Source organism: Scomber japonicus, chromosome 24 (genome assembly GCF_027409825.1).
Source record: "Scomber japonicus isolate fScoJap1 chromosome 24, fScoJap1.pri, whole genome shotgun sequence".
Lineage (NCBI taxonomy): Eukaryota > Metazoa > Chordata > Actinopteri > Scombriformes > Scombridae > Scomber > Scomber japonicus.
The window spans coordinates 17,738,421-17,810,509 of NC_070601.1; the positions used below are offsets into that span (position 1 = coordinate 17,738,421).

Sequence of the window (72,089 nt, forward strand, 5' to 3'; positions counted from 1 at the left end):
TACAAGTCAAACTGGGTCACTGCACTGTGTTCTATATAATTTAACAACTTGGAGGGGGAAGACCTCCCCTGAAGACAATAGTGTTCCCTCGGTCCAGAGCTGTGTTTCAGGTTGGCTTGTGTTTTATTTATTGAAGTTACTTAACCATTGTAGAGTAGGTCGACTACAGCAGTGTGGAGCTCTTCTACTGCTCAATAGTGAATTTCAATCTTATAGAATTTCTAACTGTGATATTTTGTATAAATAAATGTACCTACCTGACATTTTTGATGTCTTTGATATCAAGAAAACGTCCCTCGTCCACAAAGAAGGTTATCAATAAATCTGCCCAACTTTTCTTCTAAAGGCTTCTCATAAAGTCTTGTGGAAACAGTCAATCACACAAGCCCAGAGGAATCGCATCTTTACACCAGCTGACACTGGAAGCTCTCCTGATAGCTGACAGGATGAATTTGTATTTGACGCTGCAGCATGAAGTCACATCCCAGTCTGTTTTTAACGTGAGAGTAAGGAACAGAGCAGAAGCCCTCCGCTCTGTTTGCTCAACTGGTCATTCAACTAGTAGAAAGTGAGCTTTGCCAGGTGTTGTGTAATATGCTCGACCTTTACAAGCTGCTCTGTGTTCACCTACTGTGTTCACTTTCACTTCTCACATATTAATGAAGGCCACGGAAATCGACTAAACAATCCCAACTCACTGTTTTTCTTTTCTTTTCAGAGACATCAAATGTCTAGCAGTGGATGTTTGATCAGCTGTCATGTTACAGCTGTCATGTGAGTTCATTCATTTCACTTTTAGGACTTGTCATCCAAGTTGGCTTACAGTTAAGCACGAGGAAATATGAATAAAAGCTCCAGGAAACAGCCGAAAGTGGCCCTTGAGATGAGATTGTATTGTTTATTTTCAGGGTCAAGAATGAACTTGAACTTGTTTTATTATTATGATAATCCAATATTTACTGTGTGGCTGATTTACATGTTGCTCTCTCAGACATGGGATGTTATTCAGTCTCAAAAAAAAAGAATAGAAAAAATAACGTGAATGTAGTTTCTGTCTGACCTCTACAGTCTGGATGAAATACTTTCAATCATCAGACTCCTGATATCTGTCATTACAATCAGAAGAAATGTCTCAGAACATTACAGGGTTATTTTTGGGTTAACAGGTGAGGGGTCACCACAGCTGTTTAGTTTAGTTTATTTGGATCCCTATTAGCTGTTACTCAGGCAACAGCTACTTCAATCAATCAATCAATCAATCAATCTTTATTTGTATAGCGCCAAATCACAACAAAGTTATCTCAAGGCACTTTACACATAGACTTCCTGGGATACAATGTTAAAATAAATACAATCAATTACAATATAACATAAATGCATACCTAAATAGAGTCTCATTACCCCCCCCCATTCCACTAAAACCAGCTTACATCATTGGCTGTACACAATAACCCACACCTATAGAAACAACAGATAAACGTCCTCTACCCAAGAATAACCTTTTTAGATACTTTTTAAAATATTCTTTACTTGCAGCTTGAATAATAAAGTATGACAACTTATTCCACTGAAAAATGGCTCTATACATAAGTTTTTTTCATGGCATTTGTTCTAGGTTTAGGAATTATGACATGACCCCTCCTCAGCTGTGAAGGCTTATCTAACATAGCACATACAGTAAGGAAATGTGTGTTTGGTAGATTATTTCTTTGTTGTAACAAAGCTTCTTGGCAATAAATCTCATACCACTGGAAAGCCTGTTTATTTCCATTTTAAAGGAACATGCATTTGTGGGATGAGTGTGGCAATTTCCTCTGCCACTGGTAATACACCACACCATCATTCATTACACAGACCACATGTTAGCCAGGTAGCATGCTATTGTTAATGTTAGTTTGGGGGGTGCACACAGTGAGCTACATTTCACATCCAAGTAAGTTTCCTGTGCTATTTATTCCCATAAAGTTTTCCAGAAGCACACACAATCACATGTTTTATTTTGGGTATCTCTTTATTATTTGAGGATTGGAAATCATGAGTTTGTATCTAATTCTGTTGTTTTGTCTTACCACAGTATTTCCTGGTGCTGGGCAGTGACAAAGGACCCAATCCTTGTTTCAGGTTGTCTTTTATAGTGCCTGAGTAACCTGTAGGGCGCATGCTCAGTCCATCTTACTGAACCATACCAGCTGTAGGGTTGAATGGGTTTAAATTCATTTCTGGATTGAGGTCTTGTGTGAATGTGTTGATGACCGCCTTTATGTGTGGTAAATAAGTGTGAATACATTTGGTAATGATTTCGGAGATGGAAAATGACCATCTCCGGGTTAAGTGATTATTTGATTGATTCCAATTAAAGGTGGTATGATCCAGTGGTAGGGGCCAAGTCTTTAAATGAAGGGGTTCTACATTGCCTAGGCAGTCAGAGAAAGGCTGTGGTGCTGTGTAGAAACAATGGTGTTTTTGTTTAATACTTTGGGAATATATTTTTCTGCTGCATTTTTGCGTTATGGTTTGCTCACATTTCCATGGACTGTATTTAAAGGGCAATAAACCATTTCATCTTTTTCATCAAATGGACTATGTGTTGCGACCTTTTTTCGACATTTTAAGAGTAAACTACACCTTTTCCACTCTGTCTTCTCACACACTACCCTCACTCTAGGTCAGTGTGAGACAATGAGCAGCAGAGCTGAGTCAACGTGGTTGTGTTGGTCACTCTGGTACGAACAGCACGCCCACGCTGCTCCCACAAGATTTGACCATTTTTTCACGGGCGCAACACACATACTCAGCTTTGCTGCTCATCCCACAAAAGCATGTTCCTTACAAATGTGGCTCAATTTAAAAGAGAAACAAAACAGGCTTTCTAACAGTCTAAGATTTATTGCCAAAAGCTTTGTTACAACAGAGAAATAATCTACCAAACACACATTTCCTTACTTTTTATGCTATGTTTATATCTACCAACAACCTGGAATCATCTATACAATAGACACATAAAATTAATTAAAGTCCGTGTAAAGTAAGAATAAATATGTGTTCTGAGTTTGACATACCACAGAAAAGTGTGTTGTTAACCACCCTGCCAAATTTGAATGATTAAAAAAATCACCAAATATATGAAATTAGGCTTCAAAGTTGTGTAAAAATCAGCCTCTTTCTCTGCTACCAAACGCTGTAGGAGTGCCCGCCGAGTTCGCTGAAACCCCGCCCCCTACCAAGTGTCACCTGTCAATCAAAGTCACCACCTCTACCAGAAACATGGACCCTACATCTGAGAGCTTTCTCCTGCTAACTCAGCGGCTAGTTCGGCAGCTAACTTAGCTAACTGGCTAACTGTAGACTGTAGTAGTAGTAGTGTGTGCTGAATGTATTTATACCTCTACAGCAGCAGGGGGGGGGGGGGGGGGGGGTTTATGCTAACGCGGCAGTGATTTTCAGACCCGCCCACTAAATCCTGAAGACAGAAATCTTGAAACACAGTTTGTGAAGCCTAGCTCCACAATTCAAATCTAAATGGTTGAAATGCTTTTTACACCTTTTTTAGAAATACATTTATGACCTATTTAATGTGTTTAGAAGAAAATCTCTGAATTCACTTTACATGGTCTTTAAGATTGTGAGTGAAAGTTATTGACGGTGGGCCATGATAAATGTCACTGGCCTGTAGCTGCTTAGCACTGAGTCTGGGAGAGGTCACTCAGTTTAAGCCAGTAGATGATCCAGTAAATGACAAGATAAATGATGAGTTGTAGATATCTCTCTTTATTTATAAAATTCACCTTAAGATCGGAACTGGGACCTCCATAAGGGGTCGTCAGACAAAATCAAATATAGTCAGACATAACTCATAAACCAACACACTACTAAAACAGCTTGCTGTCATAATGACCATGACTGGCCAATTATGTAGCTGTTAATGTAGTATCCAGATCTAAACTGCTTACTTAATTAGTTAAGTTTCTCTTCCAGGTTTGTGAGAAAGGACCATGAGACGACCTTCGACAACAAGCAACTGCTTTATTTGTTTATTCATTTAACTTATTTATTCATTGCTTTATTCATCAGGGACAATGCACATTAATAAACATAGCTGTAAATGCACCTGAGTTAACAGGCTATTTTTCATCTGCAGTCCCTGAATACTTTACAAAGTCACCCTCATCTTTAGTCAAGATTCACATTACTGAGATCATTTATATTCAACATTTATACACTAACAAGATCAGTTTGTAAAAAGTACACAACCACAGGCCTGGATCTCTAATAAACACTTAAAATCACACCTTAGTATATACTGTATATGTTCGACCTCTTGTTATCACGGCAAAAGTTGTTTTTTAATGACAATGGTGATGTGGCTGAAAGATCCAAAATATCAAGCAAGTGGACCTTGAGTTTAAAGACAGTGTAAAGTGAATTCAGACATTTTCTTCTAAACACATTAAATAGGTCATAAATGCGGATTGTGGAGCTAGGCTTCACAAACTGTGTTTCAAGATTTCTGTGTTCAGGATTTAGTGGGCGGGTCTGAAAATCATATTAGCATAAACCTGCCCCTGCTGCTGTAGAGGTATAAATACATTCAGCACACACTACTACTACTACAGTCTACAGTTAGCCAGTTAGCTGAGTTAACCGCCGAGCTAGCAGCCGAGTTAGCTGCCGAGCTAGCAGCTGAGTTAGCAGCAGAAAGCTCTCAGACGTAGCGTCCATGTTTCTGGTAGAGGTGGTGACTTTGGTTGACAGGTGACACTTGGTAGGGGGCGGGGTTTCAGTAAACTCAGCGCGCACCCGCACAGCGTTTGGTAGCAGAGAAAGAGGCTGAGTTTTACACAACTTTGAAGCCTAATTTCATATATTTGGTGATTTTTTTAATCATTCAAATTTGGCAGGGTGGTTAACAACACACTTTTCTGTGGTATGTCAAACTCAGAACACATATTTATTCTTACTTTACAGGGACAACAATAAAAACAATAATAAAAACAACAATAAACTGTACAACACCACTTTATTGAAAACATGTACACACATTTCAAATCCACTCAATAAAACAACATTCACCTAATCATCACATGAACTACACCTGGATTATCTATGCTTGTTACGCTCAGACAATTTGAATACAAAAATCTCCCCAAAACTCACTTGAGATTGAGATCATGATTGATACTGAACAGCTCAGAGGCATGAAGCTAACATCAGCAGGGTCTATACACATCATTGTCAAGTATTTACAGCTCGCTGGATGCAGATCATTTTAATGTTTTAGCATCGCAACAGCAACTCTCCAAACATAACCTCCGCATGTAATTGTTCTGATCTTAGTATTTTTATGTGCTCATGAGTGGCTGAAGGATTGGAGACCAAATTCAACATAGTGCAGAGAACTGAAATGGAACAAGTGTTAATTCATGATTCATGGACAAATGCAGCATATGTACTGCCTCAGAGTGTTGCCTGTGCTTCACCTCTACTGCTATGCTACAGCAAACAAAAGAACAAAAGAGCAGCAAAGCAGCAATATAACGGAAAAAATACACAAAACTGCAAAAATCTCCATATTAGTCCATTTCTGTCTGGTAGAATCCTTAAAACCTTATTTTTAAAACAAGCGAGTAGAAGTATTACACTTGCACTTGTTTTAAAGCTGCATTAGTTGAGATTTTGACCAATTGGGGGCAGCAGAACTACCTTAAACACAGTCTGACCTTATGAAGTTGTTATGGCTAATGTGTTAGCAAACAGATGCCTATTTACATGTGCAGCAGAAACAGCTTAATATTGTCATCCTATTGAATAAAACCCTCTACCAGCTGAGAGAAACATCTGTCTCCAGCTGTCTGATGTCTCTGACTTTTAGAAGAGTTTGTGGGTCAGAAAACCAAAACAATGAGCTAAAAGCACAAGTGCAGAGATGATGGTGATAATTGTCGTTTCATGTTACACATAGTCATTAGATTCACTGTTAATATAAAACGTTTATTAGTGCAGCTTTAAAGTAAATAAGACTAGAAGGAGTCAAATTACAGACAGAAATGTATTTTGCAGTGTACACATTTAGGAGGAAACCCCAACACAACTTAACAGAAATCTAAAGGTTATACTGTACTAGCTAGTATCTACTATGTTACATTTACATGTGACACTAAAGATCTTAAGCAATGTCACTTATATATATCAAATAAATCTCACTGACTTGTGTATATTTATCAAATATATATAATACATTGGCATTCTGCTTACATCACAATCAGCATTTTACATGAGAAGCTCCTTCTGCTGGACTGAAGTCCACTTACATGATGATTGGATCAATATAACAACCTGGAACATCTTTGACCTATGCTACAACATGGATTACTGTCCATTTTTAAATAGGGGCCATTACTGTCGATGCAAGCTCAGTATTTTCTCCATTTTGACCTGTTGTCTTATGTTCAGTACAATGTACATTTCCACAAAATCATGTCATAATCACTTAAAAAGGTTTTCCCTCCTCTGTTCCAGTTGTTTCTACTTTGTCGTTTTTTCAATCACACTCACATATTTCACATTGAATTATGTGTAGTTATGTTAACTACTGACTTCAATTTAACAGTACTCAAAAATATGACTAAGTAAAAACTGACTGGAGGTAAATGGTGAAAGAAAATGTACATTACACTGAATTTACAATTACTTTGGAATTTACAGTGTATGGTTCAGTCAGATTTTGATGAGCAATCCAATCTTTTAGGATTTAAGGTGCTTAGGAAAATACTGTACATCCATTCTGGGGCACACACAAGAAAAGATAACATATGGTTTATCTTTAAGGATCCTTCTCAGATACCAGCTGGGTAGTTTGCCACAGACACAATCACAAGTTACAGGGTAACGGATCTGTAACAATCACCTGTGCAGCAACTATGTAAAACTTAATACACTTATACGTAGTTACTATAGTGTAAGAGTCAGATTCATGTGTAGAGTAGTATTTGTTTAAATCATTACTCAGCTGTTCTGACAACTAGGATTGAAGTTCTGTTAAATATGAACAGAAGAAGAAATCAAACAGGACTGATTTGTATTTTACATTTTTCAAGTTAAGCATTAGTTGTATCCATGTTAGGCTGCAGCTTCATCTCTGAGACACAGAGAGTCTCAGACTGACGACCAAAGACAAAACACACAGTTTATTGAAAGGTTGATAAAGATGAGTTGTGTATAACAGGCCACTGACTTGTGTTGTGCGAGTGCAGTGTGTCTCTAAGACGTCTTGAGCAGGTTGCTGAGAACTGAAATGTAGAAGAACACAACATGAATGTAATGACTGAGTGACAAGAGCTCCAAACACAGCAGGCACAGAGCAGAGGATGACTTCAGTACCTACTTTTCACCACTAGATGTCAAACTAAACACAGGTATGGATTTAGTTAGGTTACTCAGCAGTTAACATCAGCACTGCTAATAAATCAAGTATTACTTTAATTTTTATTCCAGATACTGATTCAGAGAAACCCGAAAAAATGATTTCTCCTGCTACACAAACAATAAAACACATGAACAGTGATACACTTTTTAATAATGTTTGTATAATGTATTTAAATACTCTGGGCTTCAATATCCGTTTTGCCTTCGATGTTCAAGAAGCCAGAGGCCAGCTGGAAGAAGACCTGAGGAGTAACTGAAGCAACCACATGGTCCTCATCCTTAAAGTCTTTACTCTTGTAACAGTAAAACTATTGTCTGAAAACACTCCTCATGAAGTGTCAGTCTCATCTTTGCGTGGCTTGTCACTGAGCCTCAAAAATAAGATTTAACGAGCAGCACAGAGATGAGACTTACTTCATCATAAGTGTTTTTCTTTTTTATATTATTTTTTAGGCTTTTTTGACTGTATTGGACAGTTAGTGGTAGAGAGGCTGACAGGAAACATTGTTTGTCACTATTTGTTCTGAATGTGATTTGGATGACCATGTGCCTGGCGCATTGACCACCGTTAAAATAGCAAAAATGGATTTGGACACACTCCATCTGCTATAGATAGTTAAAATGGGGCCCAATGGGTGTTAATCCACATTTTCTTTACAGCTAATTTTGATAATTATCTTTAATCCATTGTTTAAAAAAAGCAAGAAACCTACCTTGAGGGTCAGACTGAGTACCATGCTGGTCTTTACCACTCTCTGGATCCTGACCTGGAGGAAACATTTTCATCATTTATTACTTAGTCAGCAGCTGTTGTGATGACAGTACTGTACCCCCTTTATCTGTAATACACTGTACTATTTTGCAGAAGTAGAAATCCCGTAGTGAAGCACTGACCTCCCTGCAGCTTGAAACACAGTTTCTTCTTCTGGTAAGCAAAGTAACTGGAAGCTGCTCCTAAAAGAGCGACTCCGATGGCACTGACGATCCCTGCAATCTGTCCAGATCCAGCTTCTGCAAGACCAGAACACAGTAGAGAAAACATGTTAGAGAAGATTGAGCTTTCATACTGTCATGAAAAATATATGTGTGTGTTCACAATTAACTGTGGAATTCAGACAAACAACAACAACAACAAAAACCTTGTAATCTTTTAGTATTCTGAGGTGTGTTTTGGATTGACTGTTCAGCACAGTGTTGGTTATGATGAACAATCTGTTAACACATGATTCAGAAAAAGGTAGTTTCAAACGCTGCTGCTTCCTCATGGTCTGCTAACACACATGTAATACATTTCTCTTCTATCAGCAAGAGAAAATCTTCAGTGCTAAAGTTGTTTTTCTTTCTATTGCTGCCTATAATAAAAATGATGTTATCTCTATTTATATATGAAAGTGTTCATTTGGATGTTAATTGCTACTAGAGATATTAAAGGTGTCACATCAGTAAAATTAACCTTTTTTTCATTTCTTGTTAATTGTTGTTATTTAACTGAAGAATTTTTTCTTCTAAAATGGATCTAAAGAGCTTTCTCCCCTTTGATCTTACTGATTTGATCAACTGTGAACTGTCATGACCTGAGTATTCCACAAGGTGGAGATCAACAGCTACTAATAATGTACAAATCTCTTTGCAGTAGCAATAAAAGAATAGAAAACACTGCAAGAAAAAGCTGAAGTTGACATATAAAAGCAACATAAAGACAAAGACTGATGAGTTAAACAGAACAAAGGTGGTGAAACTGTGTTTAAACACACTGCATAAATCAGACGGTAGCTCTATAATCTGGATTAAAATCACACCCTAGCTCCAGGGTTAGGGTGTGGCTCAGAACAATAGCACCAATAATGGCCGTCTGTTGTGTTGACTTACTTTAAAATGACAGTGAGTCATCAGTTAGAGTTGGAGGTGTACTGTGATAGATAGAGCAGTATATAAAAACAGGGCGTTGTCTGAAACCGGATGCCAGCAGACAATGTGATTTACTACTTTAAAATGCAGTACTCTTCTTTCCCACACACATGCAGGACACCTGAAGTTGCTGAGCTGATAGAATCATGAGATCAAAGCAGTTTTTATTCAAACAGACAGAGAATTAGAAAGATTTGCTCACCTCTCAGGACTGTCTTACAACAGTGTTCACAGAGGAAATCATTAGGAACTATTTGGATTAGGAGTACATTAAAGGAATAGTTTGAGCTATTTGTCTGTCTCTGTTAATTACATAGCTGGTGTCAGGGTGTGCTTAGCTTAGCTTAGCATAAAGACTGGATGCAGGAGGAAACAGCTAGCTCTATTACACCTTTTAAATGTTACTAATTAACCTGTAGTGTTAATTGGCCCAAAGTTTCAAAGTATGCCTTCAAAGTCTGAATTCTTAAAGAAAACAAATGAACTTTGAAGGGTTTTATATTCCACACAGTACCATCAATGTGGGTTTCATTAATAGCTATATTTATGGAATGTTAAGATATTTATTATTGTATTATCTCCACAGTATAATACATTTTGCAGTTGAACTGGTTGGACTTTGGAGAATTTCTATATGAGCTAGTTTGACATTTTTTCTAACTTATTATACCTTGTTATTAAATCATAAACTAACAACAGGGATTCAGTTTCATAAGTTAGTGTCAGTCCAGACAGTGTTTCCCTGCTGAGCAGCAGCACAGGGAGAAGAGCTGGTAGCTATGTGTAGGTTATACTTATCAGGAACAGGAGCAGCAGCAGGAAGAGAAACTAAACTGCTGGAATTCACAGTTTTTAATACAAGAGACCTCATCACCTCTCACACACAACTGTTTTATTACGATCAGCTTAAACTCTCAACTTATCCTTAAAGAACCCAGCAACAACAAATACACTGCCAGTTATTAAACGACACACACACAAAGAAGAGTTCATGAGCTGCAAACTGCCAGAGGGAACAAAGCCATCATGTGATCTGATATCTACTAGTGAAGAGGATCATGAGAAGAAGCAGCTTGTTCTTCTTAGTATGTTGGATGTGTCAGCAGAAAGCTTTGAATGCTGGCTATGTTGAGAATGTACTGATGGTGTGTGTGTGCTCAGGCTCAAACAGGCATGTCCTGACTCGAGCTGATGACAGTGAAAAACACTCAAAGAAAGCAACAAACAGTGGTTTTAAAGTTGGAGTCCTGAGATCAGTTTATTACTAGTGACTGAGAGTCAGAGGAGTCTGCTCAGTAACTCAATGACTTTGGTAAGTCATTATTTAGTGGCATATAATGAACAAAAAGTACCCAACCTAAACACTGCATTACTTTCTACAGTAAACTAACACACATCATGAGTCATGGCACTTCATACACATACACAGGAGACGATGGGTGGAGAGTGCCAAGCAAAAAGGAATGTGTGTACACGCCCAAACTGTGTGTGTGTGTGTATGTGTGTGTGTGTGATAAAGTCTTACTGTCATGTGTTTTACTCTCACACTCTCTGAACGTTGCTTTGATACACTTTTACTTTCCAGCTCCAAACTAAAGTACAGCTGATAGGAGCACAGACAGCCAGAGGTCAAAGGTCACATGGAGTGATTGAGTTTCTTGTTTGTGTGTAAACTTTAACAGCAAGCATGAGAGAGCTGCTGTAAACTGCTGTAATGAATGAATGAATGAATGAATGAATGTCATAAAGGTGGTGGACAAAATAACAGAAACACTTCACTAGGCAATACATTATATAACCCTAATCCAAACAGTGTAAAGGAATGTTAACAAGTAAAATAAAAAGCAGCCTCTAAGTCCATTTGAAAAAAATGCACACAATTCAAAATCCTCTCTAGAGAAGAAAAAAAAAGAATTTTAAGGAACCAAACATGCCAGCATCAAACCAAATACATTTTAACCCTAACCCCCTAACCCTATCTGAATTGGTGCTGTACTGTTGTGTGTCTACTAAATGTTTTCTTACCCTTCCTGATGTATATTGTGTGTGTGTGTATGTACACATCCTGCCCTACCTGTTCTTATGTGTGTATACTCTTTCTAGTGTTTAGAGTTCTGCTGTCTGACTATCATCAGGACTCGAGACTAGAGCAATGCATCTTTTCTCTTTGAGATTAATGTCAAGTGTACATGGTCCATGACAAATAAATACTTTAAATTAAATGTCAATCATTCAGATATCATGTCATATTTGTTTCTTTTAACATTGTAAATGGTTTGGTAAATGTTAGGGAGCAATGTGTGGTTACAGTATAGAACAATAACAAACATGAAGTGCAATAACTCTGCCAGCTGAAAGTCTAATGAGCTGAACAGAATACTGATACAAAACACTGACTACATCTAAAAAGCATCAACGCTTCTCTAATATCAACTTCTTAACTTTGTCTCCTGCTATTGTAAATCCATATGAACGTAACATTCTCTGCTTTTATGAATGTATGTATTCAAAGTGTGCAGGTTCATATTATTTTATGTTGGAAGCAGTGATGACAAAGTGTAGATAATCAGATGTAATAATCTTTATATCTAAGCCTGACATAAGTATTTACTGCAGGTTTTCAGTCTGTGTAATTGTAGTTGAAGACCAGAGCTGGAAGGATGAGCCCAAACATAACAAATATATATAATAAGAACAAAGACCATCCAAAAAAAAAGGTGATTCCTCTCTGATTCATTACTTCACAAACACCCTGCTATATATTGTTTTTGTTGTCATGTCCATTGACATTGATCCAACATGTGTAAATCAAAAGGTCAGAGTTTAAGCTCAGACCTGACAGCTAATCAGAACACACAGCTCATTGCATAACTTGCAGCAGATCCATGACCCTCTCTAACAGAGGTAATAACATCTGCCTTATGTTGGACATCCACATAAAGAATTCCTCAGGCATGTTAGCATTTAGCATCTTCAGGATTTGGCCCCACAGAAGGTCTGGATCTGCAACGACACACAATCGAGGCAGGTTTTTAGCCAGAGAGAGCAGACCAGGGCTTCCAACATGAAGATCTCACTAACTGGCCATCAAGTCCTCAGAGAGCCTTTTAAATACAACTATCTGAACACTCAGCTGACTGCTCTGGTGTCAGAATACAAATATTCTGAGCATTCTGAGGTGTTTTCAAAGCCTCAAACGTAGCAACACATCAGTATCTGCCTGTGTCATGAAGAATAAATAAAAGACCCAACACAGCAACGGTTCAGCAATGAGACAGAAGCAGGAAACAATTTGGTGAAAAACAGGAAGTTACCAACAACAAGTGGAAGAATAGATCATGTCCTTAGAGAGATGTAATGATCCCACAGTGACACTAACATACAAGACACACACAAAGACAGGAAACACATCCAGAACAAGCACACAACACTATGAGATATGCTTTTACCTTCAGGCTGGTCAGCACCACCTGTGAGAAACACACAACACAATCAATCTGATGTTAAAGACATTTATTTTCAAACTACTAAAGACACTGAAAATACTGGATTTATATCATATTGATATTGTATATCATATTGTCATACTTCAGTATTTATCTTAGACTGTTTATTGTAAGACAGTGTAGAGCAGAGGTGTCAAACTCATTTTCATTCAAGGGCCACATACAGCCAAATTTGATCTCATGTGGGCCGGACCAATAAAAAGATGGAAGGGAGGAAGGACGGATGGAAGGAAACAAGGATGGACAGAAGGGATAAGTTATAGGAAGGAAAGAAAGAAGGGAAGGAAGGAAGGAATGAAGGAAAAGGGATTAGGAAGGAAGGAAAGGAAGAAATGAAAAGAAGATGAAGGAAAGATGGAAGGAAGGATGGAGGGAAGGAAACAAAGAAGAAAAGAAGTAAAAAAGGGAGGAAGGAAAGAAGGACAGATGACAGGAGGATAGGAAGGAAATGAAGACAGGAAGGAAAATGGGCTGGATTGGACGCCCCTTGGCGGGCCGGTTCTGGCCCACGGGCCGCATGTTTGCCATCCCTGGTGTGTGTGTTTGCAGCATTTCAGAGGACATTCACTGTGTGTGTGTTCCACAGCCACAGAGCAGCAGCATAATGAATCTCTGCTGTTTGTGCTGAGCATCATTCTACATTTTTTACATGAAAGTAACATATTATATTATATTATATATATATATGTTATATATATCACTACTTACAATCATGATTGTCATGTAGTTTTACCAATTCATAGAATCAACATGAATGAACTACAGTTATCATAGGAGTTATAATTAGAAGTGCAGTTGTACCAGAAATCAATAAATAGACTTTTTAGTCTACACTACAGTAATGTTTCTATGTTGAATCATTTTAGAAAAGTTGCTTCAGTTCATGTTTGTCGCCATGCAGGATTTATAATGGTGTGTTTGTGGACTTGATGTGACAGGCTGAGGGAAGCTGCTGTAGAACAATGTGTCCTCATTAGTTTATCTACAAAGCTTCTGGCCTTGAATCCTGTTTTTATGGTTTGGTTCCGTCTGGTACAGTAACTCAGGAGCAGCACAATAAGCTTTCTCTTATAAATGAACTCAAACATGAAGTAGAATAAAGATACGTACCCTGAGTATCTTGACCAGAATCTCCTGCACGGCCTGAAAACAAAAACAAATCATATTAAACTTTTCAGTTGAGTGTTTTTTTTTCTCAATCTTACAGAAACAAAGTAGTGAAAGTGTGTATATCTAAATAGAAATCAGCACATGGATCAGAATGAGTGTGCTTCCTCTTTCCTGAGCAGCATGAGTGCACTCAGAGCAGAGTTAATGACATGTTACTGCTGCTTCATCTACATGAACACAACCATGTGGCTCTAATTACACTACATAGCTTGTGGCTTTTTATTCCTTTTTCCCCCTCTGGTAGAAGAACAACTAATTCCTTCCATATTCTGACTATATAAAGACAAATATTCCAAAATAACAGTGGCTTTTGTGTCTTATAGAACTCTTTTAGATGTAGAACAATGGAAAAAGATAGCTGTCATTTTCTCGTGGAGAAATAGAGACTTTTTGAAAGAATATGATCAAAATGAGCAAAGCCTGCTGGTTTTTCTATGTTATGTAATGATTAAAAAATCCTAACAAATCAACAACATACAGTTTATCACTGGACTTGTGATAATAAGCAGCTCATTTGCAGAAAACAATACACCACTGATACAACTTTACAATCATACACATATAAATAAATAGTTATAGTCAGAGATGATAAAACAAGCACCCAGGGACTCTTGGGGACCCCACAGGCCCCATATTTACTGTATGTATGTTGGTCTGTGGCAATATGGCAAATTATATATTTGTCTAAGAATATCCACTCAAATGAAATGCAATAAATATATAATAAATAAATAATATAAATCCTGCAATGCACTACAGCACAGGTCAGCAATTAGGTTCAAACATTGATTCAAAATTAAGATTGACTTGTAATTGTATCAGAGAGCAGATTTCATACTGTAACCTGCTATTATTGACATGTGTTCAGCTCAGATTATGTTATGTAACTGTGTTATTCATCTGTTAAATGTATAGTACTGCTTGCATGGGTATCCTCCGGGTGCTCCGGTTTGCTCCCATTGTCAAAAAAACCACCCATGTGTGATAGGTTAACTCTCCTGTCAGTGGCCTAGTAGGCTACTTAGAATGGGTTACATGAAGAGACTGAATTTCACTGTACAACTGTATGTGTGACAAATGAAGTACCTTTAAAATGTAAACTGATCAGGACTGAATGGCTTAAAATGCCAATTAACATTTAGTGTCCTACAGTGACAGTAGCACTTCTTCCACTGTCTCTATCACACTTCTTCTATCTGACTACAAGCTATTTTCAGCTCTGGCTGACATAGATACACTGTCAAAAAGTGGCATGTGACCCACAGGACACTTGTAAACAGCTCAGAATGTGTCAGCGTTACCATGACATTAAATAAATGTTGTGAGATTCTCTTGAGACACTCAGCAGCAGAGAAGGACACACCAAAGAAAAGAGGAAAATACTGAAGCAGTGAAGTCAGATTATAACTATAATATATATAATGTTTTGGGGGGTGAACCGGTTACACGTTACATCCCTGATTTTATTAAACATCAGTCAAATGTGGAACAAGTTCAGAGTGATGTCTCACCTCCTGAGCGGCCTCCATCAGGTTTGTAGTCTCCTTCACCAACACCTATCAGGTCTGAGTCGTCAAACGATCCACCACCTTTAAGAAATGACAACAGGTTTCATTCCACACACACTATTTGCTACACACAGTTTTTTCCCCACATATCTGCAGCTGGATAGAGTTCATGAATGAGTTGAAACATCTGTAGACTCACCTCCTCCACCCTTTGGTGGTTTAGGAGCAGGTTTCTCAGTGGGGGCATCTGTGGGTACAAAGACTTCATGAGCATCAATAATTGAGGAAAGCAGATAAATAATAGTGTTTGCATGTAGCAAGAAAGACTCATTTTAAACTGATAATGTTTACAGGGTTGGACCGTACAATTTGTCACCCATGAATATTTCACTGTTGTAATATTCAATCTTTATTTATATAGCACCAAATCACAACTAAAGTTATGTCAAGGCATTTTTCACACAGAGCAGGTCTAGTCTGTACTCTGTAATTGAATTTGAAGAGTATATTATATATCAGGGATCCTCAAAGGGTGGATTCTGGTCCGCACCCGGACCGTGGGACACCCTGGTCTAATCTTAAAAAAAGAAAACTCTTACATGAAATATTATTATTATTAAATGTGAGTGTTGGCGTGAGTCTGAATGACCCGTTTCATCTCTGGTATGGATGTGTGACTCCAGTCCTTCACCGAGTGTATTTTGGTCTCCATGGCAACAATGCGCTGATAGGCTGTGACTTGTTGGGCAAGCGCAGTTGCAGTGTGACCCACATTTTGATGCACAGCACTAAGAACAGCTCTACAGTTCTTTACTCCTTTCTTGAGTCTTTGTGTCTGTATTCTGTATTTTAAAAGACAAGTGTTGAGATTTGTTTTGGATGATTTGCAGGAGTTGTGAATTTTGTTTTATTTTATATAAGTATTTATTTGAATTTATGTTAAAACGAAAAATAAGTTTTTTTGAGTATTTATTTGAATTTTTTTGTTTTTATGAAAAGGACATTTTGTTTTGTTGTTAAAATTAAAGATACATTTTATAGTTGAGTTATATATTCTATTTTTCTACTATAGGCTACACCACTGTATTGTTTGTAGTAGGTTGATGGTGGATACATTGATTTGTTGTGGCGGACCTTTGAGTCATTGAAAAATGTTTTTGTGGACCTTTAAGATTTGTATTTGAGAAACACTGTTATATATGATATATTATGATTCAACGAATAAAAGCAATGTGTCCTTTAATTTTGGACATAAGTAGGCAAACGGTTGAAATGACAATTTTTACTGGACTTTATGATGTAAATATGATTTCATTCTGATGATGACTACATACAAGCAAGAAGTGTTATTATTGTTAGAATAGAAAAGACTTTCACTTACTGACACTCACATACTGTGATATATATTATATAAAAACACTCAGCTCCTGCTTCCTTTAAAGTAACCTGTATAACTAAATGCAATGCTAGATTATTGCTGTGGGCTAGTTAATGAGCTGGATATGCTAACAATTGCAGCTCACATATTAAAAGCAGCAAAGCATTAGCCATTAAATATGCTAAACATGCTGCTCAGGCACTGAGTTACAACAGATTTACCTGGACCCAGAGCATCCTCCAGATCAAGTCCTCCTCCTCCAGAGCTGGGTTTCTTCTCTGATTTATCTGTCAAAACACACCAGAGAAAGGACTTTAAGAATGAGGATGTTTGGTGACCTGCTTCCATGCTGACTTACAACTGTTTCATATCAGAGAAACATCCCAACATCACATCTTCAATTACAAGAGATTTTCCTGGACCCAGAGTGTCCTCTAGATCCAGCCTGCTACTGCTACTACTATTACTACTACTACTACTAGTTCTGACTGGTGACTTTTTTCAGTAGTGAGCAGTATAAGGAATTACTAGTTCAATTTGAGTAATGAGGGGAAAAAAGGGTTAGAACGGTTAGAACCCGCAAATTACCACTTGTGGCTATATTCTCTCCTTTGTTTTCACTTCCAAATTAGCGGTTTGGATGAAGTACTTGAAATGTGAAGCTGTTCAAACCTGTCTGACAACTTACATTCTATTATGAAGCTGTGTCAGCAAAATAACACTTTCACAACATCTCAGCAAACAACTGCTGTAATATACAGTACTTCATTCAACCAACAGTATGACTGCTGTGATTTGCATGTTACATGATGTTACAGCTACTTATATAAAGTACAATATGTACTGAAACAACTACACACACATACACACTAGGGTTGCACATCTCTCTGTGATAAATGATTGGATATGCATCTAGATACACAGGTTACGATTCCATTCAAAAACCATATCCTTTTATTACAGACCGATACGATACGAATTGATTCTACGGTTAATATTTGTTGTAGATATTTTATAAAATAAAGAAGCCAATTCTATGAAAGTGACAGTACAATATTTTGTTTTCAAATATGTAAAAGACCACATATCCCCAAGCATTGTGGCTTTATGGCACTGGCAAAAAAAACAACAACAAAAACAGAACAATAAAATCACACAATGTATTTATTTTTAGACATGGACCAAAAAAAATCGTTGGATGGGAACTCCAGAGGTAAAAGTAGCAGAGAACATTTCAGCCTGAGCATAGTGTTTTGAACACTAGAATAGGTGACAAAGGTGCAATATGATCACCTCCATCACTCAGGCTGGCGCTGTCGTTCTTCACCTCCTCCACTTTCCGTGTTGTCACTTTATTTGTTTACTTGTTTATCACTCATGCTAATACCAGCTAGGCAGCTACGGAGTTTTGCGAGCAGCTTCAGCTCTCGCGTTGTTTTAGAGACGCTGGCGCATGTGTGATGCCGCCAACCGTCTCCAAGTCTCGCGATACCCGATCCATGACTCTACAACCGATTCATCTAGGAATTCATGGATCATTCGTATCGATTGAGGAGGCTGCTACCGATGCAGCCGTATCTCTCACTTGTTGAACCAAATATCCGGTCGTATCGGTTTATCATTCACAACCCTAATACACACACACACACACCCACACACACACACACACACACACACACACAGTTAGTGCTTCAGATGTCATCCTGTATGTGAAAAGATACAAACCGTCAGTTTTGGGCACATCTGGGACTTTTGGCTTTTTGGGTTCTGGTGCTTTTGGCTCTAGTGTTGGATCTAAACACAACAAAGAATTGAACAGTGTTAGTAACTGACAACAAGTAATATTTTAATTTAAAGTCCCTTGAAAGCCAGTATCCTCTTTGAATCTCCCCTTAACAAGTGTATTAGTCATGAGATTTACACTATAGTGGAGCTCTTTACATTCAGAGTTGTGGATCATAGAATGAAAGCTAAACAGTCTCATAAACACAAACACATGATCAGTTTATGTGAAGATGAACGTGCTGCTGAAATAGTTTTAAAATGTGATGTTACAGAGAAAGTGACTCACCTAGATCAAAGGCATCGCTCAGATCCAACTCTGTGAGAGGAAGACATAGAACTCTGTTACACATCTATATCAGCTGATCATTACAAGACATGTGTGTAAAACATCATCATCATCATCATGTATTTTGTATCATGTTCCAGATGTTCACAGTGACAGAAATATTCAAACTCTCTTCTTTAAAGGTTCCATATGGGTTTTCTTTATTCTTTCATTATCATTATTATTATCACGGCTGCAACTTTAATCATTATTATTATTATTGTTAGCATAATTATATTTGGATTATTTCCTGGCCTCACAAATTGTTTATTTTTTTTTTATTATTGGTTGTATAAATACACTGTATGTATGTATGCATGTGCGTGATGTGCCATGCAGCATGTCGATCACAGCCTCCTTTTACACACACACACACACACACACACACACACACACACACACACACACACACACACACGCACAGTTAGTGCTTCAGATGTCATCCTGTATGTGAAAAGATACAAACCGCCAGTATTGGACACATCTGGGACTTTGGGCTTTTTGGGTTCTGGTGCTTTTGGCTCTGGTGTTGGATCTAAACACAACAAAGAATTGAACAGTGTTAGTAACTGACAACAAGTAATATTTTAATTTAAAGTCCCTTGAAAGCCAGTATCCTCTTTGATTATTAGTATTAATCATTAGTATTAGTATTAGTCATTGTCAAACACTCAGTGACAGTCTTCTACAGTCAGTGGTCATTTTGGATTTACACTATAGTCGAGCTCTTTACATTCAGAGTTGTGAATAATCATGGAATGAAAGCTAAACAGTCTCATAAACACAACCCAAATGTACACAAACTCATATTCTAAATATTCCAACACAAACTTCATCACAATCAAATCAAAGCCAGACCCAGTATAAGTCTATAAGCATTTGTTAAATGACCACTGGATGGCTATAAATACTAAACAGGAGGACTTACAGTACAGTGTTGCACATGATCAGTTTATGTGAAGATGAACGTGCTGCTGAAATAGTTTTAAAATGTGATGTTACAGAGAAAGTGACTCACCTGGACCAAAGGCATCGTTCAGATCCAACTCTGTGAGAGGAAGACATAGAACTCTGTTACACATCTATACCAGCTGATCATTACAAGACAATGTGTGTAAAACATCATCATCATCATCATGTATTTTGTATCATGTTCCAGATGTTCACACTAATGGACATATTCAAACTCTTCTTTAAAGGTTTTATATGACTTTTGTTTTCTGTACTTGTATTTCTCCTTTTCATTATTAGAGCCTTATTGTATCTGTAAACCGACATGCATGGGGGGGCGAGGGCCCGTTCAACGCTGCTTGCAGCTTTAATTATTATTATTGGTAGTAGTAGTAGTATTATATTTGGATTATTTCCTGGCCTCACATATTGTTTAATGTTTTTTTATTGGTGGTATAAATATACTGTATACTGTGTGTGTGTGTGTGTGTGTGTGTGTGTGTGGGTGTGTGTGTGTAAGATCAGACTTTTCTTGAGACTTGAACATTTGTTGTCTAATTCTCCTTCTCCATGTTATTATATTGTTGGGATACACTGCTCAATACAGATTGTGTTTCTTATGGGAGTTTGATGTGTAGAGAACACTTTTGCCTCTGTAGTGAAAACACATGTGTGAGTGTTTGGGTGTAGCAGTGAGTGTGTTTTCTGGTTGCTATGGTGATGCTGACTGAGCGGCTTTGAAGCATGAGTCACCACTGACACTACACTACTGAATGGTTCCCCGACTGAAAAGCACATGCTAACACTGTTCTGCCTAAGAGACTGTCAAACACTGATAATATTGTGAAATGCCTGTCTGGTCTGAACAGCTGGACTCATCTCACAGTGACAGAGCAATCACTATCAAATCAAACCTGTCAACACTGACCCAGCAACATCATGTGTCTGTGTTTCTGGCTGCAGCTTCAGGGAAATAATGGCATTCATTCCATAGAAGTGTGTAAATAAACTCAACAACAGAAAACAATAGCTAATACTAGACAAATTGTATCACTGTACCATGTAAGGGTACTAAGACCGGTACTGGTATCATCATTTTTTTAATGATACCCAGCCCTAATGCCCAGTTGAACATGTAACTTACTAGATGTGTTGCCATGGTTAATGAGGCAGTGCTTACTGTTGAGCCATGACATCAGTCACAGGTTGACTGTGGGTAAAGCTGACTGTTGCTTGCGTGCTTGTGACAGGAGACTATAGCATTTTGCTCGCTTCCACTTCTCATAATTACATAAAAGATGTCTAACATTGTGGTGGAACCCAATCTCTCACTCACAGTCAGTCATTTGCCCCAACCCTGCTGACCTGTGCCCAAACCACCACTACTACCACTATTACTAAACACTGGTAGACTCACACTGTGTCTGAAATCATTCCCTATTTACTATACAGTGCTCTACATTTACCCTCCATCATTTTATTTGAGTGTCTGAATGCTGAGTCTGTAAATATCTCCACTATATTCCAACATGGAACTAAAAAAGTAGTGTCCATGACATGTACACTACTTTCATGACTCTACAGCTGATGGTGACGACACAAAATGATGATAATTAGTTAGTGTTTGAAATCTTGATTTGCTGCTCGCTACTGACTGAACTATTCAGTGTTTATAATACAGGGAGCCGTGAATGAGTGAAAATGGGAGTGATTTCGGACACAGCCTCAGTGAACTGTGGCCAGGGAGCAACACACTGACCGAGGAGCAACAGGCTGTGACTGTAGTTTTATTGTGCAAAGTGATCTTATTACCACCTTTGGACAACAAACAGAAAACTAAACAGTAAATGATGCTCTGCTCTCACTCTGGGGCTTGTTTTCTGTTTCTTTGTGGAGTAAATAATGTTTTAGTTGTACATGTGTGTGTGTGTGTTTGTGTGTGTGTGTGTGCAACTGGTCATTGTGGTGGTGTTCTATTGTGAGATGTGCTAATATCTGCAGGGTGTTTGTACTAGGATGGCACTGTGTTTGTCATGTTGTGTTGTTATGCTGGTTGTTTGGCAGGCAGGTTTGAAAAGTCACATCCTTTAAATTTTCATTGAACATCCAGCCTGGGTCCCTCACACAGAAATGAGTCTACAGTAGGGCTGGGCAGGCACGGCCCACCCACTTTTCCACAGGCCCAACCTAAACTTTTCTTCAAAAAAATACAATATATACAGGTGCGATTTTAGATGCTCTAGCACACTTAAATTTGATCTCAGCACCCTAAAAATAAATAAATGATCAGTGTTTCCCATTAATTACATAGACGGTGGCAGCCCACCAAGGACAGTGATCGCAGGTAAATCCATCCTATGCACTGAAACATTATAAAATGCAATCAAATATTTAAGGAGCATCAAGCAACTAAAATCTGTATAAAGCACAGGTAATATAGCACTATATGAGTCAGTCATTATTAAGTTCATCAGTGATCTACTAATGTTTGTAATTTAACAATTGACCACAATTGGTCTGGCCCATCCAAAACTGAAATCCTGGCACCGTGCCTGGGAGATAAGAATAATAACAACAATAACTTTATTTTGTTTAGTTCCTTTCACAAAACCCAAGGTCGCTTCACAATAACAGGACACAGACAACAACAGTACAGTTACAGTACAGACATGATTTTAAAGAAAACTAAAACTGTAATTAAAAGATAATGCTTCTGGATGAAAGACGCTCCGCTTCCACTTAGTGATTTTATCAACAAGAAAAGCTAAACATCTGTGGTTAAAACATCTGTATTAATCATCTGTTAATGAATGTGTGTGATTCTTACAGTGTCTGTTATCCACAGCTGGTTATACTGTAGGACTGATGTGTTGATAAGTCTGTAGCCTCTGAGATGCTGCACAGAGCACAGTGTCATTACACACAGCTGCCCACTGTTTATTAAATCAGCTGATCACACCAGGCTGCTACAGTATAACCACACACACCTCTACACTCATCACACTGGTTGGTTATAACTTTCTTTTCAGCTAAAGTAACTCATGTTTTATTCTTGAAACACACAGCTTGACAAATGCACCGTTATAATAATCCACCAAAGGGACGGCACTCCTGGCTTTTAAAGGGAATGGGAGATGACACTCTGATTGGTTTACAGCGTGTTATGCCCAAAACACACCTATGATTAATGAGGGGACTTAAGTCCAACCCTTTTAGACCATGTGTCCTGGAGCATTGACCGTTTCTCCGTCGTTAAAATAGCAAAAGTGGATTTGAACACGCCCCAAAGATCTGCAAAGACTTTCTCCACGTTGGGTTTAATTTATCACCTGAAATCCAAACTTCCTGATAGCCATTCTGAATATGAGAAGAATGTGGCACAGAAAAGGAAAATTAATCCGAGCACGCCTACTCCGTCTGTGGCGGACGTTTTTGAAAAGGCAAGAAAGTTTTCCAGTGATGGTGCCAAGGCAAAGGGCATGACACAAAAAATGATGGATTTCATCGCCTTAGATGATCAGCCATTCACTGTCGTAGAGGATGTGGGATTTCGTAGGCTAATTATGCCATGCCGAGCAGACGACATTTCTCAGACGTGTGTTTACCTGAGCTGTTTAATGTTGTTGCAACTCATGTCCATGAGCTTATAGCATCAGATATTTCAGCAATCAGTTTCATGACCGACATATGGAACTCAGACGTCAGCCCCACCAGTATGCTCAGTCTAACCGCACAGTGGGTCGACACAGATTTCAGGCTGCAAAAGATTTTGCTCCATTCACAAGAGTTTAGAGGGTCACATACAGCAGCAGCCATTTCTGATGCATTCGCCAATATGTTCGACACCTGTCATATCGACCCATCTAAAGTGCATGCCTTAGTCAGTGACAATGCAAGAAATATGGCAAAAGCGATAGAAGAAAGCCAGCTGAAAGGAAAGCGGTGCATGGCCCACACACTACATCTGGCTGTGAATGAGGGAGTGTTGTCTCAACACAGCGTAAAAGACGGCAGAAGAATTGTTGGCCACTTAAAACTTTGTCAGCTGGCCTATTCCTGCTTACAGTCTATGCAAGATCAGTTTGGAACACCAATAAAACGGTTCTAACAAGACGTGAGTACACGGTGGAACAGCACTTATTACATGCTGGAAAGCCTCTTTGTGCAAAAGCGAGTCTTGGCTGCATACAGCGCAGATCATGACCCCCCCGTGACATTCACTTCACACCAGTGGGTCATAATAAGAGAACATTCTCTCTCTTCTTGCCCCCTTTGAACAGCTACCTAAAGAGATCAGCTCCTCTGATGCATCTGTAGCAGACGTTATTCCTTTCATTGAAGCACTTAAGCGTCTTCTAAGCAAAGAGGCTGAGACGGACCACGGAGTGAAAACAATGAAAAGCACACTCTTAGAGTCTGTCAGCACACTGAGATCTATTCGGATCCTCTGCACTGCATCGGGACTGTTATAAAGATCATTACTTTAAAGCAGCGCGCACGAGAAATGATCCAGGCCGCGATGGATGTGGAGAATCCGCTTGGAGACAGAGAAGCGCACAGTGCAGGAGAAGGAGGGCAGAGCACAGAAACAAGGACTCGTCTCTCTGATCCAGATGAGGGACATGCACCCTCGTTATCTGATATGTTCAATGAGATCCTGCAAGAGAGTGCACCAAATAATAGCTAGGCTATTCTGTTCTGACTTACTATATATGTGACTATCAGATGATTTTATTTTTCTGCTAGACATTTTTTTATTTTATTTGACAAAAATGTTTATTTCTGCACTGGACCTATTTATCTTTCTCAAATGTCAGGCAGAGGACAAGCTCAACCGCTCAACAGTTGGATGGTTATCTGTCTGAAGTCCCCATCCTCAGAAGTGATAACCCTCTTGCCTACTGGAGAAATAACAAAGGCCGCTTTCCTGACCTGGCAAAGATGGCACGCAAGTACTTGTCTGCTCTGTGCACAAGCACTGACAGCGAGAGACTGCTCAGTGCTGCAGCTCATATTGTCGATGTGTGATGAACTGACTTCACTGTGATAAAGCAGAGAAGCTACTCTTCATCAAGAAAAACCTGCCACTTTACCTGAAGAAGTAGACTGGGCTTTTGTCTAGTGTTTAAATATTTGTTTTCCACTTTGCACATCTGCAATTCTTGGTGCATTTGTTGTTGTTAAAGGCCTACGGTTAACACATGGGCTATGGCAATCTGTGTTTTGATACACTGTTATGTTGTAGGCCTACAGAGAAAATACTGCTACATCATCCAGCAGTTGCAGTCTTGTTCTGTATGCACTTAGTTGTAGTAGTCCTACAGAGAACATTTTAAAATGCACTTGACTTAAATGCACTTTGTGTTTTTATGAGAGAACATATTTAATTTTACAATCTTTCAGCGGGCCAGTCAGTTATAGGCCTGTACATTATTATTTATTTAATGTACACATGAGTGGGGTCAAGTTAAACATTTGATTTGATTTTATATTGTGCATTGTTGTAATGTCAGTGCTAAATAAATATTTTCATACTTTTGTAATTGATTTATTCTTTGAATTGCCATGCCTTGATTTTAGTGAGGTTAGTACACAGTCATAGTCATAAATGCAATGGTACTAATAATTGGCATAAACATTTCTTTCAGTGTTTAGGTTTTCTATTCAACTAAAGCTCACAACTATAACCATGTTTGATAGATCATCTGTCTCTCCATTGTTTCATTTTGTTTCTGCTCATCAAACTTTAATGAGGTAAAGAGCTGTATCCAATACAGATGTCTACAGTACACACTGTTAGTATTCAGGCAGCTGCAGTCATTTCCTCAGTGAGACGTGCCCACATGTTAGTGTTTCACTGGAGAGTTATTAACATGGATCTGAAGTCCCTCAAAAACTAAGAGGATTTTTTTTTTACGGGTCATATTTAAATGTCAGTAGAATAACAGCACAAGCCCTGACTGAACTACAGTCCGTGTGAGACCGTGATAGAGAGCGTGCCATGCCATCTCAGTTGCGTGTGTGTGGTTTACCAGCCAGCCTCATCCTCCTCCATACAGGAAGCAGATGCAGCAGAGACAGACAAAAGGCAGGGCAGATGACTGTTAAGCGGAAACTCTACTTTCTACTTGTATTTGTAGTTTATCTAAAATTAGCAGCTTTTAATTTTTTACAAATCTGCCTACAGCAATGATGTAAGAGCATTTTTGGGGTTGTTAACTTACATCTCAGGTTTTAGAAAATGTGCACCAACTACACACACAAGTTGTTTCCATTCCAACACAAATATTCCAATGCTGTCCAAAAAAGGAAAAGAAAAATCCCCTTAAATCTCAGCTCAGCACTCAGTTCATGAGCACAACACAGCAGCATCTGCTCTCTACTCCTCCACAGCAGCCATGAAGAGCTGCTCCAGGTGTGAGAGACACTCCTCTAATTACCTGTACGTGACTGCAATGCTTTCTAATTCAATATCTTAGTAGTTATCTATGGACATGTTTTTAAAAAGAATTTCAGTGACATTTGAATAAACTTGTTATTCAACTCAACCAACACAAGTTCAACAATAGCTAGTAGCTACACTCCTCGGGCTATTAACAGCTGGAAAATGAGATAAGACTAGGTAACTACTAGCTAGTAACCGTTTAGCTCCCGGTTATCAGGCTGTTATAAAAGAAATAAACGTCACAATTATGAGTTCATGTCCTTAGCAAGATGATAATGTTCTCACTGCAAGCTAAAGTTGAGCAACTTTAAGGCTTAAATTAGCCAGAAGCCCTTACCTTAAAGGGAAACACCGCTAAAACACATAACAGAACCTCATTTCTAACAGTACACTGTAAAATATATAATAATACGCTTACCTTGTGTTAATGTTCCAGTAACCAGAAAAACAAGTAAAACTATCCTCAAACAAGACTTCATGTTGGCTGTAACTTTTCTCCCCTGTTGCCGAGAGAAAAAAAAATCAAGTTTAAGCAGTGCAGCTAGACTTTAGTGTCTGCGTGTTAGCGTGTAGCTGGAAAGTATTAGTGGACACAGTGCAGAGCTCCGTCTGGTGTCCTGTTACACTCACTGTGACTCAACTGTGAGGACCGAGCAGCCTCCGAGGGGCGTCGGCTTTTCTTATTATAGCCTGCGTTTGTTTAAAAGAATGTTAAATTAACCCTTAAGCGTGTTGTTTTAATTATGAGCAGTCAGACAGAGATAATACTATGTAAGCCTACCAATAGACAACTTTTTATAGACATAATTCCACCGCTACAAAAAAATGGGGTTCATTTCGAGCGACGCCGAACTGTATTCACAAATTACGTCATTTATAGTTTTCTTGCTTGTCAACAAAAATGCAGACCTCGCATAACGTGATGGAAGTTTACATACAAATTAGTACATTGTCTCGCTTGATTCGGCATACATTCATGCCATGTTTAAGATCTAATTTGGACAAAATAGCAACTTTCATATCATATGCTCATGTTTCGCCCATTGAGCTGAACAGCGTCTCTATGGTGCGCCGTGATCCGAATAAAAATTGCATTTTTGTTGAATTAGAGCGTTACTTAATGGAGCTGGTGGCACCAATTGTAGCCGAATTTACCAGTGGACCCTTATGATTAGTACACTTAGTGAAGGGATTTAAAAATTGTACATTTTTCCTAAAAAGGCAAGGAATGCTTAAACAGACATAGTTTTGAACCATATTTGGCTTACGCTTCATACACTCACTAAACGTTCAACAAAGAAACAAACACAAACTCATGGGAAGAGCAGCAGTTAATAACATCAGGAAAATTAAATTATAACAAAATTGTGACTAAACACAGAAATGGAAACTTTGAATAAACTTTACATCACTCATTTTTGGAGTTCTGTTCACGGACGTTTATGCAACATTGTATCTTTTGCTGAGTGTGCATGAAGACACAAGAATAAAACATCAATGAAGGCATAGCTTCAAGCTACTTTAGAATGAAAGATCGTTTGGAAGAAGATGGATCATGGTAGCACAAGGGTGTAACTGCTGCCCACCTGACCTGACCCAACATGAACCAGCAGTTTCTATTGGAGCGTGTGTGCCATCTAGTGGATATAGATGTAATGTCTGGAATTATTTTCACAGATATATTCCAGCATCTGCTTAAATTAGTTGGATGATGATGATGATGATGATGAAAATGACAAAAAATAAAAATAAAAAATGTACCCCAGGGTGTTGCTATGTGAAGGTAAACTTTTCTAGCAAATAAAAAATAAAAAAGTGTAATAAAAACTGTCACTGTCATAGCAGGAAAAGCAAAGATGCTACCGATAACATTAACAGTGGCTTCATTAAAGTGTCCCACTAAGTCATGACAATGTGATGGTGAGCTAGCATGTCCAATACCCTGAAACTGAAGCAGTTAGATGGAATTAATAGTAATAGTAATATCCAGAATGTCTGCAGTGAAAACTTTTGTTCTGTTTTAATCACTCAACGTTTTCTTCCTGCAGTTACTCCTGCAGCCCATCAGGGGGCACACTCACTTACTTTGGAAGCGTTGATTCCAAATGAATGAATGGTGACATCAACAGAATAGTTTATGACTAAGCTTAAAAGAAATGAATGGACACAGATTTCACCATTCATGATAATCTTTATTGATTTACCAAAAGCGCACACATTTTAGCAGGGTGTAGCAGTCATGATCATTACCCTGCAATGCTTAGTTGTTATGGAGGTATACATCCTGTCATACAGTATCATGACGTGTGTATTTGAAATAAAATAGATTACTGAAAGATTATCTTAATGACATATAAATGTTTAATGATCAGGTGAAAGGATTCAGGAAGCCATCATCATTAGGCTCGTCCTGTTCTGGCAAGAAAAGACAAGCAAGGTTCAGTCAGTAACAGTGAACAGGGGTGAGCAGGAAACATCTGTTTAATCCACAGTAAGCTTTCCATTCAATAAAAAGTGTAACATGTACGTAAAAATCACTTTGAAGCTGATCGACCCACCAGCTGTTGCAGCAGGTGAATCTCCTGATTCTAATTCTCAATTATTGTGGCCAGTTTTTGGATCATGTGACCATAGAAGTCTGAGGAAGAGTTGGAAGGACATGTTTAATAAATCATAATGTGTAAAAGCATTACTCAGCAAACAGGCCTACTTGTGAACCCCTATTTAAATTGTGTGGAAGAAATGATAATGTTGCATATTAGTCAGAGTAAATATGGAAGTTGTTTCAGTTAATGTTGGAAACAGAAATGACTTTGAAGCTTGAAGAGAAGAGGTCAGTAACTCACCTGCTCCAGTGGGTTTATCAGGGGCTTTCACAGCTGTGGAAACATTAGAGATAACATTAAAGGTAACTCTGAATCAGCATTTATATGTACAACTAAATACACACAGTGATAGATGATTGTCAATGAGGAATCATGCAGCATTTAGATTCAAAATGATGGTATTTTTGTTAATTAATCAACATGTTGTAATATGTCACCAATCAGCCAGTAAACCAGTGAAGCAGCCTTATAATCTGACTCCACTGCAAAACTCCTGTTTCTGTTTCTTATATATACATATGTATGTTAGTGTTGGGTTCTGCTTTATATAGATGGGGTGTCTATAGATTAGGCATTATGTGTATTAATATAGAGTTTATCCAAAATATGTTGGGAGTCTGAAGGAGTCTATATGTGATGCTGATGCAAAAACACTGCAGATACAAGCAAAACAAGCAGAAGGTGAAATATCAGACAAGCACACATGTGTATCAAATGATATGTTGATCCAGATGTGATATTACATGCATATGAAATGACAAACCTTACAAGAAAACACATGTGACATTTAAAGTAATTGCAATGTATAAAAAACACATGTGCCTACATCAGTGGCTGCTGTCAAACTGATCATTAACACAGTTCATTATTTAAAAAAAAGTGGATACTATCACGTTTTCATATAATTAAACTGTTACTGTTTAGGTGATTTGGTCAAGTTTGCATTTTTACGATAAGCACTTGTAGTGGCTGAAGCTGGACATATGAACAATGTTTGATGTAACTATTTAAAAACCATCTATCCATTACTTTACAATTACAGTCATTTCTAATCAATTATCATTTGCTCTCAATCACAACATGTTGCATAATTATTGTAATTTCTATTCTACTCAAAGCGATTGGGGGACCCTTTCATACCATCAGCCATCAGACTGTACAACACCACAGCTCCCAGTACCTCCCACTCCCACTAATGTATTGTATGTTGATTGTTTTGAATTTCCCCCTAGGTGGATCAATAAAGTACCTTACCCTACCCTACCTATTGGAATGCAGAGAGATCCAAGATAACTTCAATCAGAAAACAGGATGTGTTGGGAAATGATTTTCATGTCATGCCAATGCAACATATATCTTATGTGTTTAAACATGACTGACTCCCTATCTGTGCAGAACTATACAGCATTCTGTGTCTATATCTCCTACTGAGGTATCAGTCTGAGGTTTCCATAACCAGCATATCATCTTTACACATAACAAAAGTGATGATACAGGACCTGCATGAGAGGTTATCAGTTACTTATGGCTGTACTGCTCTGATCATGCCTAATCTTGTCTGATCTTAAATCCTAAACAGGGCCTGGTTAGTACTTAGATGGAAAACCTCCTTCAAATACCAGGAAGTCAAAGTTTTTTCATTTGTCTCTTCAAACAGCAGAGGGCGCCTGTCACTTCTTTAATACAGACATTTCCTGACGCAGTGGTGTGGCTTCAATTCCATTTAAGCAAACAGTCAACAAAATCCTGTTTGGTAGGCCAGCTTGGGACTAACTGATGGTGTTACATAATTAAGATACAAAAAGAGGTAACTGTATTCTGTTAAAGGTACAGAAAAAAGACTTAATCAGATTATACAGTCAGTGAAAATAGGATTATCAACAGGATTATGATTTTAAAACTTGATATACTACCATGTATTGTAAACAGAGCAGGAATGAGAGGATAACATAATGCACTGACTCATGATGGTGTGAGTAGATGATGGAGCCAGTGCTGTTTCTTCAGGAGCTTTCTCTGAGAATGTTCTCTGCAATACTCATCATGTGTTGTGCACTTTCACTGTAGCTCTATTGATTATATAGATTACTGTCTGCATGTGTTCAATGAAAAGCAAGTTTTTCTTTAAAAGTACACTGAGCAGAGACACATGTTCTTCTCTGAAGTTCCATTGTTCTGTTGTCTCAAAGAAGTGTCTTCTTATTGATATGGCTTTTCTACTTGCGTTATTATTTCATATTATGTCTTTATTATGACATATTTGGTATTGAGGTAATCCAAAAGTAATGGAAAGTAATCAAGTTACATTACTTTAATATTGTGATTAGGTTAGTGATAGATTGAGTGACAGATAATTAATAATTGTATCGGAATGCAATTTTAAAGTAACCCTTCCAAACCTTCTGATAGCATTTATCAATACATTGATGTAATATACTGCTTCTCCTCTAGAGGGTGACAGTGCTAACCTAAACCCAAGCTTTAGTGTTGTTGCTGGACTGGATTTGTACATGCTCATGGTCAATGCCAATTATATTGATTTCATTTTAATTCATATTTTATTGTTGTCAGGGGAGAAAATGAATAAAATTGAAACAACAGCAGTAAAAAAGTAGCATTATGTAACAGATATGTTAGCTGGCAGTGTGTCATGTTCTTCACAGTGATGTTCTCTCTCCACTCCTTTTTGTTTTTAATACACAGCTTTCAACGGACACATCATCAGTGATATTACCTTCAGCATCCTTACTATGATGACTATGACTATCATGAACACGAATGAGAGCTCAACAGCTCCTCCACTGCTGACGGAGAGGAACAGTACACATGTCTGAGAACAGCTGGACATTTTTAAAAGGAAACTCAAAACCTTCCTGTTCAGCCTAGCTTCTGATTAAAAGCTGAAATGTTTAATACACTTTTTTTATTTGATGGTATTTGTTTTGATGTTTATTCAAAATGTATGTATTCTTTAGTCTCTTAATCTCTTTTTAATCTAGCTTTACTTCAGCATATATTAAACTTTTTATTTTACTTTTCTTTTTAACCTAGTTTTTACTCTTTTCTTTCTTATTCTACTTATTTGTTTTACTTATTTTATTTAAAATTTCAAAACATTTTTATCATTCTTATTTTCTCTTGTGTGCATAGGTCTCAATTTTTGTCTTTTATTTGTTCCTTGTTTTTATTCCTTTTTTTATGTTGTCACTTGTTCTGTCTTATTATCAGTTAATTGTAATTAACTCATTGTAAAGCACTTTGAACTACACTAGCTTGTATGAAACATATAATATAAATAAAGCTTGACATGCCTCTTGTGAACATTTTCCTACTAATGCAACACTACATAAGCATCTTACTTCTCAGCTGTTTGGGATGTATCTCCATGAAACATGCCAACACCCTGAGGAGAGTTGTGTTTTCCCTGACTGAGCCCAAATATGAACAAAAAAAGTTACACCTGTTTTTTTTTTTTTTTTGTTCCTTTATTTTACCAACAGGATGCCACAGTTTGGATAGTTGGTGTAGTCAAAGCCCCCAGATTAACAAGAGTTTGGTGTGTGTGTGTGTGTCCTACATTCAATAATGTAACGTAAAGCATTGAAATTCATAGCATGTCTAACAGTACAGTTCTTTGCTACACTACAACCAAAACACAGATAGCTCCAAAACTTAAATAATGTCAAATATAACACTTAGTGAACATTACAGACACCTCATGTTGAAACAATGTGTCAGTTAAAGCAGCACAGAGAGGCTGCTGTCACTGTGAATAAGGTGAGCTTTGACTTGACTACACATCCACCACAAAACAGCTGCGACGGTGAGGCTGTGACATCACAGATACAGAGTTGCAGCCTGCCCCCCCTTCCCAATATATCTGAATGACATGTTTAGCACCCTAGCAAAAAAAAATCAACAGTCGCAAAGTTATGATCAAAATAATTCTTTTCAAAACTGGTTTTCCTTCAATCTGTCCAAAAGTCTACATGAGGAACAGAAAACCAGGATTTGTCAGACGATGCTGCATTCATGTCATGTGGGAATAACCATACCTAAATAACTGATGATCTTGTATAGACTTTATTTTCCCGTTACTAGTTTCATGTCACACTCACACTCACATACACACACACACACACACACACACACACACACACACACACACACACACACGGTACATTTGGGCTTGCAAAATATCAACTTCAGACCACAAATCCAGCAGACATGTTCTCCTGCCATGGTCATCATAATAAAATACATTATTTTACAACTAGCATGTCCTTCAGTTCCATCTCAAAACGTCAAATTCACAAGTGTGTATCACCTGATGGCTAAACTCAACAGTAATAATTTCCATGAGGAAGTTCATATTTCCTGTCTTTCCCACGGGACATGAATGCAGCATTGGACACTATGTTTTCTCTCTCCAGCTTATGAAATGCTCGTCTACGGGACAGCGCAGCACTGGCGGGTGCCTCTCCAAAGTCCCAAAACCTTCTTCATAAAGCTCTGAGAGCATGCTCTGCTTTTGAACCCATTCACTTCAGGATGAAATATTACAGCTGTCAAACTGTCAATGCCCCGCCTGTCCTCGTTCACTGCTTCACGCCTGCCGTGTAGTCGGGGCGCCGCGTCTGGATGATCTTCGGCCGGGAGGGGCGGGGCTTGTCGTCTTGGTCGCTGTCGTCCTGGGCCGAGCTGTCGTCGTGCTCGTCCTCACACACGTGGACGACCACGCTGGGGGTGGTGGGGGTGGCAGTGTGGAGCTCGTACTTTTCTCCTGGGAATCAAACACAAATCCAGGAATATACATCAGTTTTCTGTAGATTCTAACAGTATCTTCTTACTGCTTAACACTATTTTGTCCCTTTTTCACAGTAGGAAAAGCACATATGTACATATCACCATACTCTTACAACTCATGAGACACAGTAGTTTTGAACTGCCTGTGGAAAATATGTCCTTTATTGTGCATTGGACTCTGAGCACATCCAAAACACAGGTTACCTACTCTCAACCATGTACCTGAAAGCCTCCTGTGTCACTCGCTGCTGATCTTCTGAAAGTGCTGCTAACATTACACACAAACTTTATTATATATTAAACTTATCGCATGTCCAAAATGCACTAAATTCGACACAGCACTCCCTTTGTTCCCCAGCTACACAATCACCAAGTGTGGAGTAATTTAGGTAAACAATTCAAGAGATTCCTTCTTTTATTATACCTGAAATTTTGCATAAATAAATCAAATATAGAATATATTTTCCTCGTTTTCAGTGCTTCTATAAAACATTGGCTCATAAGAGACTTTACCAATTTCAGTAGACCAGTCCTGAAAAAACAGGCTGTCCCTCATTAAAATGTGTCTATCCACCATGAAGCAATGAAACATGTAATTGGATGCAGTACAATGGGCAGCTTGTAGAGGATCATTCAGTACACACAGCCTTGGCTCAAATCAAAACTGTCCTCAGAAATCTGTGTCATACGTTTGTACGCAGACTTCCAAAAGTTTTGGATCAGCAGGTGTTCCCATAGGTGATGGAATAAAGTGACCTCTGAGTGTGGGGCCTGATACCTCCAGCACTCCACTGAGTCCTTAAGACCTGAGCTGTAAGGCCAAGAATGTGTCCAGTGAGACTGGCTGAGAATTGTGAATTGAGAAGCCTAATTCTAATATGTGTGAACATTTTCTCAGAGTTTCCACAAATCCTCTACACTAATGATCGGCCCTGGCTCTGTTCTGAGGCCATATTTAGATCATAAGGTAGTGTGTTGACCTGATCAAACATCTTTGGATAATAAAAAATGAAGCTAGGTTAGCCTCTTTCAAAGCCGCTGTCTGCATGACTACATGTTCTTGGGCAGTGTGGACATAAAAAGTTAGGTATTCCTTTGATCATGTTCCTCTCAGATATCAAATCTATACATGTTTACTTTGCAATGAACACAGGCTGTGCTCTGTAGAAAACCTAAATATGATCATGTAATATTCCAGGATGATATGTGATCATATACTGTATACTGTACCTGGTCCTAGTTTGGAGATGGCACACAGCAGGTCATAGTTGATGACTGGCGTGGCGTCCTGAGACTGTTCCCAGCCCACTGGAGGTGAAGCAGGGGGGGAGATCAGAAACTGCTTGTCAGGTTTAGGAGGCTCCAGCCGAGGACTCCCTATGTGAACGGACTGACACAGAACAGAAGATACCAGTGTTAGTGACAGCTGAGAAAGAGGGTTAGGGTTAGGGTCTGAATGGTGGTGACTCACAGTGAAAGCTGACCTTAAATAATTAATTAATACATTCACAATCATTACAAAAATCTGGATTATGCACTAAAATCAAAGCAAATTTTGACTTAAAGCTACTTTAAGTCAAAATTTAACTTTAAGTTGTTTCTTTGACCGGAAATGACACAGGCGTCTCCCAGAAGACAATAAGACAATGTACAAGAGGCATCATTGTGGAAAAAAAAATATTTGTCAGTCATGTTTGACATTTGAACAAAAAGTGGCATGTCAAAAAAAGTCATAAATTTGCCAGGGGTATGAATAATTTCGGGCTTGACTGTATATATATATGAAATGATAATTTACTTTAAATTTAGTGGTTTCATTCCAATGTCTGATATAATTTTATTTTTATTATGAGATGATTTGGTTGGGCTGTGTGTGTGTGTGTGTGTGTGTGTGTGTGTGTGTGTGTGTGTATGTGGCTTAGTAGTGGTAGGATTGGAGCTCACTAGATTGGAGGAATTTATAAAATGTAATGGCTTGCTTTTGAATATGAATGATGAAAGGCTATTGGCCTAGTTAGTCCCATTAATAAAGAGTGAAGATAACAATGTGAAGAACCAGAGTAAAATGTGTCAGCATTCACACACAAATGCTTTTCATGAGGAAAATGTGAGTGAATGCTGAGAGCTGGAAGAAACACTACAGACTTTCCCAGCACATGAAGCAGCAGTTCTCAGTGTGAATGCTGAGAGCACAGAGCAGATGGAGTTAAAGGCATTACCTGGGCGAAGTACAGTCTCATCTCTTTTCCATTGAAGTCAGTCTTATGCAGTCTCAGTCTGGCCTCAGCTGCAGCCAGAGCGTCACTGAAACTGATCCTGACCCGACGAAAAGACTTGAAGTACTGGAACTGAACCTCCGGGTCGAATGAATGGAACAAGGCCTCGAAGCTGGCCTGGAAAGAGAAGAAAGGAGGGGGGAGGGAAAAGTAGTTGTCAGAAAAGGAGGCCAAGATTAACATGATGATTGAATTGAGGAGAATCAGACCAGACTCCTCCAGTTTCCCTGTATTTGCTCCCTTAATCTCTTTTTTTTCTCTAAAAATACTAAATCCAGTGAGCCAGAGGCAGTCATGGATACAGTTATGAGACTTGAAGTCGCTATGAATAAAATGTATAAAAATAGCTTCTATTACCACACACTATATCTGTCCCTCCTCTTTCCTCCAGAGAGGCTGCAGTCTGTGTTTCTGACTGCGTGTGCTGCTTGCGAGGGAGGCTGTGTTGTCATTTTTAGATCACCAATTATTGCTATCGAGGCTAATTAAGAGGGAAAAATGAGCCAGACGGCTAACCTTGGCAACTGCTTCCACTCACACACTCACACACACACACACACACACACACACACACACACACACACACGGCTGACAGGATTCCATTAACACAGACACTCTTGAGATGGCAGCATGTCTGAAATTATAGATGCTACTTAAGCATATCTACACACCCACTCACACACAGTTGCTCTGGTAGGAAGCATCTATTAAAGCAGAACATTGTCACTGTGACCAGATGATCTCTAGCAGATCCCATGAAGAGCAGGATTCCCACATAATGATCACGTCTGCACCACTCAGCCACACAAATGACTCCCTGCTTCACTTAAATGCTGTTTTTATCTTCACTTCAGCTGCTATGATGTAAGTGCATTAGTTCAAACCTGTGAAACATGTTCAAAAACACATGATGCAGTTGAGAACATTGTGGGAAACGTGACTGTTTCTAACCAGGCTCCAGTCCTCTGAAATAAGGCCAACGCGGAAGTAGCTTGGAACTGCATTCTATCAAAAGGCCACCAGGGGGCGACCGTTTTGGTGTCAAAAGGACTTCCGTCTCTATACAAGTCAATGGAGAATTCACCTACTTCTCACTTGATTTCTAACATCAGTAAACGTTTTCAAAATGTGTTTATGGTCTCAATCTCTAGTTTAGAGGACTGAGTGAGAAGATGTTCCTGTAAAGTTCCCGCCTCCTGTATTTTACCTGGAACTTCCTTAATGGAAACAGGACTTTAGAAACTAGATACAGTGCACCTGCTAACATGGCTCCATTAAAAGTAACAAACTGATCTTCTTACAACTGTCTCAAGCTACTCACCAAAACTCATGTATACAGTACTGTACACACACATATAGATATAAACATGAAGGTACTGTTGTGTGGTGCAGATGAAGGCAGTGAAAGGAGGGAAAGCACACTGGAATTTAAAGAAGTGGAGTTACTGGAGGGTTCTGAGATCAGTCACACACTCTCACCACTAACAACAGTGCAGTCAAGTGTATGAATCACATGAGAGTTACAAAATGAATAAGTACTGCTCAAACAGAACAGTTGTAGGGTAAAGATTAGCTTCATGTGAAGTCTGAACACACCTTAAATGACTAATGGTATCCTGTACTGTTCTTATTGTTAACAGTATCATGTATCAGTTAAAGCCTGATATATTTCATTTCTACTACTGTCTACTATATTTCTATTAATACTATTAAACACACTGTGCCACACTGAAAATAGTCAATCAAAAGCACTGTTTTCCTGTTTGTTAAAAATAACAATGAAGTTACTCAGTGTCAAAGAATTCTTAATAAATATGAATATCAATGAACTCCTTCAACTTAATCGGACCTTCAGACAAATTTAGAATTTTCAATTGGCCACCTGATGATTGGAACCCTGGACTTACACACTGCACCACTACACATGAAAAATAGTGTTTTTGTCTGTTTAAACTCAAAAGAATTACAACAGCTAAAATATTAGTGAGATGATTTAAGCTGGTTCCAGTTGTATTGTCAAATATTTTAGTGAAATTAACTGCTCAACTGATCTGAACACTAATTGAACGCCTGATCTCTACTTTCTAGAGGAGGTCTGGCCCTGTGTCAGTTTTGGATAGATCTTATTTGATTCAGCATATTTTGAAAAATGTAGATTGACAGTCTTCTGTATTGACCAGAGGTTGCAGCGAGGCAAACATCGGTCACATTTCAGTGGATGAACTGAAACTATTTCAGCTCTGTATGGGGATTTATTTTCGAAGTTTGGAATATGAAATGTTTACAAATGTACGTCTGATGCAATAAGCTATGCCTGCTTTAACTGATTCTAACTGTCAATCTACATCACGCAAACCACATGTTGTACATGTCCACGCAGCCCATTACAAAATTACCTTTTCCCAATTGTGGCGCCCCCTAGTGTCACAATACTACAAGTCTGTGCAGCAAAGCTTCGACCGAGCATCTGAATACATGCACACGTTTGGTTACAATATAGCTTCAGCCTATTTTGATTTATGAGGGTTTATGTAAAATTGAGCTTAGAGGTTTAAAAATGTATCATTTCAAATTGTATGGTATCAAAATAACAAAAACACTCCTTTCTAGCTCAGTCTGGTTAGGCTGTGTACCTAATCTGATACTGGTTTCAAAAAATCTGAGGGGGAACAGACTTGGACAAAATTCTAAATGGCAGATAATCTATGGAGGTGGAAATGGTCATGACCTACATTAGGAGAGAGAGTGAGAGAGAGTGAGAGTGAGAGTGAGAGTGAGAGAGAGAGAGAGAGAGAAAGATGAAGAAGAATCAGAATCATTTGTTTGCTAGGTGGAAAGGTCAGACTAACACCTGGATCCATCATGACTGCACTGATGGATCATAAAGGTTCATGTAAGGAGCACAGTGTAATGAAGCAGCACACCGTCTGCTTAAAAGATTCTACATTTAAATCATAGTTATTATATCATATAGTGTATGTCACTGCATGTTACCTTTGGCATGTTTAAGGTGTATAGAGGTTTGAGGTTTATTATATAGCAACACATTAGTGAAAAATAATCACTGATAATTGTATCTTAGGAAAGATACATACAGAATGTTCCTGAAGCCTTCTCAATTGTATTAAATGAATGAATATCAGTCTAAAAAAAGCATCTGTGTCCCCTGCAGTGAACAATCAGTGTTGTAGCCACACTGCTGCACTGCACTACAGAACAGGAGCATTCACTGGTCACTGACTGGAGCAGTGAGTCATACTGAAATCAAAAGAGGAAGGAGTACTCAGTCTGGCCTTAGGAGGTCTTCAAGATGCTCATTAACACACTTAAAGCTAACCTCATGTGGTTCTGTGCTCTGGGTGAAATTCAGCTAATCCTGCTCATCTTTATCAATAGCTTTCTCTTCTCTGAATCCCTGCTAAAGATTGAACCCAAACATATCAGTGTTTGTAGCAGTCTGCAGCGATGAACCATACAAGCAACACAGAGCAGAGTGTTTGATCAGTGATCAGATCAGCTCCAGCTACAGCAGGCTGCTCTCTTACCTGCGCCTCAGGACGGTTGAACACTTCCTGGTTGGTCACCGAGGCGACCAGGCAGAAGCGATTACACTTGGTGGTCTTGATGTGCATGATGGGTGATCCTGGGAGCCTGAACCGTTTCCACCTGATACCTGAGGTCAAGGCACAACGGGATGCTGACACTGACTTGAGGGGCGGCGAGGATGACGGCAGCGATGATGAGGGCGAGGAAGGGGGGAGTCGGGGGGGTCGGAGGAGCGTTGCCTTCCCCAGGGTGACAGCTGAGCAGAGAGTGATAGATGCTCCCAAACAGGAAACACACTAGTTTTTTCCCCCACTACCAGCACTTTTCAAGTGTTGGTAGAACGCTATCCTACATTTAACTACTCTGCATCACCTGCTGCAACAAAAAGATCAAATCCAACAGTCGACGTTTGCTTTCTCTCCTTATTCTGCTTCAGTGCTCTGTCCGATCACCATTCAAGCCTTTCATGTCCTTTATGTGTCCATCAGTCATCCAGCTCTGCAGCGACCTGCAAACTAAAGGAATTTTCCAGAGATTTGGGTGTGGAGTGCCGAAAATGTCATTCAGTCAGTCTCTCTCTCTTTCTCTTTCTCTCTTGCTCGCTCCACAGCCGCTTAAATGAGTCCTTGCCAGCCGATGACGCATTACCCATAGTCCCCTCCCCCTTTTTTTCCTCTTTCTATCCCTCTACTGACAGATACAACCCAATGCTGACTAATCATACAGAAAGAAGAACAGTGTATGTGTGTCAGAAAGAAAAAGAGATAATATGGAAAATGATGACATCACCAGTGAACAAACTGACTCATTAATCTGCTGCATTCAAACACCACAAAAGACCTTTGTCCAATGGAAAACATGAAACAATGAACCTTTCACCTATTGATCTCACACACATACCAAGACTGATCAGCTGACTGCATGGAGCAAGACATGGAAAACATGTCAGTCTTAGTAAATATGGATGAAGTCGCGAGGGAGAATGACAGAGAGGAGATAGGCAAGAATAGAAAAAAAAAACATGGGTGGAAAGAGAAAGAGAGACATGGCTGGAAGGAAGAATGCAGGATGAAGGAGGAAAAGATGTGGTGCTAATGGAAAGTATGCAGTTTGATAACATGCTTTTATGAGGTATTAATAGCAGAGAGGCTTGAAGTGGCAGGGAAGTGTGTGTGTGTGTGTGTGTGTGTGTGTGTTGCCAGCATTTGGAAAAACAAGACGAGGCTGCAGACATTTCAGCTGTTCAACATTTGCGTGTGTGTCACATTTGCTCTTACACAGCAGCTCGTTATTGTGTTTGGATAAGATCCAAAGAACTCCATACCTCAAAAACATTTCATACTTGTGGAAAATGACTGGTGTGATAAAAAGCAGAAGAGAAGCATTGATGTGGATGTTATGTGGACAGCAGACACTCAACATGATGAGTGTAAACTGAGCTCAGTGTGAATGTCAGGCTGAACACAACAATGTGCAGAAATGCAGCCCACGTGTTTATCTGAATGGACTCTTATGAGCAAAGTAAGAAAGCTTTGAAAGATGTTGAACTTTTCACTGCAGTAAATGAAGCTTCAAACAACAGTGTGTGTGTGTGTGTGTGTGTGTGTGTGTGTGTGTGTGTGTTTTGTTCCTGGAAGAGAAAACACATATTCCTGGTAGATGACTGTTTTTATCACAATGAGAGTTAAATGATTACTTTCCATTGTTGTAAAATCCTTCCCTGTTCTGATGAATCTTAAAACTCATGGGTCTGTTTTTTTCTTTTTTTTTTCCTTAATAAAAAAGAAAAAAAAAACCTCCTGGAAATAAGCTGCACACCAACACCCACCCACTGCTGTTATTGGTCTGAATTCCTGGTTAAGCACAGGTGCACTCACATTTACACATGCTGTGACATTACAGCCAGGCTTCCAGCAGGAGTAGCTGCATAGCATACTGGCTGTAATGTGGATTTGTTCCATCCTCCACCCAGTGTTCATATCCCACTGGGAGCACAGCGTTTGGACTGTGATCTAGCCAGTCTTTTAAATTCTGCTGCACTGCTACTACAATGAGTACGGCAACCTATTTAAAGACTGTGTAATGTGAATTCAGACATTTTCTTCTAAACACATTAAACAGGCTTCACAAACTGTGTTTCAAGATTTCTGTGTTCAGGATTTAGTGGGCGGGTCTCCGAGTTCGCCGCCGAGCTAGTAGCCGAGTTAGTTGCTGAGCTAGCAACCGAGTTAGCTGCCGAGCTAGTAGTCGAGTTAGCAAAAGAAAGCTCTCAGACGTAGCATCCATGTTTCTGGTAGAGGTGGTGACTTTGATTGACAGGTGACACTTGGTAGGAGGCGGGGTTTCAGCGGACTCGGCGGACACTCCCACAGCGTTTGGGAGCAGAGAAAAAGTTTTTCAAAACTTTGAAGCCTAATTTCATATATTTGGTGATTTTTTTAATCATTCAAATTTGGCAGGGTGATTAACAACACACTTTTCTGTGGTATGTCAAACTCAGAACACATATTTATTCTTACTTTACACGGACTTTAATTGTTTGTGGATGTGTTGTTGTTGTTGTTGTTGTTGTTGTTGTAGTTAACACAGAGCTAGTGGGCTTAAAGCAACATACTGCTTTATTTTGGTAGTGCACAACTGGCACATAAAGGATGTGCCAGTTGTACTACAGTCCAGTGAGTGTGTTGTTAACCACCCTGCCAAATTTGAATGATTAAAATATATGAAATTAGGCTTCAAAGTTGTGAAAAACTTTTTCTCTGCTCCCAAACGCTGTGGGAGTGTCCGCCGAGTCCGCTGAAACCCCGCCTCCTACCAAGTGTCACCTGTCAATCAAAGTCACCACCTCTACCAGAAACATGGACGCTCGGTCTGAGAGCTTTCTGCTGTTACCTCAGCTGCTAGCTCGGTGGCTAGCTCGGCTGCTAGCTCGGTGGCTAGTTCGGCGGCTAACTCAGCTAACTGGCTAACTGTAGACTGTAGTAGTAGTAGTGTGTGCTGAATGTATTTATATCCCTACAGCAGCAGGGACGGGTTTATGATTGTCAGACCCGCCCACTAAATCCTGAACACAGAAATGTTGAAACACAGTTTGTGAAGCCTAGCTCCACAATTCAAATCTAAATGGTTGAAATGCTTTTTACACCTTTTTTAGAAATACATTTATGACCTACTTAATGTGTTTAGAAGAAAATGTCTGAATTCACTTTACACGGTCTTTAACGTGTTAAGCAAATTACTCTTACTTGTACGCAAAATTAATATTGTGGGGTTCCTTATCATCAATACTTACCAGTTAGGGTTAGGGTTACCCAATACCCAAAATAATAAAGATGAATGTCAACTGACCTCTCACATGTGTAATAAATGATCTGTGATGATGGCTCAGTTTTTACACATATCTAAACAGTAGTGAAACTGAGTACATCTGCACTCCTGCCTACTTTTTAATCTAAAGTCAATATAGTGAATTTGATTATGTACTGAAACACATACATATGTTACATAAAAAGGCTATTTAACATTTTGGCCAGTGACAAATAGGCTTGGTGTGATTTTTCATCCATCAGTTCCCTTAGCAGGTTATAATGTTCAGCCTCCACCTGCTGCATGTGTTTGAACTATGAGAGGAAAACAGGAGCAGCTGGAGGGAAATTCATGCAGGGTCAACATACAAACACAAAGGCATCAGCTGGGTTAGGCTGGACACTCAGGTAACACGCACACACACACACACACACACACACACACACACACACACACACACACACACACACACACACACACACACACACACACACACACACACACACACTCTGAGTGTATTTAAAAACTACAATAGAGCAGTGATATGTGACAGGTGGAGTGGAAGGCATGTGTCCATCATAAACTAACATGTTTAACATGTCGACACACACAGCTTGTCATGTCTGTGGCCTGAGTGCAGTTGGAGATGTGAAGTGAAATGAGTAATGTGTGTGTCCTGTGTGTGCTGGATGGAAACTGTGTGTGTGGAAAATAAAGTGGTGTAATGTTGGTGAAACTGATGCTCTCATCTAAGTGTTGTTTGTTGATGTTAAACATTACCGTGTGAGTGTGTGTGTGTGTGTGTGTGTGTGTGTGTGTGTGTGTGTGTGTGTAGGTGCTAATCATCTCCAGACCTGAACGTCACCCTGTTGTGGCTGCTGTGTGTGTGTGTGTGTGTGTGTGCGTGTGTGTGTCAGTCACACGCTCAGCCCTGCATTTTTTCCATCCCTATGTTTTTGTTTCATCTTCCCATTTTTTTTTCCATTCCCTCATTACACAGATAGGCAGGGACACACACACACACACACACACACACACACACACACACACACACACACACACACACACACACACACACACACACACACACACACACACACACACACACACACACTAAAATAAAAATGAAAGCTAATGATTTCAGTTTGCTGATGCATGTATAGTATCATCATTCAGTCACTAAGAGGAATCATCAGAGGCCATAAAAGAGAAGAAGAAATGTTAAAAACTAGTTAGCAGTGAAACTAACAACATGTAAGCAGAGTGGGCTTCAGTGTTGTGACTGAGGGCGCTTTCACACCACTAGTTTGATTATTTGGTCTGCACCAGGCAGTAAAATGTGTGTGGTAACACTGATGTGTGGTCCGCGTTCACACCTGCAAACAAATCAAGATTGGTCCGATTGACGTTCCCTCATCTCAGTCCGCTTGATTTAGTGCTGCTGTTGGTGTGAAAGCCCATTTATGTTAAATACTGACTCAGATACAGACAGAGCCTTCTGTCCGTGCTCTGCGTTCATTTCTTCTGTATTTCTGCACGTTTCCATAAAGCTTACGGATACGGACCAAATGGAGCAGTACCACCGAAAACCGTGTGTGGGGGGGGAGGGGTGACAGTGTTGCTGTCACTACTCGATACGTAGCTCTAGTGAGACACGAAGAAGAAACTTTAAACATATGGTTTTTGTCTTTTATGCAAGAGGAACATTATCATTATCTCCTCCACAGTCGCCATGTTTGTTTTTGAGTTTGTTGTTGTCATAAACGTTTGACTCGGTGCTGCCCCCTGGTGGATGTACTAGTTAACATCCATGCCAACTTAAAGGACGCATGGAAGTATGTGAGCAGTGACGGTTACATCGTTTGAAAAGGACGTATACATTTTCAGATGTACGTTGAGCATAAATGGGCCTTAAGACTGAAAGGGAACATAAACTCAGCCTTCTTTCACTGACACTACATGAAAACAATTACATATGACCTACAATTAAAAAGAAGTTGACAAAGAAAAAGTATGAAAGAAAGCATAGTTCTATATTGATTGATTGTATTAATATTTTAAAGCCATATTAATAAGAGGTGAACACTTCAATGGAAGTGATTTCTGATCTAGAACTAGCACAGAATCTTACAGATTTCTTATTTATTTGACATGTCATGACTTCCTGTGTTTTTTAATTTTTCTGAACCCTCAAACTTTCAGATTATTTCCAGGTTTATGTGACAATATGAAAGATTTAGCTACCTCACATATTATTGGTTATTTAAGGATATAATGTTAAAGGATAATTCATCCTCAATGTGCATGAGCTGCTGCTGATAAGCTTTTCATTTTTACACTGAGGCTTGCAGCTCTTTTAAAATCACTGTTTATTTTAATCAATAAGCCAAAAATAACAACAAATATCTATTGATTCAGAAACCAATATCATTTGTGGCCTCTACATTGATTGATTAATGCTTCTAATCTGTCTGTGAGCTCGCCTGTTTCACTACCAGCATATTCACTCACTACACTGGGCAAATAAATAAAGTCAATGAATCAATAAACACAAACACTGCTGATTTGTTGTGTGGAGCCTGCATGTTAGTGGGCTGAACACAGGTTATTAAGTTGATAACATGATCACAGGTGTTGCTGATACAAGGAGGCAGACAGTTATTGACTGTACTTGTGTATATGTTGGACTGTATTTGCTTTAGGTTTATGTCTAGTTCTACTGTGAGATCAGCCCCATTGTTACAGTACATGATCTAGCTTCTTGAGTCAGAATCAGACCTGATACCCGGTGTTAGTACTGGTGTGGCACTTCCTTTACTCTCACATGGAAATCATACATGTGAACAGGAAAAGTCAAGCAGCCCACTGACACATGCTTCCCTTTTTCCAGATCCATCTCCCTACCAGTAAACTTCACCTTCACAATAAGAGCAGTCTCACAGTGAGTCAGCGCAGGTCAAACTAAATGAAAACTGCTCACATTTTCCATTTGGATAAAACTGTTAGTCTGCTGCTGCTAACCTAAAAGAGAGAGGAGACATTTTGACATTTTTTATGAGGACGGTTGGAAAAAATGTGTTTCTATTTGTGTTTAAGCTGCTTATCCTGCTGTGTGACACAGCATTAAAATATGCTATATATGTGTCAGCATGCCAGAACCTGAAGGACAGTCATTCACTACTAATTCTTTGGCAAAATTATTGTTGTGGAAACTGTGATGACACATATTTAAACCTTATGATTTATATAGATCTACATCATCAGTATAGTGGGACTGATTAATTTGAATTGTAATCATTAACTTAAATCATGATGATGTCATGTTTTGTCACTGGGTGTGTCCTGTTGGAAAAGTCCAGGACACTGACTTTCCAGAACCTACATCAGAATTTGCCCTGACCTACATCTGTTCCTCCATGCTGCTTTATTCCTGCTGAGTGCTGACAACACTTTAACTGACTGATTGCACAAGCCTGGAAAACAAACGCTGCTGTATTCCATGTGAATGTGACAATGTTCCTGTTCTCTACGGGAAATATGCCACTCATAGTTTATCCTTCACGTCTGTAAATGATCCTTTCAGCCTTATTAACATGAGCCCATTCCCCTACATCCCTTATCAACAACACATGACACACACAATATTCCACTGTAAAAAACAAACGTGTCAGGAAGGTAAAAGAAAGGAAAGAACACAAGTCACTGTTTTCACCAGATGACCTTTGACCCACCCTCTATTATTCTTTCTTTTCCATCAACATCAGCAAACCCCTACAGGACTCCACCATACACTTCCTCATGTTACTGCAGATACATGTCAAAATAAGAGCATGCAGGTCAGTTACATCTCTACATCTCTGTCCTCTGCTCCGCTGTTAAGTCTATTAACAGCTCTTAACGAGGGGAGTCACATCCACCTGCTGCATGACGCACATCTCCTTATTAGGACATCAGACCAAGAGTTTGGGGTGTCCCCCAGAGATAAGACTGAGCTACTAACACTCTCCACAACCTGTTGTTCCCCTTTCCCCAAAATTAGACTCTAAAAAACTGAACTGAATATATCAGACATTACATATTTAAGGTACTTTCTGTCTACAGGATTTTGAGACAGCACATGGATTTATTCATTGGTCAGTGAATTTGGGCGAATTACCAAAATGTCATATCCCAATATAGATTATTTCATATCCTTATAACAATATGTCTGATAGAGCACAATTCAATGAAGAAATAGGTGCAATATTTAAAGACAGTGTAAAGTGAATGCAGACATTTTCTTCTAAACACATTAAATAGGTCATAAATATATTTCTAAAAAAGGTGTAAAAAGCATTTCAACCATTTAGATTTGAATTGTGGAGCTAGGCTTCACAAACTGTGTTTCAACATTTCTGTGTTCAGGATTTAGTGGGCGAGTCTGAAAAATCACCCCGCCCCTGCTGCTGTAGAGATATAAATACATTCAGCACACACTACTACTACTACTACAGGCTACAGTTAGCCACTTAGCTGAGTTAACCGCCGAGCTAGCAGCCGAGTTAGCAGCAGAAAGCTCTCAGACGTAGCTTATACAGCTTAGAAGTATTTCATGCTTTACATATTTCTATGTATTTATGTAGTTTATGTATTTGCTGTCAGTTGTCTAACCCTTGTCTGTTTTTTCCACCAGAGAACAATAAAGTTCTATTCTATTTTATTCTCGTCTATTCTAACACAGATCCATATGTGGAGTGTACTTTCCATCCAGTGCTGCAGCTCTGTGTGTCATGTGGGAACAAAAATAAAGTGCTTCAGATCAGCATGTAGGTATTAAATAACTCATAATACCTAAATAACTAGGAAGTGTATATTCATATCAGCTCAGTTATAACCATAGCCCTGCTGTCTTAACCATTACCTCCATCTAGTGGTCTTAATCCATTAGAGGTAGAGGGTTTATGATTGGGTGGAATTTGAAATGTGTGTCAAATTGACATTCAGTATAGCAGCAAACTCCATTCAATAACCAGGTGATTCAGTGTGTCAAGTTAACTTCCTGTTGCTTGCACTCTCAGCACAATGTCTTTTTCCTTGGTTACACTTTTCATACTTCCATAAAACATTACTAACATTGTGTTTTGCACTATGTTTCAGTAAAGCCTGCTGTATGCTCATACACACACACACACACACATACACACAGGCTTCACTGTGCTGTACCGTGCTGCCCAACATGCAAATATATGAGTTTATCAACCAACAGAACCTGATCTGACCCGCAAACTGCAACCATTTTTATACCAGCTGTGTTTACTGAACACTGATAGGCCAAGTGAACTGTGGCCAGGGAGCAACATGCTGTAGTTTTATTATGAAATGTATGCTTATTATCACTTTTGGACAACTAACAGGAAAAAAAACAAAAAGGGTAACTAAGGGTAATTATGCTCTGTTGTCTGTCACTTTGTTGAGAAAACTGCTCTGGAGTGTGTGACTGATCATTGCAGTGGTGTTTTATTGTGAAATGTGTAGTGGTTGAAGGAGATCGTTATAGCCATGTATTATCTTTTGGTGACAGTGGGAGAGAGGCACTTGGATTTTCACATAGAAATCAGTGCACAGGCTGTTATAGATAAGCAAGAACATGAGGCATGGTCTCATTTTTTTAAAGTTACATTAGTGCTACTTCACTCAGTGCCAATAAAATGATCTCAACATGTAAATTGCTTCAAATGTCAACGTTCATAAATGATCCACCTGAGTCCCACACTGGGGGGCGGTGCAGATGTGAGCTGCGGTTTAGAGCACTTTGACCTTACCTGCTTGCTGCCTTCATTGAATAAATCCTCCGGTACTCTGCAGGCGATCAGGGCGTTAGGTAGATCAGTAAACTGGACATCTACCGTCGCCTTCTCTGACTGCTGCATGATCACTTCACTTACACGGTTTTCTGGAAACACAACAAAACCGCTTTGAGCAGAGCAAACATATATATGATTCTATCTATATGATTGTGACTTCGCTAAAGCTCACTATCTATGTCTTGCTAGCTGAGGGTGGCTAAGGATGTACTCTGGTTACGTCCTTATAAAGCTATGTGCGTTATTTAATGATAACATGGAGTTAAACAGCTCTATTTACGATGTATTTTAATGACCAGTCAACAGAAACAAAGCTGTCGTGCTGATTTTCAATGTATTAGCGGACTGTACAAGCTGCTATAAGCTGGCTAGCTAGCAACTTCTACTAACCTGGGACCTGAATGATGCCACTAAACAAGGGAAACACGCGATATTCCAGTTATATCTCCACCCAGGTTATTATGAGTGAAGACAGTCGTTTGGTAGTTACAACTGTCTGAAACTAAAACAGCATAATATTCTCTATTTAGCCTGTAAGTGGTAATAACCCCCCCATCCCCCCTGGATAATTGTGTTAGCTTGATGCAGAGGATAAAGGAGATGACGTAAAGGCAAGAGCAGCTGTTTTCCATTTCCGGGTTCCAGTGTTGATTTATTTTACTTTTTTTTTTTTTTAACATAGCCGAGGTGTTTGAAGTGTTTTTAGACAACAGAGGTAACCGTGACAATAAGACATATTTCAATAGTTTACATATAATTCAGTTACAATACAAGATGTAATATAAGGCTACAGATATATTATTCCACCATCTGAGCGGATGGAGCTTTCATATTAAAAGTATTAAAATAGGCTGGCAAGCTTTACTTTCAAAACTTACCATCGCAAAAGTATCAGACAAGTTGATTGATATTGCTCGTCAATATTACAGAATATTACAGAAAAAATATATAGCCTAAAAGCTTAACACAAATCGACTTATTTGGTTTTCTTGTAATATAGCCCAAACACCATGTAGGGAAATGTTTAATCTACTAAAGTAATGTTCCTAATATTAAGGGGCAATCGTTTCAAAACATTCAGCTACATTTCAATCTGGTGGTTGCTCATCTTATTTTCAGTGATGGGAATAACGCCGTTTAAATAAAAGGTGTTACTTTTTTCAGTAACGGGTAATGTAACTAATTACTATTTCCATCGTTACAACGCCGTTACGTTACTTAATGAAATGAGGCACGTTACAAACTGAAGCTAATCTACTCAGTGAACCTGTTCTCATCCAATTTTGCTCTCAGCCACAAAAGCTGCAAAGCCTTTTTTTTTTTTTTTGGAGAGGGGAACGGGAGAAGGGAGGGGCGGGACAACCGTGATGATGATTGGTTAAGGCAGAGTAAGATTTCATGGTAAGCCAATCAGAGGCAGTGTTTACACATGCACACACACATGCACACAACAGCGTCACACACACAAACTAGCAGAAGCTGCAGCAATGGCGAGTTGGGAGGAAAAGGTTGTGTTTTTAAACTGGAAGTACAGACACTACTTTAATGTCCTTGAGGTAAAAGGCGGTAACATACATGTGAAATGTACATTATGTATCAGAGCGTCCGTTATAAGCAACTCTGACCTAATGAAGCATCTCTCAACGGCACGCGACTACAAAACCTGTGGCCAAAAACACAGACATATTTATACTTTTAAACAAAGTTATTATTATTTTTTTAAAGTAACGCTTTAGTTACTTTCCCTGGTAACTAGTTACTTTTATAATGGAGTAATTCAGTTACTAACTCAGTTACTTTTTGGGAGAAGTAACTGTAACTATAACTAATTAATTTGGGTGCCCAACATTGCTTATTTTACAGTAAGATGTGTTATTTGCAGTCAGTCTGCCCTCTCGTGGCAGGCTCTACTTATTACAGGCTTGCCACTGTAATCTGAATGTAAAGAAGATAAGCATGTCTGTTAAGTGCATGTAGAAAGCCACATGATTTACTTAATATAAAATATTCTAAAAATGAAAGCAGTAAATCAATTATTGGCTAGATTCATTATTGGCTGGGTAGGAGCATAATGTAAAACACACACTCCACTCTGCCAAAAAGCATTTGGATTAAAAATAATAAATAATGTCTTCTTATTACTGAATGTCATGTGTTATATGGATATGGAGGTTAAGATGTGACCAATCAGTGTAGAAATAGAAAAAAATCTGGTTAGGTTTTTTATTGTTTCATTCTATCCATTCATTGTTTCCTGTTTTACTTTGAAATACTCATCCCTTCTCTCATTTCAGATACTCAACTTCCTGTCCCAGTGTGTTCCTTGCCTATGTGTCGTGGTGTTTTTGTTCTTGCACTTGTCCCTTCAGTTTCAACATTTGGAGTGATTTTGGGCTTTGCACCATTTAGACATGTTTGCCTTATTCTGACTGATTCCCCACTGACTACCTGTAGTCTACCTACCTACCTATGCCCTTCTCACTTTACCTATCAGTCACTAGTGTCTGCATTTGAGTCCTCTTGCTTGTTACTTTGGCAGTCATGACATAAGTAGTGTGAAAGTTTACTCTTGTACAACTGTATGTCCATCTGTATCTGTCCAGCATATGGTACATGTACCATATGTAGTGTGTGTGTAGGGTACTTCATCTCTAGTGGTGCTGGTCACTGGGTGGCAGAGAGGTTTAAGCTCCTGGTCATGTGGGGATCAGCAGAGAGAGAGAGAGAGAGAGAGAGAGAGAGAGAGAGAGAGAGAGAGAGAGAGAGAGAGAGAGAGTTTATTGATGTCTAACTGCTTTAAGTGCAGTGCTTACTCAAGAGCTCCTTAGCCACGAGCAAGGAGTAAAAAGATGGTGTACTTTAAACCTTAAACCTTGTGAAATATATATATTGTCTTATGAATTTTGGAATTGCAATCTCCAAATCCAGATTTTCTTTATTGTTCCTGGATATTTGGAAGTTCCTTGGAATCCTACAGGCATTTCACAAACTGGAGCTTTTGAACATTTTCAGCTCCATCTCGGACCCTACCTGGAAAGCTGAACTCATCTGAAAATCACAGCCTTCACATAGCATTTTGGAATTCTGGAGTTGTATTCTTATCTATTCCAATACCTTGTGATCGACTTTGGAATATTGTATGTTGAATTGGATTTATTCTACAATCTACAATCCTTGGTGTCCTCAAAAACACCCTGAGATTCCTTTTTGGACCTAATCTGGAAATTGGAACATTCTGCAATATTAATCCTAGGTACCTCCTAATTCCCTATTCAACCTTTTCTGGAATAGTGGGCTCAATTTGCAAACTTGACATCTTATAGAACTGCACACTGATCCTGAAAACTTTGTCACCAATTCATCTTGAGTAAGTGTCCGATCATTTCCATACATTTAATCAATGGCTCAGTCAGAATCCTGCCCAAACTCAGAAATGTCAAATGGCACCATTGTCCACAACCCAGTAGCTTTTAGTTCAGACTTGGACACTCAAAGTCGAAGAGAGGATGAGGATGGAGAAGAAGATGAGGATGTGGAACTGGCAGAAGAGGTAGGGGAAGATGTTTTGATGATGGGTGAAGCAAGAGAGGTGCAAACTGAAGGAGAAAGTGGAGAGCAGGGTGAAAAGGAGGAAGTGAAGATTATTGATATGGCCTCGTTACCAAATGAAGCAATAACAGAGAGTGTGGAAGGAGGTGAACAAATGGAGGGAAATGGACAGGAATATGTAGAAGTTGGGGATGAAGAGCCTGAAAAGACAGTTGAACAGATTGAGAAAGAAGGTAAAAGTCAAGGGGTGGAGAGGTCAGAAGACACAAACATAGTAATTGAAAATCCATCTTGCTTTTCAGCATTGGTAGAAGATAGCCAGCAGATATTGCACAGTGATGGAAAACATGGAGAAGACAGTGAAAAAGAAGAAAATAATCAAGACTGTGTGAAAACAAGTGCAGAAGTAGAGGTAGGGGAGGAGAAGACTGAAGAGGGTGATCAGGGATTAAAAGAAGACCACATAGTATCTACCACAGAAGGTCCAGAGACTGTCCCGGTTTCTGCGAACTCAGGAGCTGATGCACAAAAGTCTGAAGAAGGTACAGAGTTGTCTTCTGATGACACAGACAAAACAGAAGTTGTTACATTGCCAACCAATGATGAGGTAACAGAAATAACTGAGGATTCAATGATAGATGTTACCTCTGTTACCATGGAGGTAAATGAACAAGTCAAAATTGAAGATGATCTTTGCCAAACCTCAACTGTCAGTGACAGTATCATACCTTTTGATGCAATGGCCAATGAGACCAGACAATCAAGCAATGACAATCAAGATCAAATGAAAAACACTGATGAGAAGCTAACAGCGATGGATGGAGGAGAGCAGAGTTTAGAGGAGAAGGGATATACAGGTGATAATGTTGTTAGTGAGTTAACAGTTGAGGAAGAACATGGAGGAAGAGATGATCTGGAAGTGCAGGAAGACAAGATTGGTCAACTTCAAAGCCAGGGTAAGGTATCTCTTCCAGAACCAGTACTTCAGTGTGTGGAGGATATACCTTTAGACAACACACAGCAAGATGTGGATTTAGACCAGGTAGAGGAAGCCCTTGAATTGGAGGAAGAGGGTGAAGTTGTCCTGAATCAGCCAAGAGAGGTAGAATTAGAGGAGATTGAGTCCACAACAGAGCAAGAACATCCTTTGCAGCTCCTCAAAGAAGCAGGGACAGATTGGGGTGATAACTTGTGGAAACAGCTAAGAGAGCCAGCCCATGTAGAGGATGAGAAAGGAGTAGGAGCAGAGGATGAAGCAATGGAGGGAGAGGTAGAGATGGCAGAAGAACCTGTGACCATTTTAGATGATGAGATTGAAGAGACAGAGAAGAGTCAGAGTAGAGAACTTAAGCCTTCTGAAGATGGAGTGCATCAAGAGCGGGAAGGAGAGAAGGCTGAACTAGACAAAGAGAATAAAGAGAAGCAGAAGGATGATAAGGACAAGAAATCAAAAGATGGAAACCTAGAGGAACTGGATATACATGGAAAAGTTAAAGGACTGAAGAAAGTGATGGAGAATGGGATCTTAAGTCCCGAGCCACAGTCATTTAGGAAGGAAGGATGGGGGACAGCAAGAGTGCTGCCAACCAGGAGAAAAGATACTGACTGGATTAAAAAACATCAACCAGAGCAAGAGAGTGCTCCAGAAATTAAAGACTGGAGGAAAGACCTGAAGCCAGTGAAAAAAGACATCTGGGAACCTGAGAGGGGCAGAAAGGAATCGTTGAAGACAGAACCACTAACACAAGAGAAAAGTCCGCCAAGGAAGGAGGACTGGATGAAGGAGCTGAAGTCAGTGATCAAAGATGACTCCCAGCCCAAAAAGAGGACTGAGCAGGTGAAGAAAAAGCGAGTGGTGCTGTTGGAGGATGGCCATTCATACATCCCCCACCAGGAGATGAAAGAGGAGAGGAGAGAGGAGGTGAAACTGATTTCCCATAGGAGGGTGGGAAGTCCTGTGCCTCCTTATCGCAGGAACAGCACAGACCAGGACCAGGACTATGATGTCTCACTTTATGTTAAGGTAATGGAACATATACATACAGCCTTTCCTACACATGTATGGTGCATATTCTGTATGTCCAATCCAGTCAATAAAGCGTCATGTACAATGAGAAAGGAGGATACCTCCATGGTTCTTCGGTCGAGGCATCAGACCATAATAGTGTTAGTGGTTCTAGCACTTTAAAATTACTTTATGGAACTGTATCTACATTCATTGACTGAGACATGTATTCATATAGGAGAACTGAACCCAAAACACAGCATTGCAATTAAAAACCATACCATACCAAGATAAAAATGAATGATCTAGTTAGTATACTTTAAGACTGTGTTAAACCTGCCCAGATGAAAAGACCAGAGCTTCCTTATTCATTTCAAGTTGGCCACTGGGTTGGTAGAGCAGTGCAGTGGGTTGGTGGAAGGTCCCAATGCAGAGGCCTCTAGTACCAAAATATTGTCATTTGGCAAATATATTGAACCTATCTACTTCATCTTTTGCAATTCACTGCATGGGCCAATCATCCACATTTCTAGTAGTTTACTTAGATTGTGGATAGCATAATCATATTGTTTGTTATGCATAATGAACGATAAAAGAGTATTATTAACTGTTGAGCAGTGTTTGCTATCTGATAAGTTCAGGGATTCCTAAGGACAAAGCACATACAAGAATGAAAATACAAACATTAAGGGAAATAGACTTCAAATCCAGAAGTGCAACAAATTAAAAGACAAACATATACAAAAGTAAAAAAAGCAGTCTTATGTGTGCTTTGTCCTTAGGGCCAACAATAAGCATTAAACCTCAATCAGCTCCATAGCACATACGTCATACAAACAGAAGAGGTAGTCAAGGTAACAAGAGCCAGAATGTGCTGATCCCGGGAGCTGATTTTCTGGAGAGCTGACGTGCACCAATGCTTGGAAATAGAACAATAGTGTATGATGACGAGGTGCCACGCTGTTGTGAGACACTGCTGGTGTGCATGGCCCTCAATCTGGACATCCTGGTTTATTTTAATCAACTCTTTGATACTTGGAGCAAAGCAAGTCCACAGAATGTTATTTTCAACACAATGTTACTTTTGCTCTGAAGTCCTGCTAACTGATACAGATTTTAACACTGATACAGAATAAAACTCTTGAATGGGCTTCATGTCAGATCTGCATGTACTTGTATTATATCATTAGGTACCAGACCCAGAGACACATCTGGTCATAGGGACAGCTGAGTCTCAGACCACTTGCATGCTCTGCACTGAAAGCCCAAATGTGAGCAGGCTGCATATATGGCTGTCTTAAGGTCAGGTTTTTGAGCGACGTGGACTTGTGACAATTTGTGCTAAGAATCAAAGTGTTCCAATTAGCAGGCTTGAACAGCCATGGACCAGTGCACTTGGACTCATTTTAAAACATAATTGATCATGAGACGGGTGTGACTCTAGCAAACACATATGCTGGATTTAGGCAGCTGTTGAGCCAAACCATTTTGGCTCAGGTGGTGTGGACTTAACCCAGGCTGGCTGTCATGTGGCATGTTGGAAAATAGAGCAGTGGCACATAGGGCTATCTGGCAAAGACACTGTACGCTACAACACAACAAAATAAAATTCACAACTAAATACATCTTTGGTTTATTCTTTTCTTTTTTTTAAATATAGGGGTTTTGTTCTCTTGTGGTTTAAAATTTGTTTTAGTTTTAGTTTAGTTGTTGATTGATGAAAAGGTAAAGGTACAGAAAAGGTACAACTAGGCAGAACTGTACTTTAGTGAATATTTTGTCTTTGTCACCACATCAAAAACTGTCCAAAATACACATGCATTCACATATATAGATATAGACATATATACATTATCTTTACCCTTTCATCTGCAAACATACTGGGTATTGCTTTGTTATTATTGTGTAGAAAATATCTGGGTGACAAAACCAATAATAAATAATTGAATTGATTGTTTAGCTAGAAGTTATTCTACCAGCAGCAGTCATTTAAATAAACAGTATTGTCTAAAGCCACTTGACACTCACGCTAGCTAGCAGATACAATGCACCACAGCTAATATATTCAGTATGTAGTTATGATGTTATCAACTAATGTTTAAGACGGTGGCTGTTTTTGCTGATATTTTCTATATTCAGGACAACATGAAAAACTTATTTTTGTATAATTACTGTTTCAGAGCTGCTGTTGATCTGTTGGCTGGTTGCCATACATTTCTAGTTGTGCTATTAAGAAATTAAAAAAAATAATGGTCCCTGTTACCTCATGTACGTTTAGTGTGTTATCTTGCCTTTAGTGTATTTTTTTTATACATAACATTTATTTACTTCTTCTGGGTAAAGCACCTTTTTAAAAGCACATTATGAAAAAGAAAATTATTATTGTAAGGTTGGACCTAAGTTTAAAAAATAAAATCCAACACCACAATAGTTATGTGAAGTACAGTTACATTTTGCCTACTGATGCAGTTGTCTTAGGCATAGATGCTGTCCTTATTAGTACATGATCTCACATAATTACAAAAACGAGTCTGAAAATAGTATACATTTGAAGTGAGGTGAGGCTGTATGTGTTTCTGTGTGTCTGGCATGATACAGAGAGGGAGCAAGTGACAGAGTAACCCCATCTTGATCTACTTACCTTATCCAATTAAGTGACATCCTAATCCATTAGGCATGGTAGCATACACTTCTCCATGCATGGAATTCTAAAGGTTGTGGACAAAATAATAGGAACACATTGTTACAATATAATATAACCAAATGCAATATCAGCTATATTATATTATAATATACCCTTCTGAAGCTTAGAATTATTTCTTTTGGCTTGTATTTTTCTGTCCTCGGTGTGCATTTATACTTTAATAATCTTTGATCATCCATAAACCTGCAAATACACACACATGCACGCACACTCTCACACACACACATTTCTCTTTCTGGTTTAACAGCACATTCCGCACCGAGGTAAGAATAAAGGAGGGCAGCATGCTAAGGGCCAGCAGAGAGGTTTAACGCCAAGAAAAAAATGCACTAATATCTGAGAGCTGCTTCACATACAAGCTTGTTCTCTGTGGGAGCTCACATTCAAACAATGGCCTCCTTTGTCAGGGGCACTGCTGGCAGCACAGACGGAGGTACATGGAAATATTATGGAAAGGTACAAGCGTCCCTCTGAGTTGCTGTAGCCAACAGCGCATGAGGTACAGAAGGGTTGAAACATTTGATCAGTCAGTCATTAAATGTTTAGAAAGTAGTTGTGACATGTAAATGACATGGTCACAACACACAACACACCAACAGAAGGTTAACTTTCATTTTGAGTCATAAATATTGTATGGGTATTTTGTGTCATTGTCTTGCATTGAAGGATCTAAGCTCAGGCATTAATGAATAGCGTAGCAGTGCTATGCTGTTGCCAGTAGCATGCAGGGTTAATCTCTACATTCTCACTCTGTAAGCTGATTAGCTGTTTGGTGCTTAGAGCTCTGGGCGCAGTGATGCTGGAAATAACACACCCTCACACTCAATACTGCATGTACATTATGTTTAACAGCTAGGTATCAAACTCAACAATGACTAAGGTTTGAGTGATGAAGGCTGACTGGCTTTTTTAATATGTACAGCAGATGTGACAGTTGAGATCTGTCTCTGTGAATCAGCAGTCACTACTGATCTGTTGACCTGAGCTGTCTGCTGTAATTACCCTCACTCAGCCTCACCCACTTCTTGGCCCCCATTTCTGTGGACTAAATTGATGTAAATAAGTACATTTTTATAGACCAACTGTTTCTACTCTTGGATTTTGCATATGTTTATTTTACTTCTATTTTCATATACAGCTCCTATTGTGGACCACGATAATCCCTTAACAAGGGTACCATTGTAACCATGGCTGTGTTCGAAATCGCATACTACATACCATATACTGCATACTTCCATCCTACACACTACACAATAAACGACCAGATAGTAAGCAGACCGTTTACACTGGGTCTGTTCGAAACCCCATACTCTCCTACTACTCGTACTAACTCTGACGTCATTTAAAGTATGTAATATGTTTCAACTGCGTAGTATGCCATTTAGAGTATGTGAGAAGTTCCCGGATGGTTTACTAGATTCTCCAGAGATGCAGAGTATGCATCAAGAGCTGACTACTCACACTCACATTACTGAAGATGCAACGCAACTTCTGAAAAAAACCCAAAACGCAAACGTTACAGATCACCACCTCGGTGGTTTCAAGTTAACTACAGTGAGGGTATGTTCGCTTCCTGTTTTCAAAATAACAGGAAGTAATGCATACTCTGCATTTCTGGTGAATCTAGTAAACCATCCGGGAACTTCTCACATACTCTAAATCGCATACTACACAGTTGAAACATACTACATACATCAAATGACGTCAGAGTTAGTACATATGTATGTGCAATTTATTTTCACATTCATCTGCTGAAGGAGGAATGTTTCTCTGTGCTCCTAATCCTAATCCTAATGCTTGTATCAGTGAGCATGTTTTATGACATCACAATCATATTTTAGATCCAGTCATGGTTGAATATGCAACACACGTCTGCACTACATGTGTCCTGAGACTGGACTGTTCAGAGAAGTTTAACAAAATAATTGAACTTTTTGGGGAAAAAAGATAGACGTCTTAACAGATTCGTCATTTTAACTTAATTTTTCATCATTTAAGTTTAGCTGCAAAGTTATTTTTCTATCTTAACCCAATTGAACCTTTACCATAGCATTGTCATATCTTAACACTTACATACTGTTCGGGTCAAATTCGACCCATTTTGAAAAACACCTCAAATGTATTTTACTCTGAAATTTGATGAGTTTCCTAAAGTGGCCCAAAATGCACAAAAATGAAAATATTTAAAAATGTTATATTTTTTTATAGATGCTACAAATATTTGTCCATTGAGGCTGTTCTGGGTCAAATCATCTCCGTATCTATGCCCATGCGTTTTAGTGAAATTAATAGTTAATAGTTTTAATAAGATAGTAGTTTTTTATGATGTAGCAGTGAAGACTGATGGCTCTAATGGCTATACAATAAACCCCACACTTCCATAAAGTTTATATGTGTGTGTATATATATATATGTATATATATATATATATATATATACTTTATATAAAATACATTTCCATCATTATTGCTATGTTATATTTTATGTCTTAGGTAAAATAGGACATGATATTGTGATTTCTCCATAAATGAGTGGTGTAAAAGCTAAAAAATACACTCTCTCTGCTCTCTGAAACATGAATCAAGGTTTAATCACATTTATTGATCAGTCAGATCCACTATTGATGCTTTCTAAACACATCTGTGCTTCAACATTTGGTATAGACACTTTTTATGAGTGGATTCTTAGACCGGGTCAAAACTGACAGGGACCATACTTTGAGGGTGTAGAATATGAACAGTATGTAAGGGTTAAAACTGACTTATTTGACAGCACTGTAACAATTTTAAAAGGCACAGACAAATATCATGTTGATTGAGGCATCAGATCAGAAAATGCTTGAATGTGTTGTTCTTGAGTGCATTCACCAACACCTTGTTGACATTTATACTTAATGCTACGTTGAGAGAAGGGGCCAATTATAATGTGGCATGGTTACAATTTTTGCAGCATTTGCACACTTCATTAATATTTCAGGCTTGTGTTAAAAACTCAAACATGTGAACCACACAAAGAGGAAAAGAGTCAATGAATTACAAAAAAATCCACATCACACGAAATCAACACAAATAGAAGAGAGAAAACAAGAGAGATTTCTCAGCTGCTGTGGGAGTGAAAAAGACCTTTCCATCCCTGCTGTGACACACACTCACAGTGGATACATTGTGTGTGTGCATGTGTGTGTGTGTGTGTGTTTGTAATGAAACAGGGATTCCATTACCACCCACACTCCTCTCTGAGATATGAAGGAAATGCAACACTGGTCTGTGCCTCTGAAATTCACACAAAAACTGAACTCAAGTAAGATCATGATGTTTATTAGATGATTTTAAAAGGAACATCAGAGAGAGATCCTGACCCACAGTCACCAAGAAAAGAAATCCCTGTGTTGACGTAAATGTACATCATCATGTATCATGATTTAGATGCAGCGTCAGCACTAAAAAATAACAGCCTGTATATTGATCTTTTACCTATTTACTGTCTATAATTGTAACCACTATAGAACCACAACCCATGTCTTAACCTTTAAAGTCTGTGTAAAGTAAGGATAAATATGTTGTGAGTTTGACATACCACAGAAAAGTGTGTTGTTAACCACCCTGCCAAATTTAAATGATTAAAAAAATCACCAAATATATGAAATTAGGCTTCAAAGTTGTGTAAAAATCAGCCTCTTTCTCTGCTCCCAAACGCTGTGGGAGTGTCCGCCGAGTCCGCTGAAACCCCGCCTCCTACCAAGTGTCACCTGTCAATCAAAGTCACCACCTCTACCAGAAACATGGACTACGTCTGAGAGCTTTCTGCTGCTAACTCAGCTGCTAGCTCAGTGGCTAACTCAGCGGCTAGCTCAGCGGCTAACTCGGCAGCTAACTCGGCAGCTAACTTAGCTAACTGTAGACTGTAGTAGCAGTAGTGTGTGCTGAATGTATTAATACCTCTACAGCAGCAGGGGCGGCTTTATGCTAATATGATTTTCAGACCCGCCCACTAAATGCTGAACACAGAAATGTTGAAACACAGTTTGTGAAGCCTAGCTCCACAATTCAAATCTAAATGGTTGAAATGCTTTTTACACCTTTTTTAGAAATACATTTATGACCTATTTAATGTGTTTAGAAGAAAATGTCTGAATTCACTTTAAAACATCTTCTTCTGAAATGTAATGCTTAGTCTCTTATTCCTAGATGTTATTTCATTCCCATAATGTGACTGTGTTAACTGATCTCCTCTCCTCACAGTGTTATTAATACACACACACACATCTTCATTGAGACTGTGTTTATTACTCATTCTGACAAAGAGGGATTGTGTGTGAAGGAAACACTGACATACCAGAGAAAGCAGAAAAGAATTGGCAACCAGTCGAGGGAGCAGGCAGATGGACAGACTCACAGACAGACTGGTTGCTACTGTAGTTGCTGGTTGTCATGGCTTTATTGGGAAATATGGATTAACTAACTCTGGATTATAATACGTTCATCCTGAGTTGAAACATCATTTCTGGGTCTATTTTTTTGTTTTCTCCAACAGTCTCTATTGGAATAAGAGACTGTCTTTTAAGTGTTTTTAGAGGAACTTCCCCTCAAACTTTCAGCTCATTTGGAATGCTGAACTGGATGGTTCATAATGTCCTGGTATGACACTGTAGTTAAAAAATTAGGCTTCCCTACCATTGAGTTGTTTGTCAAGGTAAGATATGTGGTCAAAATCTATTATTATCTATTATTATCATCACAGTCATGTTTGTTTTCTCTGTGTGGCAGCTTATGTTTAATATATGGTTATTTTCCCTCTGTGATGTGTGTGTGTGCCCAGTCACCACCAAGGTCCCATCAAGTACAGTACACATACCAGATTATAAACCAGTTTTAATAGCTGAACAGAGCCCCAGAAGCCTTACTTTGCATTGCAGGAGGATTTGTGAGATCACACCATCATGACATCCTATCATATCAGGCTTCAAGTTGCGCACTTGACCAATGTCATGATTTCATAAACTTGCAAATCCAGCTGGTAAGACAGTGAGAGATGGTGATAGATATGTGGCTCATACAATCACCTGCCAATTATTTTGTGAAAGTGCTTGCCCTTCTTCAAAAAGTTCCACGGATGACTTCACACATGGTTCTGTGTAACAAAGGGTCTGGTGCACCAGGTTATCAGAAACCAACCAGTGCCCAGGGTTTTACAGCACAATTTTATTTAGGATTATTTATCAGTAGTGCAGTATCCAATCAAAACATGGCCATTCTTAAAATAAAGTAGATCGATCATATTGGGCTCTTAAAGGCCGTGTAAAGTGAATTCAGACATTTTCTTCTAAACACATTAAATAGGTCAAAAATGTATTTATAAAAAAGGTGTAAAAAGCATTTCAAACATTTTGAATTGTGGAGCTAGGCTTCACAAACTGTGTTTCAAGATTTCTGTGTTCAGGATTTAGTGGGCGGGTCTGAAAGTTAGCATAAACCCGCCCCTGCTGCTGTAGAGGTATAAATACATTCAGCACACGCTACTACTACTACAGTCTACAGTTAGCCAGTTAGCTGAATTAGCCACCGAGCTAACCGCTGAGCGAGCACCTGAGTTAGCATGTTTCTGGTAGAGGTGGTGACTTTGATTGACAGGTGACACTTGGTAGGGGGCGGGTTTGGGAGCAGAGAAAGAGACTGAATTTTACACAACTTTGAAGCCTAATTTCATATATTTGGCGTTTTTTTTTTAATCATACAAATTTGGCAGGGTGGTTAACAACACACTTTTCTGTGGTATGTCAAACTCAGAACACATATTTATTCTTACTTTACACAGACTTTAAATGTGTCCTAAAACCAAAATAATGGGCTAAAAGCGGCTAAAAAGCCTTAGGGATCTGATAGAACTGCAGAGTTAGTGATAACACATCATCATTTCATCCATTGTTAAAATAATCAAACTGGTGTCACTGGCCAAGCTAGAATGGGATGTAAAACTTGGATTTATGTGAAAAACAATCTTTATCCTTAATCCACATCATGTTCACAGTTTTCCTTCATTTGGTCGATTCACTCCAATAGTAAAAGTATTATTTTGAGCACTGATGGATCCTCACTGATGGCTGATGGGATCTAGTATGAGAATGAATGGACTTGCAGGACGTTGCTTTTAGGTTTAAATCCTATAAATATATTACTACGTGTATTTTGACTTCCTCTGTTTGTGTGTGTCTGTTTGTATGTGCATGCATGGATGTGTGTGTAGGCAGGAAGTGATGGGGAGCGCATTGGTAACTGTCCATTCTCTCAGAGGCTCTTCATGATCCTGTTGCTTAAAGGAGTCGTCTTTAACGTCACCACCGTTGACCTCAAGCGGTAACACTCTGTCAACTCACACATTCATATTCACCTGTGTGAAGCTATACAGCCTTTGTGATTGTGTAGATGTTTGTGTTTGTGCTGTCAGGAAGCCTGCTGACCTGCAGGACCTCGCTCCAGGAACAAACCCCCCTTTTGTGACTTTTAACGGTGAGGTTAAGGTCGACGTCAACAAGATAGAGGAGTTCCTGGAGGAGAAACTGACCCCACCACGGTACACAGACACAGGCCAGAGGAGATTTTATTTATCAATCAAGCTTACACAAATAAATTGCGAGATATGATGAAGTTTTATTGTTTTATCCCATAATAATTAGGTTTGGGGGCATTAGTTAGCAACGATGGATGAGAGCCTCTCACCATAAAGGTAGTGGCTGATAGGATGAATATCAAACAGTATGTGTAGCACTTGTATGTGATTGAATAAATGATTAATGATGATGATCCATCATTTCACATTGTATTAACTGTTGAATATTAAAATTTATATTGATATCTTATGGAGAAAATAAATCACTCCACTGACCATCCTAATGTGTCTTTTAACACCAGTTACCCAAAATTGGCTCCCAAACATCGTGAGGCCAACACAGCTGGCATCGATGTCTTCGCCAAGTTCTCAGCTTACATCAAGAACCCAAGAAAAGACACCAATGATGGTAAGAGAGAGACACCTTCAGTTCACTTAACCCAGAAGGAGTTTTTTCAAGGCTGCACATATAAATATTTATATGTTAAAACTTGTAAGGGGTATTTTATTACATTGATAAACCCACAGTGAATAATCATCAACTCTCCAGTTCCCCTCAGCTCTACAGAGCCCTGGTCCTGTAAGCAGCCAAACAGTTATCATAGCTTGGATGTGATTGAAGACTTGATTTAGATTGAAGACACAAAAATTAGGACTTGTGACTTGACTCTGTTGTGAGACTCCACTTACTTGAGACTAAAATCTGAATAGATTTGACTATTTGGCTTATAGAATAGAATGGGATGGGATGGCATGGCATGGCATGGCATAGAATAGAATAGAATAGAATAGAATAGGATAGGATGGGATAGAATAGAATAGAATAGAATAGAATAGAATAGAATAGAATAGAATAGGGTAGGATAGGATGGGATAGGATGGGATAGGATAGGATGGGATAGAATAGAATAGAATAGGATGGGATGGGATAGGATGGGATAGGATAGGATGGGATAGAATAGAATAGAATAGAATAGAATAGGATAGGATGGGATGGGATAGGATGGGATAGGATAGGATGGGATAGAATAGAATAGAATAGGATAGGATGGGATGGGATAGGATGGGATAGGATAGGATGGGATAGAATAGAATAGAATAGAATAGAATAGAATAGAATAGAATAGAATAGGATAGGATAGGATGGGATAGAATAGAATAGAATAGAATAGAATAGAATAGAATAGGATAGGATGGGATGGGATAGGATGGGATAGGATAGGATGGGATAGAATAGAATAGAATAGGATAGGATGGGATGGGATAGGATGGGATAGAATAGAATAGAATAGAATAGAATAGAATAGAATAGGATAGAATAGAATAGAATAGAATAGGATGGAATAGGATAGAATAGAATAGAATAGAATAAATTAGGATAGAATAGAATAGAATAGAATAGAATAGAATAGAATAGAATAGAATAGGATAGGATGGGATGGGATAGGATGGGATAGGATAGGATGGGATAGAATAGAATAGAATAGGATAGGATGGGATGGGATAGGATGGGATAGAATAGAATAGGATAGAATAGAATAGAATAGAATAGGATGGAATAGGATAGAATAGAATAGAATAGAATAAATTAGGATAGAATAGAATAGAATAGAATAGAATAGAATAGAATAGAATAGGATAGAATACGCTTTATTGTCATTGTACATGTGCAGCAAAATTGAAAGCAATCCTTATTGATGCCATAAATTAAAGTTAAAAAAGTGCACACAACACAAGACACTCCACATTCTGCTGTCATTATTGCACGATTTCCCTTAGTATTGCACATATAAAGATTCTTTTGGAGTACTGCCAAACACAATGAGGATATGTGCAACATCTGTTTAATGTATAACTACTTTCAGCTGCAGCAGCTGGCATGATATTTAGAAAACTGTAAAATGTAGATGAGATAAGCCTTTTATTAAGAAATGTACTAGTCTATCCATACACATCACATTGAGATTGTTTAAGGCCACGTTACTCTTCTTTGTCCCATTAGTCTCCCTCAAGAAGCTACTTCTTTATCTGATGAAGCAGATGTGTTTCATTTGTGTGTGCAGCCTTAGAGAAAGCCTTGCTGAAGTCTCTCAGGCATCTCGATGAATTCCTGAGGACTCCTCTATCTGATGAGATCGATGCTGATGCTGAAGGAGATCTGCCTGAGTCCACCAGGAGCTTCCTAGATGGGCCTGAGCTCAGTCTGGCTGACTGCAACCTGCTGCCTAAACTACACATCCTGAAGGTTTTTTGAGCTCTATTTTCATACTGTAGGAAAAATAATGGACTGTAAGGTTTTCATTTTCTCTACACTGAAGAGAGATTCTATGTGGATTTTACACTAAAGAGCACAACTAATGCTCCAAACTCATGCCAACTCATATTTTTCTCTTTCTAGGTTGTGGCAAAGAAATACCGCGGGTTTCAGATCCCAGCTGAGATGATAGGGGTTTGGCGGTATTTAAACTGTGCTTACGAGAGGGACGAGTTCACCAGCACCTGCCCAGCTGACCGGGAGATCGAGTTTGCCTATCTGGATGTTGCAAAACGAATCAAATAAGGAGAAGAACGTACACACAGTTGTAAAAAAACAAAGAAACTAAAACTGATACTAAAACATCTGTTAACTCTACATATGTGTGTGTGTGTGTGTGTGTGTGTGTGTGTGTTAAGTCTACCAATTACCACCTGACCCATAGCCATTAAAATATAAATGAGGCTGAGATCTAACTTTATTGATTTGTTTTTGTTTTGTTTTTGTTACAATTCATATTTGAAGTTATAGAGAGCATCAGTCACAATGTATTATCAGTTATGGCCCTTCAATCATTTGCATAAAAGAATGATTTCATATATTTGGGAACTATACTCTTTTACTTCATTGCCTAGCTTTAGATGAGATTGATACCACAGCTGGAGGTGGATTACTTTAGCTTAGCATAAGAAGTGGAAGCAGCCTGGATCAGCCAAGAAATACTTCCAGCATATTTCTTTTTGTGCTTGGATTAACCCTCCTGCCGTCCCCCCAGGTCAAATTGACCCCGTCTGTTTTGACTGTTCCTTCCTTCCTTCTTCCATCCCCCTTTCTTTCTTCCTTCCTTCCTTCCTTCCTTCCTTCCTTCCTTCCTTCTTCCATCCCCCTTTCTTCTGTCCTTCTGTCCTTCCTTCTTCCATCCCCCTTTCTTCCCTCCTTCCTTCCTTTCCTTTCCTTCCTCCCTCCCTTCCAATTTTCCCTTCTGCCTCCCTCCCTCCCTCCATCCTTCCTTCCTTCCCTCCATCCCTCCTACCTTCCTTCCTTCCTTTCCTCCCTTCCTTCCTTCCTCCCTCCTTTCCTTCCTTCCTTCCTCCCTCCTTTCCTTCCTTCCTCCCTCCGTTCTTCCCTCCTTTCCTTCCTTCTTCCTCCTTCTCTTCCTTCTTCCCTCCTTTCCTTCCTTCTTCCTCCTTCCCTTCCTTCTTCCTCCCCTCCTTCCTTGACTCGAGGACAGGGTTAAGAAACAAACTATAATATATTCATTAGTGAGCTTTAGCAGGTCTGGTAGCTGTAATTTATTACATTTGAATAACAGCAGGCTTTCCAGTTTTCAGTCATGATGCTAAACTATGCTGATTGGCTCCTGGCTCTATCTATATTTTTAAAACAATAAAATTAGAAACCAAAAGGGAGAAATGTACATTTTACAGTCACCTGGTACAGGAACTACACGTTACCATTAGGGGTCAAAAAGGTTAGGAACCACTAGTTTAGAGAGTTTGGATCAACTGGTTCATTTCAAACCAGTCTGGTGTTTTTTCTAAACCATAAAAATAAAATGCAAGTAAAGTGGAATTTTCCTTTAAAGCCTAAAGTAACCAGCCAAAACCTAAAATCATAACTGAATATAACTCCTTTACATTTATTTGGAGAACGTTTTCAGTGTGTTGTGATCCTCACTCTGAAGTCTAGTTCACTCACTCTAAGTGTAACCTCACTGTGTATCAAACACATGATCTGATGACTTCTGTCTTGATGTTAATGATCAATTAGTTCTCAAGAAAGTTGCATTCATGTCATATATAAATAACCTTTATTAGTTAAAAATGAGCTAAATCATCATTTAAACTTAAAACATCACTTGTGTAATTGTTGTTAAGATGTGGTTTTGTATGTTTTTTGTGAATCACCAGAAGTGAAGAAGTGTTATCTGAACATAACCAACCCTAACACCAGCCTTACATCCTCTCTGGGGAGAATCTTTATTAAACTGATTTTATCATTACAGTATGTGTCGGTCTGTTTCAAGTCATTGTCCTTACAGAAGAAGATGGACTTACTTTGTTTGTTTCACAGGAAAATGATTCTGAAGGGAAGTTGGTGTATAATCCAAATCATTTAACAGTGTTTCTTCCCTTATTGCCATACAGGACTAGTTGATATAATACAGTTTCACTGTCTCTATACCAAATTAGAGGCTTTATAACAATATTTCAATCATAACTTGGATTATTAATCCTTAATTATGGTTTCAGAAGACAGACTTTAGGTTGTATATTATTTGTTTATGGACAAAAATAGAAAAAAGCACAAGTGATAATACACTTGTTTCATCATCAGAAAGTTGAGTAATTGCACACTCAGCATTCTGACATTCATTTGAACTGAAGTGTCTGTGAAGGTTCAGGATGTTTACAATGGATTTAATGAGCATTGTTTAATCTTGAGTCATGAGCAGATACTGTATGTTATAGGCACCAATCAATATGGTGTTATGAGTTATGGCCAATATGTGCTAAACCCCACCCTTTGCATATATATTTTGGTTGATGTCGACCATGTTTTCCACAGACTCTGCTAGTTTACAGTAGTAATGTGTATTTCAGTCACCCAAGCCTGTACATCAAACTGGGTGTTGATAAAGTTTATTCATTTATAAAGTAAAAATCCAAAAGGTTCAATCTATTTTATTGTTTTCCATTTTATTCTAAATAGAATCATGGACTTTTGTTGAGAGAGGGTTTTATTTTTTAGTAATTTCTGAATAAATGTAAAGTCTGATTTAACCTGGAACATCAACTGTTCACAAATCAAAAAAAATGAATCAGCTGTACAACTTTTTTTATTTTTTAAAGTTGTATATTTTGGGTCAGTTTAGGAAAGTACAGCTGTTATTTACTGTTGTCAGATGTCAAAATGAATCAAATGTAACCTGATAAGTATGTAAGGGCTGAAAGAATGAGTCCATGAAGCACAGAGTCTTTAACAGACTCAACTGGAACTAAAACTACTGAGTCAGCATCACTGACTGACTCTGTAGCATGTTGCACTGGAGCTCCACTCACTGGTGACTGATAGCACCATCATGTCAGTTCACAGCTACACACACACACATGCTGTGTTCTTTTGTTCATGAGTGTTTGCTGTGGTTATAAAAAGAGTGCATTGTTTTGTGTTGAACAGCAATGTTGTAATCATGATCAGACTAGAAAAAATGAATCAACTAGTATAGAAGCTTTAGCTTAGCTTTCAGTAGTTACAAATCGGTCAAATGACCTGAACAAATAATTTCTATTTGAATGTTTTACATCTAAGGTCAGGGGCAGTGTTGCCAGATCTCGCGAGACAAATAAGCAACCAGGCCTGTGAAAACAAGCAACTTTTTTATATGGATCCTCCCTAGGTTCCGGGGAGAGAAAAATAAATGTGTACACAGTTTTACAATCCGTGGGGACAGATTTTAAACTGTGTGTACAGATTGTCAAATTACATCCATGTGGACAGATAAAGGTAAAGTTTTGCAAAACTGTACCCACGATACACAGTTAATTAATTTTTCTCCCCCCTGAGCTTCAGGACAATGACCACAAGAGGGAGTTAAACCACCTTTTAACATTATTAACATTATTTAACATTAGAAAACTAATGGGATATCAAATATAGACTGATGTACCAAGTACATTATATACACAGTTAAAATTTGCTCACACAAATAAATATCATCCTGAATTCACAATTTTTTTATTTATTTTTGCAGGGACTGAAGTTATTTTTAAATAACTATAATCCAAAATCTTAGTCTTAGTGTGCAGCAATAAAGTGGCTCCTGCTCTGACAAACAAATGAGTGAGTTATAGACATTTTAACAGGTGAGGATGAGGCTTGTTCTAAAACATTTTTCTAAAGACTCATAACACTTCAGCCTCATATACAAAGAATAACACCACCATTATCTTGCAAGTTGCTTCGGGTACCAAGGTGCAAATTAAACATGTTTAACAACATAACAATTTATCTGAAAATATCTTAAATATCCTGAAACATTCAACATGTTCTAGTTCTACATCCAGGTGTTCTTGATGGCCCACATTCAAACAAGAACATAATAAAACCATATAAATAATAAAAACAAACTATTGTGAAATGAGATTGTAACTATCCTCTTGTTTAGTTGAGGAGAGTGTGGTAACCCAAAGAGGGCCAATCAAAGTCAAATGTCAAAGTGGCATATGTTTATCGAAGCTTGACAAGCGCAGTTTCAGGAGCGGGAACACACACCAATCACAACCCTTCCGGCTCCTATATAAACAGACCTAACCAGCTTCCCCCTCGTTCGCTTGCATTCGTGTTTCTCCCGTCTGTGCTAGAACAAACAACCTCGATCAACAAGTTACTCATTAATAGTAACTTACCAGTCTCCACGGCATGGATTTCTTGTCTCTGTCTCCCTCCGACGATGAGGCCTTCGGAGGTATACCGGTTACCCAACGCCAGGGTCTCCAACCAGCCGAAGAAGTCGCCATACCCTCGACGTCCGAGGCACCACCTTCCCGGCCCCTAAACCAGCCAAGGAAGCGGTCGACTCCCGCTAGCTCCGTATCCTCCATCGTCACCATCCCACCCGGATCATCTCTCCTAAACCTCCAAGACTACAGCTCATCTGACGACTCGTCCACCTCGCCAGGTACACCTCCTCCACCAGCCAAAAGAGGACGCGGCGCTTCGAGGACTTCCTCCAGAAGACCCTGCAGTCATCCAACTCCCTCACCTGCAAGGATAACTCCAGCCCCCCAGCTGCGCTCCGACACTGGCGTCTCCACCCGCAGCCGCTTGATGCGCCACCATGCCCCACCAAGGTCCACTGCCAGCCAGTTCTCCTCAAAAATCTCTGACTGGACCGTGGCCACCCTCCAAAAGACACTCCGAGAGAGGGGAATCCATTTCAGCCGTGCCGACAACAAGGCCAAACTTTTCAACCGCCTCATGGCCGCCTGCTGCTCACACACCACCGTCCCCACTGGCGTCCCTCCAAGCGACGTCACCACGCACGCCGCACAGGATGACATCAGAACCCCGCCCAGAGATGTCATTTATTCCCAGCCTCCAGCCTCCAATCCAAAAAGGAAGAAGAGCGCGTCAAAGCTCAAGGAAGCTCCGGTTACCGCCCACCACACGAATCCTGCGCAGTTAGCCAGGGAGAAGGAACCTGGCACCGGGATGCCAGGACACCCAACCTTCTCCTCACAACCAGCTCACCTCCCCTTTTCAGCAGCCACGGCTGGCACCGGGTTGCCAGTACGTGCTGCTCCTCTTCACACTCAGCATCAACACACATATGCAGCAGCTCACCATGGCACCGGGATGCCTGAAAGCTTTGCTGCTCCCTCCGTTCATTCTCAATTGATGCATCATGGGGCGTGCGGCACCGGGATGCCAGCGCCTACAGCCTGCTTCTCCTCCTTCCAGCAGCAGCAGGCTGCCTTGGCAGGAGCTGATAGCACCGAGATGCTAGATCAATTCACAGCTCCTTCCAGTCATTACCCGAGCTCAGTGGCACCGGGATGCCAGCGCCCCCAGCACACTTTTCGGCTCAAAATCAGCAGGCTGCCCCCGCAGGAGTCTTTGGCACCGGGATGCCAGCCTCCCACGCCGACCTACTTTACGGGCAGCCATTTCAACCAAGCGAGGCCCCTTCCGCACCACTCAATTCTACAAGATTCACCCTATTTACAGCCAATCCAGCTACGCGTCCCCCCGCATCCCTCGTCTCCCGTCCATCGCCCGTCCCCACCAACATAAGAAAACAAATATTAGACGGTAATTACATCGACCTAGTCTTATTACTCCTTCCCTCCCTCCACCAATCTCCGGTCAAAAGACAAACCGATGATCCAGTAAGGTGTTTCCACCACAAATCATCCTCCGGTTTCAGGAAACTTAATCCCACAGAATTTGCCTACACATTTTCCCTATACAGAGACATCCTCTGTTCCAGGTTTCTGGCACGACACCAAGAACTGGACGACTACATGTCAATCGTCCTCAATTTGGCACTCCGTTTTGGTGATTTCGGCTTCTATCAATATCATATCCACTTTGCTTCCGAAGCAGCAGCCCGCCTCCAACAGTTTAATGAGGTTACATACTGGGGCACACTAGACACAGAGACTTATTGTCGTATCTTTGCCGCCCG

General features: G+C 39.2%; 5 protein-coding genes and 1 long non-coding RNA gene across 7 annotated transcripts in view; 2 read left to right on the forward strand and 4 right to left on the reverse strand.

Annotated features, from left to right (window-relative positions):
- Positions 1–518, reverse strand: part of gyg2 (glycogenin 2) — a 15,682-nt gene extending 15,164 nt beyond the window's left edge. For both annotated transcript variants that reach the window (XM_053314714.1, XM_053314713.1), the window contains exon 1: positions 258–518. In XM_053314714.1, coding sequence (XP_053170689.1) covers positions 258–264 — 7 coding nt within the window. In that variant the 5' untranslated portion in view covers positions 265–518. The remainder of the gene's footprint in view (positions 1–257) is intronic.
- Positions 519–6,907: 6,389 nt separating this feature from the next.
- On the reverse strand, positions 6,908–12,802 carry LOC128354492 (uncharacterized). The gene is made up of 4 exons (XR_008321066.1): positions 12,780–12,802; positions 8,317–8,433; positions 8,136–8,189; positions 6,908–7,286 (listed from the first exon to the last, which is right to left on the reverse strand). It is a non-coding gene; the product is annotated as an uncharacterized LOC128354492 (long non-coding RNA).
- Positions 12,803–15,500: 2,698 nt separating this feature from the next.
- cd99 (CD99 molecule) lies at positions 15,501–26,965 on the reverse strand. Its single transcript, XM_053314490.1, has 6 exons — positions 26,817–26,965; positions 20,021–20,050; positions 18,618–18,686; positions 17,114–17,179; positions 15,714–15,761; positions 15,501–15,595 (listed from the first exon to the last, which is right to left on the reverse strand). The coding sequence occupies exons 1-6, from the start codon at positions 26,875–26,877 to the stop codon at positions 15,501–15,503; spliced, it is 369 nt and encodes a 122-aa protein (XP_053170465.1). The 5' UTR covers positions 26,878–26,965.
- Positions 26,966–32,480: 5,515 nt separating this feature from the next.
- On the reverse strand, positions 32,481–49,355 carry rcan1b (regulator of calcineurin 1b). Its single transcript, XM_053314717.1, has 5 exons — positions 49,172–49,355; positions 48,740–48,870; positions 36,030–36,203; positions 35,041–35,200; positions 32,481–33,787 (listed from the first exon to the last, which is right to left on the reverse strand). The coding sequence occupies exons 2-5, from the start codon at positions 48,845–48,847 to the stop codon at positions 33,603–33,605; spliced, it is 627 nt and encodes a 208-aa protein (XP_053170692.1). The 5' UTR covers positions 48,848–48,870; positions 49,172–49,355; the 3' UTR covers positions 32,481–33,602.
- Positions 49,356–63,288: 13,933 nt separating this feature from the next.
- On the forward strand, positions 63,289–66,205 carry LOC128354490 (chloride intracellular channel protein 4). Its single transcript, XM_053314716.1, has 5 exons — positions 63,289–63,392; positions 63,484–63,609; positions 63,948–64,054; positions 65,709–65,890; positions 66,044–66,205. Exons 1-5 carry the CDS (start codon positions 63,337–63,339, stop codon positions 66,203–66,205), a joined length of 633 nt encoding a protein of 210 aa, XP_053170691.1. The 5' UTR covers positions 63,289–63,336.
- A 5,577-nt stretch (positions 66,206–71,782) lies between these two features.
- The window catches only part of LOC128354229 (uncharacterized), a 9,890-nt gene continuing 9,583 nt past the window's right edge, over positions 71,783–72,089 (forward strand). The window contains exons 1-2 of the mRNA XM_053314491.1: positions 71,783–71,790; positions 71,892–72,089. The exon at positions 71,892–72,089 is cut by the window's right edge and continues 371 nt beyond it. Coding sequence (XP_053170466.1) covers positions 71,783–71,790; positions 71,892–72,089 — 206 coding nt within the window. The remainder of the gene's footprint in view (positions 71,791–71,891) is intronic.

Coding starts and splice junctions, on each gene's coding strand:
- cd99 (XM_053314490.1), bottom strand. CDS start 26,877: ATGAAGTCTTGTTTGAGGATAGTTTTACTTGTTTTTCTGGTTACTGGA. Junction 20,051..26,816: donor TACTGGAACATTAACACAAG/GTAAGCGTATTA, acceptor TTCCTCTCACAG/AGTTGGATCTGAACGATGCC. Junction 18,687..20,020: donor GAACGATGCCTTTGGTCCAG/GTGAGTCACTTT, acceptor TGTTGTGTTTAG/ATCCAACACTAGAGCCAAAA.
- LOC128354490 (XM_053314716.1), top strand. CDS start 63,337: ATGATCCTGTTGCTTAAAGGAGTCGTCTTTAACGTCACCACCGTTGAC. Junction 63,610..63,947: donor GAGAAACTGACCCCACCACG/GTACACAGACAC, acceptor TTTTAACACCAG/TTACCCAAAATTGGCTCCCA. Junction 65,891..66,043: donor CTAAACTACACATCCTGAAG/GTTTTTTGAGCT, acceptor TTCTCTTTCTAG/GTTGTGGCAAAGAAATACCG.
- rcan1b (XM_053314717.1), bottom strand. CDS start 48,847: ATGCAGCAGTCAGAGAAGGCGACGGTAGATGTCCAGTTTACTGATCTA. Junction 35,201..36,029: donor TGAGACTGTACTTCGCCCAG/GTAATGCCTTTA, acceptor GTTCTGTGTCAG/TCCGTTCACATAGGGAGTCC. Junction 33,788..35,040: donor CATCTCCAAACTAGGACCAG/GTACAGTATACA, acceptor TTTGATTCCCAG/GAGAAAAGTACGAGCTCCAC.